General features: G+C 46.2%; 1 protein-coding gene across 1 annotated transcript; it reads right to left on the bottom strand.

Moving 5' to 3' along the window:
* Positions 1–35,845: 35,845 nt before the first annotated feature.
* On the bottom strand, positions 35,846–71,678 carry LOC149435874 (up-regulator of cell proliferation-like). Its single transcript, XM_089662339.1, has 2 exons — positions 71,372–71,678; positions 35,846–43,400 (listed from the first exon to the last, which is right to left on the bottom strand). The coding sequence occupies exons 1-2, from the start codon at positions 71,661–71,663 to the stop codon at positions 38,743–38,745; spliced, it is 4,950 nt and encodes a 1,649-aa protein (XP_089518465.1). The 5' UTR covers positions 71,664–71,678; the 3' UTR covers positions 35,846–38,742.
* Positions 71,679–72,089: the final 411 nt, after the last annotated feature.

The following is a 72,089-nucleotide window of genomic DNA, read 5'->3' as shown; positions in this document are numbered from 1 at the left end:
TTATATGTGGATAATTAATTTCATATTCACTAATTTATTCACATTAAGTTATGTATTGATATTTGCTATATGCACGGTATAATAAGTTTTTTTACAGAGTATGTTCAATCACTAAAGTTTAAATATATTTGGTTGCACTATTACTAGAGGGAGGTATTAGTGTTTATTATATAGATTTGTCACATAGGAGTATCAGATTTATATTAATTTGTTCATATTAATTTTTTTTTTTTTTAATGCAAAGCATCTGATGCCATGGTGTAAAGCACGCCGCCACTGGATTCTAGAGCAGTGGAGACGTGTTCTCTGGCGTGACCAACCATGCTTTGGTCTGGAAATCTGATGGATGTGTCTAGGTTTGGCTATTGCCAGGAGAACGGTACTTGCCTGACTGCATTGTACCAAGTGTAAAGTTTGGTGGAGGGGGGATTATGGTGTTGGGTCATTTTCAGGGGTTGGGCTTGGCCCCCTAGTTCCAGTGAAGAGAACTCTTAAGGCGTCAGCATACCAAGACATTTTGGACAATTTCATGCTCCCAACTTTGTGGGAAGAGTTTGGGGATGGCCCCTTCCTGTTCCAACTTGACTGCGCACCAGTGCACAAAGCAAGGTCCATAAAGACATGGAGGAGCCAGTTTGGGGTGGAGGAACTTGACTGGCCTGCACAGAGTCCTGACCTCAACCCCATAGAACTCCTTTGGGATAAATTAGAGCGGAGACTGTAAACCAGGCCTCCTCCCCCGACATCAGTGTCTGACCTGACAAATGTGCTTCTGGAAGAATGGTCCAACCTTCCCATAGACATCCTCCTAAACCTTGTGGACGGCCTTCCCAGAAGAGTTGAAGCTGTTATAGCTGCAAAGGGCGGGGCCAACTCAATATTGAACCCTATGGTCTAAGACTGGGATGCCATCAAAGTTCATGTGCGTGGAAAGGCCAGCCGACCAATACTTTTGGCAATATCATGTATATATGTATTTTTTTACACAAATTGTAAACATTAAAAGTACTTTACAATCATGTATACACACTAGCCAGTCACAGATCATATGGCCTTGAGATCAATTCATAAGGGTCAATGCAATTCGCAGGACACATCCCTTCATCAGGACCTCTACATATAAATGCTGTAACAATATATAGTGTGACAGTATTATAGGTGAGGTGCTTGATGGACGGTATGTGTCACTTCGCATGCATTCATATCTGGGAGCTTAAGGTGGAGTCCAGTCCGGATTTTCCAGGCCACTATGGCAGAGGCAGTAGTGGACCGGATTTTGTGGTCCACTGATGACCACCTGCAGGTGGTATGAAGCAGGTAGGACTGCAGCAAGAAGTTGCTCTTGGCCTGGGACTCAGAGACTCATATCTGAGTGAGCTGTGGATGAAAGATGTGTTATACAAGCAAGGAAAAGGTTTGCATACTGTTTTCATTTATGTCGATGACAGGGAGAAGGAATCTTCTGTGTTTAGTTAATGCCTGGATGATGAGGATTTTATTTTCAGTTTTGTTTATTTTGATGTTTGCAACCTTGTAATTAAAACTGACAAGTCAGATTTTAAGAAAGCCTTGCTGTTTGGTTTACGTTTTTCCCAGGGAAGGTGATCCCCCACCTGAGTTACCCCCACATATGGTAGAGGATGCTGGCAACTTCCTGAGCAAGTGGGAAGATGGAGGACGTGATAAGAGCTTTGCTTCAGGCCACTACAACCCAGCAGGAAACCAGTCGCCAGTTCGCAAAGGCCAATGCAGCACAACAGGAGGCGAATCGCCAGTTTGCGAAGGCCCAGCAAGCAGACCGAGAGCTCCTTCACCCCTTCCCACCTAAGTGTAAAACAAATTAAATGCCTAAGCACAATTCTGCACCGTTGACATGTGTTAGTAAAACCGTCCATATCACCACAACTACTTTGTACATCCGGGTGGATTATACCTTGATTTTTTCAGGACAAATTGGGATTTCATTTGGTGGTGAATAGTAATGGATATCTCCTGATTTTTTTTTTTATTATCAAAGGAAAACTGGCCCAAAATAGTAAAAAAAAAATCTTTTTTTTTTATTTAGCTGTGTGATACTTGTTACGACCATAACCTACCACCAAAGAACAACCCAAAATAAATTCTGCAGCTCTTGATGATCACAGCAATACCATATATGTGTATGGTATGTGTTGTTTGTACCCGTAGTACAGCCCAGAAACAATAGTGCGCATTTTGTTTTTGTCTTTTTTTTTTAACCTAAAACACACTGACACTGACATTAACACTAACTGACACTGATACCATTTTTTTTTAATCCTGACCTTTGACCCTGACCTTTGCCCTTGACCTTTTGACCCTGACCTTGACCTAAGGTTTTGTGGTCCACTGATGACCACCTGCAGGTGGTATGAAGCAGGTAGGACTGGAGCAAGAAGTTGCTCTTGGCCTGGGACTCAGAGACTCATATCTGTGTCAGGAATGGACTCAGCACTGGTGGTGGGACTCACCTGCCATGTGGGTTGCAGTACCAGGGCTGACCAGCGGGTGCTCTCAGCAGCCAGAAGCTCACTCCTGTAGTCAGCCAACACCTGGGGCTGATTGCAGGAGGTGTATTTAAGGAATGACCAGGCCTGTGATCTGGGCCTTGGTGTATTGTTTCCCATGAGCCCCTGTACCTGGTATCCTGTGTTCCTGTTCTGCTACTATCTGACTTGTTGCCGACCCTGCCTGATCCTGACCTCTGCTGACTTCTCTTGCTTGATCCCTGGCTTGCCTGACCATCCTTCTGCCTGATCCTCTGTACCGCGCTGCCCGTGAGTTACTGAACCCGGCTTGTGACCCTGACTATTCTCTGCCTGCTCCTCCGGTACCTCGCTGCCCGCACGTTGCTGACCTGGCCTGCCTGACTACGCCTGACGCTACTCAGACGATCCATCCATCCATCCCGCACGAATCGGTCCGTTACCAGGTCTGCCAGCCTCTTCACGTCAGGCTTTCCCACAGTATATACCCTCGGCGGACCCCTCTACCACAGTTGGGTGCACTCAGGGGCCGCGACCTGATCTCAGTCCTGCGCCAAGTCCATCCCCACCATCAGGGGCTCTGGTGAAAAGGCAGACTGGGGCTTAGACTCCGCGCCCTGGGGAATCCCGCTCTGTGGGTACTAGAGATCCCGCCGGGCGGTGCCTGACAGTACCTAACGGCCTGCCTGACCATTCCACCTCTCCAGCCCTGACTACGCCTGTGTTCCTGAAGCCCGCTACTTCCCTGTGTCAGTCCACACATTTCTGGTCACACCCGGATCCCTAACAATCTGAGTGAGCTGTGGATGAAAGATGTGTTATAGAAGCAAGGAAAAGGTTTGCATACTGTTTTCATTTTTGTTGGTGACAGGGAGAAGGAATCTTCTGTGTTTAGTTAATGCCTGGATGGTGCGGATTTTATTTTTGGTTTTGTTTGTTTTGATGCTTGCAACCTGGTAAATAAAACTGACAAGTCAGATTTCAACCCCTTGACGCCGACGTAACACAAATATGCGACCTCACGGAACTGGGTTTTTTTCTGTGGGGCTGCATATTTGTGTACCTGTGAAAAGACCATGATGTCACTGAGAGCCCAGGGTCTCGTTCTAACGATCAGGATCCGGGACTCCCAATTCCGGGTCACATGATCGCTATGATAGCCAATCAGGGGCTATCACAGTGATCAGTCACTGTACAGCTCGCCCCTTTGTTTTTTTCTCTCTCTATGAATGGAGAAGACAGATACATTGTATCTCTCTAACTCCTGGCATAGAGAGAAAAAAAAAAATGTTTGTTAAAAAAAAAGATAAATAAGGTCAGGGTCAAAGGTCAAGGTCAAAAGGTCAAGGTCAAATGTCAGGATTTAAAAAAAAAATTGTATCAGTGTCAGTTACTGTCAGTGTCAGTGTGTTTTGAGTAAAAAAAAAAAGACAAAAACAAAATGCGCAAAATTGTTTCAGGGCTGTACTCCGGGTACAGACAACAAATAACATACACATATATGGTATCACTGCGATCGTCAAGAGCTGGAGAATTTATTTTGGGTTGTTCTTTGGTGGTAGGTTATGGTAGTAACAAGAAACACACAGCTAAATAAAAACAATGATTTTGTTTTCACTATTTGTGGCCAGTTTTCCTTGGATATCTCCTGATTTTTTTTTATCAGTTACCATTTACCACCAATTGAAAGCTCAATTTGTCCCAAAAAAACAAGGTATATTCCATCTGGATGTACAAAGTAGTTGTGGTGATAGATACGCTTTTACTAACACATGTCCACGTTGCAGAATTGTGCTTAGGCATTTACATTTGTTTTACCCTTAGGCATGAATGGGTTAAGAAAGCCCTGCTGTCTGGACTACCTCTTTCCCAGGGAAAGTGATCCTCCACCTAAGCTACCCCCACAATAGATACATTACACAGGTCTGCAAAAAATTTTTTTCAAGAGCTGTTTTGGTTATTCCACGTAATCTATATGTTTTTTTGGTGCGCTGAATCCGAAAATGACCTCCATTTTGTCATAGGACATCATGTTTCCTGACAATTTAGGTAACTATGTTAAATAAGTCAATACCTCAAAATAAATGGAAATAGACTTATAAAATCAAAGTTTTATTACAAATTTTTTCATGAAAATCCTTTTTTGAACTGAAATGAGCTCACCTACACACACTAAACTCGATTCTTCTTCCCTGTGAGGCTCCTCTTGGTGCATTTACGCTTGTGAGTAGCATCTGGAATGTCTCTCTGAAGCCTCCAACAGTCGTCTGCCATCATTGTAATGCTCCATTTTCCCTGGTATCTCCTTTCCATCTCTTTAATGTCTTGGTGGAATCGTTCACCTTGTTCCTCACTCACAGCTCCCAAATTTTCAGGAAAGTAGTCAAGGTGGGACTGGAGGAAATGCACTTTCAAACTCATCAGGCAACGTAAAGCTTGAAATGCTTTCAGCATTCGTCCGACGATCTTTTTGTAGTGAGGATCTTTGTTATTGCCTAAAAATTTCTGTACGACTTCTTCAAATGCAATCCACCCTTCTTTGTGAGGATCCCTTATGGTATTGACAAACTCTTGATCAACTAGAAGCCTTCTAATGTCTGGACCGATGAACACACCTTCCTTCAATTTTGCCTCCGACAGACCTGGAAACTTGGTGACCAAGTATTTGAAGCATTCTCCATCTCTTGGAAATGATTTTACGAATTGCTTCATCAATCCCAATTTTATGTGGAGAGGTGGTAGAAGAACTTTATGGGAAGGTACCAAAGTTTCTCGGAGGACATTTTTTTTCACCGACTGTTAGAATCCTTAGCTGCCAACTCTTCTTGGTCCAGTGATTTTGTCAGTCTCGACTGTCCCATAGACACAGAAAACAAGGGTATTTGTATACCCAGCTTGTTGCCCGAGCAGCATGTACAAGACCTTCAAGTCCCCACACACTTGCCAACCATGGTCTTCATATATTCACTCAGAGCAGCACTTGTATTCACCCCCTTTGCACGGGGGGGAGGGGCAGAGATTGTTTACCTGCAAATAACAACAAAGGGCCAGAAGAGAACTAGGGAAATGAGGAAATTGATTTTTTTTCCCTAAAACTTGCTGAGCTTATGTATATTTTGCTGACCATCTAATTTACAGTGCTATATTTTTTTACATAAATCGTACAACCCCTTTAAGGTTTTTTTTGGCATTTTATATCTTAAATGCACATATGTGAATTAATTAATAGTAATTTGGACTTTAAATTTAGTTAAAAACCCACAATATAAAAAAAACCCAGGGGGCGTGGCTAGCCGCCGACGAGCATGGCTGCTTAAATTCGGAGCTCCCGCCGGCCGGACCGATCCACCACACTGCACAGAGGAGTCGGGTGAGACAGTGCCCCTTCGTTATGGGGAAACCCGACAGGATGCCCTCCGGCGCACAGTCCCGGTCCCCAAGGGGCCCTAGCTCCACTGGGAGGAACATAAGGGAGCTGTTCAGCTCCCACCAGCAGAAAGCAGGGCCGCAGCCTTCTCCCTCTCTCTTTCCGTCCCCCTCTCCCCCTCCCTCTGCAGCCGAGGACACAGGCTGCTCTCCCTGCACTGAGACACACGCTGGCCAGGACACAGTGCCACAACATGATGTCTCCTCTGCCACACAGTCCCTTTCATTAAGGGACTTACAAGCTGTGGCTGCAGACATTAAGGTCACACTAACCACTACACTGACCACTGCCCTTAACGACCTGCGCGAGGATATCCGCGCTATGGGGTCCAGAATGGAACAAGTAGAGCTGGGCGCTAGGCAAACTAAGACCGCCATAGTATATTTACAGCGACAGTCAGAGTCGCACACCTCGACTATCCGGGATTTTTACAAGCATATTGAGGATTTAGACAACCGTGGCCGTAGACACAATATCAGAATCCGTGGCATGCCGGAATCCGTGGAAGCCACTGACATTCCGAAGGCCGTAACTACCATCTTTAATGACCTCCTAGGCCGCCCGTCAGCAACTCCAATTGACATCGAGCGCGTACATAGGGCCCTCCGGCCTAGGGGGGGTGACACGGCCTCACCCAGGGATGTTGTATGCTGCATTGTCAGCTTCCCGATCAAGGAGGATATCCTCAGATGTGCAAGGGACAGAAGACATATAATTTACAAAGGGGCGGAAATACAACTGTACCAGGACTTATCCAGCATGACCTTACGCCAAAGGCGAGCTCTGCGTCCATTACTAGACATGCTTCGCTCCCGCAATCTGTCCTATAGGTGGAGATTTCCCTTTTGCCTTTCAGTACAGGCTGGTGCTCACACCTTTAATTTGAGAAACCCTGAAGATCTACCGTCTTTCTGTTCCTCTTTGAACATCCCATCGATAGACCTGCCAGATTGGTACGGTCTCTTGGGACTGCAGCCGGCCCTGGACACGGGATCTGCGGAAGACTCAATGGATTGGCAAGGCCATTCCCATCGTAGACGTCGGACAGTCCCGTGGACTCCTCCAAGACACCCCACAGGGGGTACTGCGGCTGCTCCTAGCCCTACGGCCTCGCCTGCGCATAGAAAGTCTCGGCACGAGACCTAATCCTACCTCATCCTCATCATTTTTATCAGGTGCCTGCAGTTTTACTGTTCTCCTGTTTCTATACCATTTTTCCACATGAGTCCCGGCGATTCCTCGCTCTCCCACGCAATGATCAGTGGACCTCCATTATTTTCATTTCACTATCTGACCTCCCAAAAGGGAATCAATGCCCCTGAGGTCTGCTCCGCAACTAACGGATGGTGGATTTCTGTGAGCCCCCTATTGATCGTCTCTACGCCGTGGTCAGAGGAGATCTATACATCATACGAATGGCTCCTCCTCCTGGACAGATGACCTAATCTTCAGCTCTCTCTTCTCTGTCGACATTCAGCATCCCGGTTTACCCAACAGACCTCAAACCGACTTGCCCTATGAGCTAGACCCCCACGCACTCCAATCTGATGTGGGCCTCTGAGTCGTCTGTCTTCCATTGTCCCTGTCCTTTTTGTTCCCCCAGAGCCTCCTCCTGCTTTATTGGAAGAAGACCTGTTTCTCCGTGGAAGTATCCAGATGACTTCTGCTTCTCTGCTGCCCGTCCCGACACGCTCTGCTTAATCGGTGTCCTCGAAGGAGACCCTGACAGACTTAGTACAGTATATGATGCATTTGGGGGGGTGCTGGGGGCCTGGAAGGGAAGGGGGGTTGGGTGCGGGGAGGAAGCTGGGACTTATAGGGGGATGCCACAGATGGGGTTTTTTTTTTTTTCTTGTGTTTTTTGACACTTAGCCTTTCTACTCTATGTGATATACTGATTGGTGCTGATCCTGGGGTAACCCAGATATTTTTGCAGGATGCTTGGGACTCAACGCTGTTTTTTCTGTTTTTGCATTGATTTAACTGTTATTGCACATGTTGTCCTGTTGATACTATGTTTCATGTGAGGGGATGCTTATACTACTCATACGGCCTCCTACATTTCCGCATATTGCCTTCTCCCCCTTACTTGCCTGCCAAATGTCTCAAAATTACCTGGTGGCTCATAAGTAGCTGTGGCCTCTAAACCCTGACGCTCTAGGTGCATTTATGATTAAGGTAGCCTCAGTTTGGCTTTAACCCACTCATACTGTACCCCCTGCTTTCCCTCTTATGTGCCCTGCTACTCTACAGCGAGGGCTGGGGCCCTGCGCTACATATCGTACCCCGAGCTTATTCTGCAATATGGGTCTCTGTAGACTCCTCCCTCTTCAAATTCCGCTCTTATAAACAAATTTTTACACATCTCACGGTGGTTTCCGGCCGGCGGTGGTTCTATTCTCGTTTCGTCGTCTACCTCGTTCCCAACACAGTAGGCTCTGCGAGCTCTTACTGAATATTTTTACGGCTATCTTCACTATCTCGACTCTCCCTTTTCTCTTTACTTGCCTCATACTGTTCGTCTCCTTCTCTTCTACGTGCTCCTCCCCTCTTCTTTTCTCTTTCTGTCCTTTTCTTTTCTGGTTTCTCTTCCTCTCTCACGTGGAATAGTAGGCCTCTTCCTCTAGCCGTTTACTCTTACTATCTTCTCGGTTCTTCCCCTTTTTTTTTTTTCTCTCCCTTCCCCCCCCCCCCCCCCCCCCCCGGGGCGCTGCATCTGCATCTTTGGACACTCGCAATACTGATTGGTAAACATGCCATCCCCCACCTCAGTCTTGAGACCAAGGTCCCTGAAAATCCTCTCACTCAACACCAAGGGTCTGAACACACCTGAAAAGCGCTCCATGTTGCTCTCATATCTGCATAAACAAAAGGCAGATGTAGTCTTCCTTCAAGAGACGCACTTTTGTCAGGACTCTATTCCCAAGCTTTTTAATTTCCACTTTCCCATAGTCCACCATGCCACTAACCCTCTGGCCAAGTCGAAAGGGGTAGCTATTTTACTCGCTAGACATTTTCCTTTTACTATGTCAGACTCCCTTGCTGATCCTGAAGGCAGGTACTTATTCATAAAGGGTTCATTCGCCAATAGACCCGTCACATTTGCTAATGTGTACGCCCCTAATACCAAGCAGGTCTCTTTCACGCGCTCAATAACTGACACCCTAGCTGCTTTCCATTCGGGTGTTCTGATCTTAGGGGGCGATTTGAATGTCCCACTAAATCCTCTGCTAGACTCCTCCTCCGGAAGTTCCTTTTTACCGTTTAAGGCCCTCAAACAAATAAACATACAATTACAACACTTACAACTGCACGACTCCTGGAGAACTCTCTACCCCACGGTGAAAGACTACACATTTTATTCCGCACCACATAATAAGTACTCCAGGATAGACTATCTTTTTCTGTCGCAATCAGATCTCCCGCTACTCCATGCCGCTTCTATTGAAACAATGGTTCTTTCCGACCACCATCCCATTACCATGACTTTACGGTTCCCAGATACCTACACACGCTCGAAATATTGGCGCCTAGACGCCTCCCTTCTTGCAGACTCTGCAATCGAACAAGAGATCCGCACCAATCTGGTTGAATACTTTTCCTTCAATTGCTCCCCTGATACCTCCCCACTCACGCAGTGGGAGGCTCATAAGTGTGTCATTCGGGGCGTCCTCATAGCAGCTGCGTCGAAGCGTAAAAGAGATAGACAAGAGCGTTTGAGACGCCTCACAGATAAGATCCATTCATTAGAGAGGGCACATAAGCGTTCTCTGGCTGCGTCGACCCTATCCGAACTTACGTGTACACGTTCACAGCTTCTTACAGAATTGGGGAAGGTGGTTAAGAAACGGTTCATTCTCTCTCAAAAACTATACTATGAATTTGCTAACAAGAGCGGAAAGTTCCTTGCCAGAGCTCTCCGCGAGAAACGATCCAGTATGACGGTACATAAAATTAGAGGTCCCGATGGCACCATGGCCACATCTAATCCTAATATTGCTGCCCATTTTGAATACTTTTATAGATCCTTATACAACCTTCCTCCTGAACGCCCACCTCCGCACACTGACGAATCCAGGGCCTCTTTGATTTCTGAATTTCTCCAGCTCCACGGTCCGTCAGCTCTCTCGGAAGACTTGGCCAACTCTCTGGAAGCGGATCTGACCCTGAATGAGCTGCAGTGTGCTTTGAAGCAGACAAAACCTGGTAAGAGTCCGGGTCCCGACGGCTTCTCCGCAGCCTATTATAAATCCTTCTTGGATATCTTAGGTACCCCCTTTCTTTTGGCGTTTAATACTTTCTCCAAATCCCCCCTACCTCAACATCGTCTTTTGGAGGCCCACATAACGGTTATCCCCAAGGGTGATAAAGATAACACGCAGGTATCCAACTACAGACCCATCTCCCTGCTGAACGTGGACGTTAAGTTATTTGCGAAGATCCTGGCTAATAGACTTCTCCCCCTGCTTCCCTCCTTGATCAATTTGGATCAGGTTGGATTCATACCGGGAAGGGAAGCAAGGGACAATACCATTAAGGCCCTTAACCTTCACCATTGGATGTGCAAATCTAACACTTCCGGTTTTTTCCTTTCCCTGGATGCAGAGAAGGCCTTTGATAGAATTGCATGGGACTATTTGCAAGCGTCTCTGGTGTCACTGGGTTTGGGTGAGAAGATGCTCAACTTCATCATGACCCTGTACACAGGCCCCACCGCTCGAGTCAGAGTCAATGGACATCTGTCAAACTCTTTTTCCTTAGGAAACGGAACACGTCAGGGTTGCCCCCTTTCCCCACTCTTGTTTGTCCTATCACTTGAGCCCCTATTACGCAAAATCCGCTCGAACTCCGACATCAAAGGGGTCAGGGTATTGGACAGGGAATACAAGCTCGCTGCTTACGCGGACGACATCCTTCTCTTCCTTGCTGATCCGCACACCACTTTGCCTAATTTGCTAAAAGATTTTGCCCTCTTTCGATTCTTGTCTAACTTTAAAATCAACTTCTCCAAATCTTTCGCCCTTAACATATCCCTGCCCCCAGAATTCGTCTCTTTCTGTGAATCTCGTTTCCCGTTTCGTTGGGAAAAGGATTCCCTTTCATATCTCAGTGTACAACTTACCCGCAACCTCGATGACCTCTATGCAAAAAACTTCCTTCCCGCTCTCCGTTCTCTCCAAGAGGACCTCCATAAATGGCATCGTCCTTGTTTCTCTTGGTTTGGAAGGGCAGCAATAATCAAAATGAACATACTCCCACGCCTCCTCTATCTTTTTCAAACGCTGCCAATCCACGTACCTGTTGCTTTTTTTACATCTTGTAAAACAATCTGCTCACAATTCCTATGGAACCATAAGCGTCCGCGTATTGCTTTTTCCCAACTGACTCTCCCTAAACTTAGAGGTGGGATTGGGCTCCCTGATCTTCACCGGTACTACTGGGCATGCCACCTTACACGCATAGTGGACTGGCATGTTCATTCTACCTCTAAAGATTGGGTCCGCCTAGAAAATGCCTTTTCACCCTCACCCCTGGCATCGATTCCATGGTTCCTGCCAAAGCATACACCTCAAGAGCTCCTCACCCACCCTTTAGTGGGGCCCAGTTTAAATATTCTCCGCCTGAACTGTAAAACGGCATCTATCTCTGAGTCACCGAACTCCTTAACCTCCATTCGTCTCAATCCTGACTTCCCCCCAGGCATGCACAAGTCATTCCTATCTGAGCATTGGCCTCATGACCAGATTTTGGTTAAACACTTTATCCGCGATGGCAAAGTAAAATCATTCCGCGAACTGCTTGATAGCCTAGATAGCCGAGATTTTCCTTTCTGGGCCTATCTGCAGATAAGACACTTCTTGCTCTCACACAAACTGTTCCATAACTGGACTCGTCCCCTCACTCCTTTTGAATCCATATGCTCTAGTGCTGAACCGCGCAAACATTTGATCTCGGAGATTTACCCTCTCCTTGTTGAGAGTAGGAATTATGATTCTTTACCCGCCTGCCGTGCTTGGAACAGAGACCTGGGAAACAGCTTGGCGGACGCCGATTGGGACCTAATATTCATGCATACTCATAAATGCTCCCTCAATGTTTCGACTCAGGAAAACGGTTATAAACTGGCTTCAAGATGGTACCGAACCCCGTCGAGAATCTCTCGTTTCAACCCTTCCGTCCCCAACAGCTGTTGGAGATGTGGAACTTCGGATGGGTCCTTTCTCCACATTTGGTGGTCTTGTCCCAGTATCCAACCATTTTGGCAGGAGGTCCACAGGCTTGTAGTGTCTGTGACCACCTTGTCCCTAGCTTTCTCTCCAGAGCAGTTTCTTCTCCATCACTCCTCCCTGCCCAGGGGACAATATCTCAAATCTTTAGCCATGCATATGGTCAACGCAGCCAGACTCTGTCTTCCCACTCTTTGGGGCTCCACCCGCCCTCCCTCCATACGCGATTGGCTGCTCCGTGTGGGTAAAATTGCGGAAATGGAAGAACTGATTGCGACTGCACTCGATTCCCCCACTAAATTCTCCCATACTTGGGCCTGCTGGACTCACTTTAAAACCACTCCTACGTACCAGTCCTTTATGGACCATCCAACCAACACGCCTGATTGAATACTGACCTCCATTGTATGTTACTCCACACTTTAGCTCATTCGGTAGGCGACTTCCTCACCTTCAGGGCTTTATCCCCACCTACCTGCTCTGGTTAATAGACTTATGCTCGAATCCACCCATAGAAGACCCTTGGTGTTGACGACAATACGAACCCAGTTCGCCCCCCCCCCCCCCCCCTTCCCCCCCCCCTTTTTTTTTTTTTTTTTTTTTCTCTTCTATCTCTCTCTTTTCTTGTTCTCCTTTTCTTTCGTCTTATCTTCCTGTTACACGCCCAGTCAACCACTGGGTTCCTCTTTAGAGAACATTAGGCATGCCATTGTCATACTTATCCTATTTACCTTAGCGACCCTCACGACGATCTAAGCTTACTTACAGGCACCTTCACTCTAGTAAAACAACTAGCTTCGTCCTCAATGGTTGTGCTGCATCTACACTGCCTCCTTCTGCGGCGCTCCAATGAGAATTACATACTAAGGAGGTCCGACGCGATAACATTCCCATGCACACTACTATACTGCCTGTGTATTACAGACTTACCCCGTCGTGGACTGGCACAACCATGTTCCATATGTGGTTCTTTGTAAGAATATTCCTACTTTTTCCCGGTATGCATTGCCAAATGTTGTATATGACTATCATTCGCATTTCTTTTGTATTATTATGCACTTTCTCAAACGTTTTTTTTGGTAAAAAAAAATAAAAAAATTTGATAAATTTGAAGACAGTTTTGCATTTTGTGGCAAATCATGACGTCTAGGAGTTTTTTCAATATTTTATTTGTTTTCAGCACACCAAAATACATGGAAATTAGATGAAAATAATCAAACAGCTTTTTAGTCGCAGACCTGTGTATCATATCAATTCTACAAACAATTCTATTATATCATATTATGATCAAATGGTAAGCAGTACATATATTATCATACCCAGTCTGGATAAATAAGGGGATGAAACATAGGGAACAGTCCAAAAAGGATAAAACATGTATAATCCCTTAGAGTAAAATAAGGTGCAGCGCTAAATAATTTGTTATGTATCAAATGTTCTTACTGAAACATCTAAAATCACCATAAACAATAAATATGTGACATAAGTGCAAAATCAGATGTCACTCAATAGTGACTAATAGCGCGAAAGAGTGTTGTACACTACAAAGTCCACAATAAAAGTGCACATAAGATCCCAAATGATCTTCAAAATCCAGTGGCTGGATCTGTGGGTGAGGTGATAGGTGTGTAAAGATTGCGCACTCACCAGATACGCAATCTATATGCGCTTATAACAGGTAACCACAGGACATCAAGGATCCTAGTATGTCTGGTCAGATCAGGTCAGATATCCCCTCACTGTATAGAAATGCTGCCACACATGGAAAGGCTGCTCTGCGGATGTAAATGGCCCCCAAAGGAGCTCAAAAAACAGAGGAGGCCAAACAGTGTAGTATCCTTAGGATAGGAGTGTTTATTCCAAGCAAAAAAAGCAGTAAAAACAAGAGAAGTACTGACCCATGTAGATAAACAAGATGGCCCCCGGGGCCCTCGTGGCGCCGGTCGGCGTGACGTCACTCCGCTGTAACCTCTCTAATTTACGGAATGCATCTTTATTTAACCCCCCTCCACAAGCTCATAGTTATGTAAATGTTTTTAAAGAAACAGTTTTAAAAGATTTGGCTGCTATTAAAGTTAAAAATTATAAAGATAATCATGGGGTTTCCACAGCCATAAACTCCCTCCTTGACCAGAAAGATCTGGTTATACGTCCAGCGGATAAGGGAGGAGGCATAGTGATCATGAATAAGGACTATTACACTAAAGAAGTGCACAACATTCTTAGTGATACAGATACATATCGTCCTTTATCAAAAGATCCTCTGAATCTATATAGGAAATTGCTCAAAAGTATCATCACTAGAGGCTATCTAGATAAAGTAATCAATAAGAAAGAAAAGGAATTTTTGTGTCCTTCTGCCCCGAGGTTACCAGTTATGTATATCCTCCCAAAGATACACAAGAACCCGACAAATCCCCTTGGTAGACCTATCATCAGCAGGATTGGTTCTCTGAGTTCTAGAGCCGGGGAGTATATTGATTACTTTTTACAGCCATTGGTACGGACAACCCCTTCTTATCTTCGAGATACAAAGCAAGTTTTACAGGACATTAGAGGTTTATCTATCGACAATGATACATTTTTAGTAACAGCTGAAGTTGCATCTTTGTACACCAGCATTGACCATTCCCATGGTAGGGAAGCAGTGGAATTCTATCTTAATCAATCGGTTATGTCTGTTTTACAAAAGACTTTTATTCTCACTCTTTTAGACTTCGCTATGACCAGAAATTACTTCTGGTTCGATGGTATTTTTTATTTACAAACTAGAGGCGTGGCCATGGGAGCGAAATTCGCTCCCAGCCTGGCCAATCTGTTTATGGCCATGTGGGAGGAGGATGTTATTTACGCCTGAGAGTGGCCAGAGCTGTTTTTTTTTAAGCGATGCATAGATGATATCCTGCTTATTTTGAAAGGAGATGAGCAGGCGCTAATAAACATTTTTGGCACTCTCAATAACAATACTTTAAATATCAAATTTACTTATGAATATAGCAAAACTAGCGTGAATTTTTTTAGATTTAACATTGATTAATTTGAATGGCATGATTGCGACCTCTTCCTTCTTCAAGGAAACAGATTGCAATAGTTACATTCCCACTAATAGTTGCCAGCACCCAGCATGGCTCTCTAACATACCAAAAGGCCAATTTCTTAGAATTAGAAGAAATTGTACCTTTTTGGATACCTACAATACACAAGCCTCTGTTTTGAAGAGCAGATTTATTGAAAAAGGATACGAGGAGTCCCAACTTGTCCATACTATCCATGAAGTAGCTAATATGGACAGGGACTCATTGTTGACTGATAACATGTCATGTAGACCATCAAAACTCTGCCCTTTTGTTACTACTTTTTCTGCTCAATTTAAAACCATCACTAAAATTATTAACCAGAATTGGGAAATATTAAAAGCTGCCAGACAAACCGGAAATTACGTTCAGGAGAGCCCAACCTTTGAGAAATTTGATAGCCCCTAATATCATTAACCTGCCAACAGAGTTTCCCTTTTCGACAAAATTGTTGTTTGTTTTCCATGTAATAACTGCATTGTATGCACTTACAATGGACACAGAAAAAAGAAAGTTGAAAGTTTCACTTCCACTAGTACTGGGCAAACCTTTAAAATTAATAACTTTATTTCATGCAATAGTAGACATGTTGTCTATCTTTTACAATGTCCTTGTAAGAAACAGTATGTTGGACGCACCACCAGGAAACATCAGGATTGATTACGAGAACATGTCAACAATGTGAAAAAGGGCTATGAGGAACATTCACTTTCCAGGCATTATAGGATACATCATAATAGGGATCCATCTACTGTAGTTTTTGCGGGTATAGATATAGTGCTAACCCACTGGAGAGCAACGAACAGAAAGAGGATGGTTTCCCAGATGGAAACCAAATGGATTTATCAGGTGGACTGTATGCGCCCTAAGGGGCTTAATATTGAAATGGATATAACCTGTTTTATCAATAATAGTTAGAATCTCTCCTATTATATGAAGCATTTTATTATTTTATAATTTGGTGGTTTTAGGCCATAGCGAAGTCTGTATTTATTTTATTCATTTTATTTTTATTTATATTGTTATATTCTATCTATATTATTATTATTATTACATCGAGTTTGTATAGCGCCAAAGGGTTTGCTCAGCGCTGTACAATAGGGGGGGACAATACATGGCACAGTACAACAATAACAAACAACGTACGAGGGGTATATTACATTTTTATATATATTATATATTTTTTTTTGTTTCATCCCTATTTTATTTATTTAGCTCTACATTTATTTTTAGGGATTGAACTAATTTTATCATACTCAATGTTTATGATTGCTATTAATTTAATTCTTATTGTATATGTATATTTTCCCATATATAGTATAATCACAGAAATTATGTATAATGTTATCATGATTTACCAGAGTTACCAGGTATTATTTGTGTATCTTCTAACTTTTTACATTATTTATTGGCCAAGGTAAAATTTAATCCCATCTTTGTGCTTAATATAATAATTACACTCATATACTTTATTTGCCTGCGCTATATGTAAACACCTGCAGCAATGTATTTCTCCCTGGTAATCCTCGGTAGACTGTTTTTTGCCTAATGACTCCGATTAGATGGCGCCCGCGCATGCGCCGGCTAATGGGCTACACTAAGATGGCACCCATTCAGGAGACATTTGACAATTGGAAAATGGCGCGTGGTAACGGCGCATGCGCCATTTTCCCTATATAAACACTGCAGAGACGTCCGCGGCTGTACGCTAACCCCCTATGACTATGTGCAATCGCACAAAACGCGTCAGGGAGAGGTTACAGCAGTGTGACATCACGCCGACCGGCGCCACGAGGGCCATCTTGTTTATCTACATGGGTCAGTACTTCTCTTGTTTTTACTGTTTTTTGCTTGGAATAAACACTCCTATCCTAAAGATACTACACTATTTGGCCTCCTCTGTTTTTTGAGCTCCTTTGGGAGCCATTTACATCCGCAGAGCAGCCTTTCCATGTGTGGCAGCATTTCTATACAGTGAGGGGATATCTGACCTGATCTGACCAGATGTATTAGGATCCTTGATGTCCTGTGGTTACCTGTTGTTATATGCGCATATAGATTGCGTATCTGGTGAGTGCGCAATCTTTACATACCTATCACCTCACCCACAGATCCAGCCACTGGATTTTGAAGATCAATTGGGATCTTATGTGCACTTTTATTGTGGACTTTGTAGTGTACAACACTCTTTCACGCTATTAGTCACTATTGAGTGACATCTGATTTTGCACTTATGTCACATATTTATTGTTTATGGTGATTTTAGATGTTATAGTAAGAACATTTTTGATACATAACAAATTATTTAGCGCTGCACCTTATTTTACTCTATTACTTTGAAGGTTTATCTGGTACCTTGCGGTGCATAGCTGCTGATTTTATCTTTTAGCGCTCACTTATCTTACTGTTTTATTATGTATAATCCCTTAACAGTATATTCATGTGAGACTCCTTAAAAATCCAGGTATTTGGTGTATATTCCATTTTATGGAACTGTCAAACACACATACACTGAATATAGATGTCATTACTGAAAGTGAAGTAGTTGTAAGAATTTAATTCAATGAGCTGTGTAACATCCCCAGCGCTGTATTTCTGGTTTGGTGAGAATGATAAGAATCTGTGACATGCAGCCAATCCATTCTTGTCAGGGATGTTACTGTACAGAGATTCTACATCCATAGTGACTAGAAGTGTTTGGTGGTAATTGCTGTGTATTGTTGATCTTGTTCAGAAAATCGGTCGTATCTTGCAGGAAACTAGCAGAGACTAACAGTTTTAACATAATATCTACAAGGTCTGAGATTTGTTCGGTAAGTGTGGTCATACTTACTATGATGGGTCTGTCTGGCTTTCCTGGTTTGTGGATCTTGGGCAGCAAAAATAAACACACATCTGGAAAAAAAAAAGTAAAGTGCCCCTGTCCCCTCCGTGCTCACGTGCAAAGGTGAAAGCACGCGTTGGCACACAAACAGCAATCATCCCACACATGTGAGGTATCACCGCAAACATCAAATCGAGGGCAATAATTCTACCACCACACCTCACCCAAACCAGTTCTCTGCCGGTAGGTTTACTCTGGGCAGCCGGCTGTTATTCCTTCCCTCTGTGCATGCGCAAGCCACGCTGCACTTTTTGAGTGGTATTGCAGCTTTCTGGAACTTGTGACATGTCCCAGAAGGTGGAGGGTGTGGGGGGGGGGGGGGGTAAGAACTTCTGGTGGATCCGCCACAGCAATCTAATTGGAAGTGGGGGTGGGTACCTATCAAACCAGCTCCCACACCCCAAAATAATGCTAAAAATAGAAGGTAGGGAGGAGGGCTTCACCTTTTAGGGTGAAGGTCTTCTTTAAGCCCATCTAGCCTCTTAGTATTTATTTGGTCCTTTCTCAAGCAAGCCTTTTATCCGGTGAAATGTAGAAGTCCTTATTACCTTGCTTTTGCTTTCAGCTGTTACTCAGGTTCCTTGGAGCAGTGCTGCAATGGTGCAAATACACTACTGCAAAACTTATTAACTGTTAGATGTTTACCAAATTCAACTGCCCTAGAGAAGTTTAATTTATTGACTTTTTTTTAAGTGGGTAGACTCTTTCCAGGGATGCTCTGTGTAGTAAGAACATGTCACATTTTCCTTGCGTCGACTGGAGCTTTCCAGCTTTCGTCTTACCTTGGAACAGATTATCTACATGGGAGACACATCTTGCCGCTACATCAGCTCCCCCCCCCCCATGTCACTGTCCTCCCCACATGTGTCTGTACTCCCTATGTCACTCCCCACCCCCCATGTAACTGTCCTCTCTCCGATCCATTATGCTCCCAAATAATCAGTGGTGCAGCCTAAAAGGGGTTAACTGTGGCAGCTCTGTACTACAGTTGGTGATCAGCTTCTTATGTCTGAAACGGAGACATGTGCAGTTGCTTCAGGGGGGACATATCTGCATGGGAGATACATCTTGCCGCACCAGTGTCACCCCGTATAGGTTGCATGCTGACGATCCCCACAGGATCATCGGGATGCAACCTATACGGGGTGACACCGGACCCACTCCAAGAAAAGGTAAGTTGTAAAGAAAGCCGACGATCCCCGCAGGATGGATCGGAACCATCCTGCGGGGATCGTCGGCTTGCTTTACAATTTACCTTTTTGTGGAGCGGGTCCTGGGTTACCCGGTGCATACCGCACCCCCCACACCTGCCTCGGGACACCACTGCTTGGGCGCATACACTCCCTCCGCACACAACAAATTATCCTTATGCGCCAACGATCTTCTAGTTTACGTTCAACAGCCACTTGTTTACCTCCCCAGTCTTTTCCACGAATTTCATAGATTTGATTCCTTCAGTAACTTTAAACTTAATATCTCTAAAATGGAGGCCGTCATTATTTCTTTACCTGCCCATGTACTGGCGAACCTTTGGCCTTACTTCTTCTTTCAATGGCGACCAAAGGCTATGGCATACTTGGGGGTCCTCATTTCGGCCAATCTTAATGCTTTATATTCTCTTAATTATTTACCCTTACTTTTACGTATTCTAAAAGATTTGGCTTAATGGGGCGCTTCAGCCCTGCCCTGGTTTGGCTGCATTAATACCCTCAAGATGGACACCTTACCTAAGCTACTATACGTTTTTCAGACTGTACCTATCACTGTCCCTAGGAGTTTTTTCCTTTCTTTACGCTCCCTTTCGATTAGATTTATTTGGCACCGTGGGATTTCCAGGTTAAAACACAAGTTACTTACACAAAACTTGAGGGTGGAGTGGGTTTGCCGGACTTTGAACTTTTATTACAGAGCTGCGTTACTAGCCTGGATGCTTGATTGGTTTCCTAGACCCTTCCGTAAAGCCTCTTGTATTATCAGGGGCGGACTGACAACTCATGGGGCCCCCGGGCAATAGGGGATCATGGGGCCCCTGTGTCCTTGCCCAAACTAAAAAAAGCCTATGAAAAAGGTACCAGGGGCATCTCATGGGGCCCCCTACTGACCCCAGGCCCTCGGGCAATGGCCGAGTTTCCAAATGGTCAGTCCGCCCCTGTGTATGATTGAACAAGATCTTTTTCAGGTTGATCTTCGAGCATTACCATGGGGGTATGAACGGGACTATCTGCGTTTTTCCGGCTTGTCCTCTTTGACTTTAGCTGTAATGCGGCTGTGGTATAAACGAGGCACAGTTGCTCTCTTATCTTCCAATCCCTCTCCTTTGTCATCCCTATTTGATAACCCCACTCCCCAGGGGTTGGGCTCTTCTATTATTGGACCTTTTACACGCATCTCCTGGCCCATAACTCGGAACTTTATCTGCCCCCAGTTGGGTCTTCTGCTCCTTCAAGGTAGGTTTAGGGATTGGTTGACCACTCTACACCTATCCTCATTTTGCAAGCACTTACACTCTTCCTCCATCTTCCCTCGTCCACTTTCTGAGATTGAACGGCTGTGCTCCCTCCCTGAACCACCAACACACTTCGTTGCTTCTCTCTATAGAGTGCTCCACAATGCTCTTCACTCTGAACTCCCTCCCTACACTAAGGCATGGGCTGGAGACCTAGGTAAGGACGTGTCAGCAGAGGAGTGGTCCACGTCGTTCCACTTTACTCATAAATCATCTATTTCTTGCTACTCACAAGAAAAGAATTTTAAGCTTCTTTCACGATGGTACAGGAATCCCCTCTCCCTACACAAAAAACGTTTCCTTCTACACCTGATCTTTGTTGGCGCTGTGATAAAGCTGGTATGCAGCTCCACATTTGGTGGGATTGTGATCAAATACAACCCTTCTGGCGACAGGTCTTTGCTGTATATAACAAGATCTACGGTGAGTCCTTGGCCCCTTCGCCAGAAATTGCTCTTCTCTCTATATTACTGGGCTCACGGGCAACACAGAAGAAAAGTCTGTTGCTTTTCTTTCTGTCTGCAGCCCGCCAATTGATACCACTCTTTTGTAAAATGGCCACCCCCCTCCTTTCCCGATGTGTCTCTGTGCTTAATGATACCAAGCGTATGGAGGAAATGCTGGCATTTACCAATAATACCTATGATAAACATAAGTTGTTGTGGTCGGTCTGGCTCCATTTCTCCTCCTCATTTCTTCTCCTCCTCTGCGACTCTCTGTAATGTGTGCCCCTGTTGTGCTCTAGTGAAGTTGTGCCTTGCTCCCCCGACTCAATTTAATTTTGACATATCCACCGATTAGACCCTGTGGTCCATTTCGAGATGTGAGCTGCGGGGTTCCTCAGGTGAGATGCAAATTTTTTTTTTTTTCCTCAGTTAAGATTTACCATCTTGGTTGTGCGGAGTTCTCTTATATTGTTCCATACATCTCGCCAGGGGATACCCTCCTGACAATGTTATGTTCTACCTCCATAATATGGGTTATTGAACCTTTCCTCTTGCTGTTGTACTGCATCATTTTCATACACCCACATGGATCATAACTACATCTGTGATGTTTTTCTGTTTATGTACTTGTACATGTTTTTTATACTTCTCAAGCTCTGTCTGTTAAATTTATGCAAAATAATAAAGACAAATTTGCCTTTAAAACTTTTGGGGGGGGAGCAAATGTCCCCTTAACTGAGTAGGTATACTACTACATTCCCATAGTAACAGAGTACTCATCTCCCCACTGTGTGTATGCGTGTGTGTGTATATGTACAGTATATATATATTGTGTGTGTTCTATATATCAGGCCTTTTTAAAGTATGTTCCCCTAATGACCTTCACCTTCATACAATCTCGGGAGGCCAGTATCACATGTATGTTATTCTGTAACAAGAGGTTATAAGACAGATAAATAAGCCCCAATGACATGTACACACCCCAGTTTTTATTAGCTGAACGAATAAAAGGAGAAGGTGGAGGAGGAGAAACAAGGGGAACCTAACCTCACAAGGTGATAGTAAAGAGCACAAAAGGCTCAATTGACCCCCTGCTGTTGTCCACATAACTGTTCCTTCCAAAATGGGGTATATATATCACATAACTGGGCTCTCCTATGTAGTAGGCTGCTAGCCCCCAGCTGTCTAGTTGTCTATAAAAGAATCAATACCTCTTGGGTAAACACTGGTAGGTAACATGAATCAGTATCCTATTATGTGTTTAGGATATCTACTGTACCTGCTTATTGAAGGTTTACTGGGTATATGAGCCTCTGGGCCCCCTTTGGGCTGTGGATGCCATGCTGACATGGTCCGCGTTCCACCCCTCCCTATGAAGGGATCCCAACCCAGGATGTCAGCGCCGTCAGAGATGGCGTGTGATGCCACTGGGCCTGGCTGAGTATGATCGTACCCATAGCACCACCAAATTCATAGCAGAGAGCTCGCTAGCTGGCGACACATGGTGGCCATATTGGGCATACCACAGCAAGGCTTGTGGCATCCAGGGAACACCGCAGCTGAGCCCCCATGCAACGCCACAAGGAACAATGGCCGTGGCGCCACCAGCTGCTCATTGGTCAAAGGACCTGCATGCAGGGACCAAACGCCACCCATCCACAACCATGTGCAATGTACTAATACAGACAAAAAATCAAAATAGACAAAAATAGGCCGAAATAGATATACATGTTCTAGAATCTTCAAGGTTATATCAATAAGATTCAATGGTGACTACAGGCATACTACAGGAGATGGTCAGAGACTGCAGCCGTACTATAGGAGAAGGTCAGAGACTGCAGGCATAATATAAGAGGAGGTCAGAGACTGCAAACATGATACAGAAGATGGTCAGAGACTGCAGACATACTACAAAGGAGGGTCAGAGACTGCAGACGTACTACAGGAGAGGGTCAGAGACTGCAGACGTACTACAGGAGAGGGTCAGAGACTGCAGACATATTACAGCAGAGGGTCAGAGACTGCAGACATACTGCAAGAGAGGGTCAGAGACTGCAGACTTAGTACAGGAGATGGTCAAAGATTGCAAGCATACCACAAGAGAATGTAGATGTCAGAGACTGCACCTCCCTGTATACTGCTCACTGCACCGCCCCATGTACTGTCTGACCTCCTATCCCTGTACTTTGCTCAACACTCTTCATGGTCCTTCCTGATCAGCACAACAGGTGCTCTGTGTCCCCACACCATACATGTCATTTACTTCCTTCTCTGTGTGGTACCAACAATGACGACAGGTCCCAGACTCTCAGCATAGACTGTACAGAGGAGGGCAGGGCGAAACGGTGGAATGGTGTTCCCCCCCACCCCACAGGTCTGGTTGTTAGGGGTGGAGTGATTGGCTGTTGTGAAGGTCATGTGACAGTGGGTCAGGCAATGGTTGGTAGAGACTGAGAAGAGGTGATGGAGCACCGATCCGGGAAATTCAAGATGAGAGAAAGCCAGGCACACATCCTCCTGGACCCGCCCTGCTCCCGCACAGCCCGATCCGTCCTCAGTGAGCATTCAGTTGACTTAGGGAAATGCGCATGAGCAGTTCCAAAGCCAACCACAGACAACTTTTTACAGGCAGCACGGGCTCACGGGGCAGCTGCTTTGGGCCCCACAGCAATGACAGGGCCCTGAGCAGCTGCCCCTTTTGCCCCTCGTTAAAGATGGCCCTGTGTGTGTGTAAAAAGTAGTGCCTTTCCTCACAGTGCGGTGTTCTCTCTTCTCTCCCCGAACCTACAGGGGGGGCAGTGGAGGGGCGCAGGCGCGTTCACACCCTGAAATAGAAATCGACTTAAGGGTACGTCTCTTTGCCCAGAGCCGTCGCTTACCCGCACATTGCAGGCAGGTGGTTGGCAAGTAGTTTAAAAAAAAAAAACTTAAAAAAAAAATTCTCAATACAGTATTTTTTATTTTACTTTTTTTTGGTAACATTTTGTTATTTATTTTTTTAAATACTTTTATCAGAGTAGTACAATGTTCCCATAGTAATATTGTACTACTCTGCGGTGGTGATCAGGGATTTTTTTTTTTACACTTTGCTTTGCAGGAGCAATAAAGATGATTTTGATTATTATAAAGCTTGCTTTGAACTGTCAAGTTCAAAATAATTGTGATCTGCGATTGGCTAGAGCTGGTGACATGGTACAGGGTGCTATGATTGGCCCCATGTATCATGTGAGGGCTGTGGACCAATCACAGCTCAGCAGGAAGAGAAGGAGAGCTGTTATGAATCAGATTGCTTCATATCAGCTTTGCTAACAATGTGGCACAGCGGTGACAGGTGGGGAGGGCTGTACACCTACTTGGGCGTGCGGTGCCCCCCTGTGTTATTACAGCCAGAGCAATGTACCTGTACATCACTTTGCCTGTAGCTGCCGCCTGTCTGCAGTACATTGCGGGCGGCAAGCAGTTATAATACATGTGATATATTTGGTGTATGGTATTTATGTTTGGGTTTGTTCACACTTGACTACATTTCTAACTCTTACCAAACACTCCTATAGCTTTAGTATAAGTGTAGACAGACGTTAATGAGCTTTAGTATGGGCGTCAGACTGACTTTTAACCGGTTCCCACCCGGCCTATGGCACAAAGGTGGCCGGCAAAACCGCTCGTCCCTCCGAAAGGACACCATATGGCATCCTCCTGGACACACCCCCAGAGCGCGCCCCCGGCGGCTTGCAGCGCACCGATCTCTCATCGGCTGTGTCCCATGGACACAGAGTATCCCTGATGAGGGTAAACAGCCAATGAAATTGGCTGTTTACCCTGCGATCGGCTGTGTCCTATCACAAGTATAAACAAATAGCGGTATCGTGCTGTTATCGCTTCTCCTCCTTACACACGAATCCTGTATGAGCAGAAGGGGAACAGTGAGTTACAGCTATCAATATTGTGTACCACACTGCCGATTGCCTTCACATTGCCCTGATTGCCTGTCACAGCTGCCCATCAGTGTACTTGTCATAGCTGCCCATCAACCTACCTGTCGCCAGCCCATCAGCATTCCTGGTACTTGTCGCCAGTCCATCAGCGTACCTGTCCAGCAGGGCCCATCAGCGTACCTGTCAGCACATCCATAAGGGAAGCCTATCCATGCACCTATCATCAGCCTAATCAGAGTACCCATAACAGAGCCACCATCACTGCAACCCATCAGCAGTGTACCCATCACAGTTGCCTGACATACCTACCCCCTTCCTCAAATTTATAGAAGGTGTCATCACTGCCCTAATCTATCAGTAAGGATCTCCACCACAAACCGTTCGCTCCGATTGTGTCAGCAGACTTCATGAACGCCATTTCTCAGAGTATTTCACCATCAAAAACAGGAAGAAGATGCCCAAAAAAATTTAAGGTATGCAACAGAGGGGGAGTTAGGAGAGACGCTAGTTTTCATTGTCCCCAATGTCCCTCCCAACCAGGCCTATGCATCGGAGACTGCTGCAGACGTTATCACACTTTAGTAAGATATTAGTTCCCCATATTTTTAACAGCCTGCAATTTCCCCATTTTTATTATCTGTGCTGATCTTTTGCCTACTGTCTTGATTGACCATGCCTCTGCCTTCCACCTTTACTGACCTGTTTACCGATAATGCCTCTGCTTGCCGTCTGAATTGCTTCTAAACCACATTTCTGCCTTCCACCGGAACTGACCATGGCTTGTTTATCGACTATGCTTCTGCCTGCAGCCTGGATTATCAATCATGTTTATGCCTTCTTCCTGGACTGACCTCGGCCTGTTAAATCGACAATGTTTTTTGCCTGCTGCTTGGATTGATCTTTTGCCCTGCTACGGATTCAAGATAACAAAGGGGTTTCACATATGTGAGGGGCTTCAGAATAGAGAAAAACCAGTTTGTGATTTTCTCTGCGTTTTGTAATTCCTGGAACAGGGTCTGTTTGTCCAGAGGCTTTGAAGAGATTGGGTGGGACAAAGCCTCTACCCCTGTGCCCGGTCCTACCTGATCAAGGCCCTAAGCCTGATGTTCCTGCCTTCTACCTGGACCAATACTTTGTGATTATCATATCTCTGCCTGCATTGACCCAGAACTTTTTATGGACCATGTTCCTGCCTGCTACCTGGACCAATACTTTGGCTGTGCTAATCATATCTCTGCTTGCCGCCTGTACTGACCTAGGACATTTTTTGGACCATGTTCCTGCCTGTTGCCTGGACCAATACTTTGGCTGTGCTGTCCATATCTCTGTCTGTTGCTTGTACTGACCCAGGACTTTTTATGGACCATGTTTCTTCCTTCTGCCTGGATCTCAGCCTGCTGCCTGTTCTGACCCTGGATTGTTTATCCACCGTATTCCTGCCTGCTGCCTGGGCGAATCCTGTGGCTGTTGCCTGCTTCTTAGTCCAATGCTCTCCTAAAACCACAGGTAGTCTTTTGCTTATCCTTTCTTTACTTAGGCTGTGAAAGTCTCACATATGGTATTGTCGAGTATAGAAGAAATATCCTATAAATTGACAACTTTGTGTAAAAAAAAAATAAATAAATAAATAAAATAAAAACAAACTTTTTCATTTTCTTTCCATAGTTTCTAAAAACTTGTGGAGAAAAAAAATGACATTTAAAAGACTCATGCCTCAAAGAATATATTTTCGAGTGTTTTCTTTCCAAAATGTGGTAATTTTGTTTGTTTTTCCATTGTCCTGGTGCCTGGGGCCTTTAAAAATGTGATCGGTTGTCAGGAAATTAGATGTTTAATTTATGCCCCTTTTTATGCTCCTAGAATGCATGAAGGTGCTACTTGGATGTTGGGTCTCTGTACATGGCCAAGCTGCAGAAAGGTCGCACACATGTGGTATCGCCATACTCAGAAGGAGTAGCAGAATGTATTTTGGGGCATAATTCTTGGTATGTACACGCTGTGTTAGAAATATCTTATAAATTGACAACTTTGTGTGAAAAGTTTTTCTTTTTCTTTCCACATTTTATAAAAACTTTTGGAAAAAAATATGTTCAAAAGACTCATTATGCCTGATAAAATATACCTTGGGATGTTTGCTTTCCAAAATGCGGCCATTTTGTGGGTGCTTCTATTGTCCTGATGCTCCAGGGCCTTCAAAACTGTGATAGGTAGTCAGGAAATTGGATGTGTAATTTATGCCCCTTCTATGCTCCTACAACGTGTGAAGGTACTATTTGATGTTGGGTCTCTGTATGTGGCCAGGTTGTGGAAATGTCTCACATGTGGTATCACAATACTCAGGAGGTGTGGCAGAATGTGTTTTGGGGTGCAATTGCAAGTATGTCTATGCCAGGTGTGAGAAATAATTTGTTATTTACAATTATGTGTGAAAAAAATATTTTCTTCATTTTCCAAAGAATTGTGGGAAAAAATTACAACTTCAAAAAACTCACCATGTTGTGACGGAGGGTAGGCAGGACAGAACACACAGAGTAGATGGCAAACGCACAAAGCTTTATTGAGACAAATAGATGAGTCACTTAATGGGGGAACTCACAAGGAGGGTGAATACGCCAGTAAAGGGCAGTAAGGAGGGACCAACACACTTAAAATCCAACACCGAGAGCCAAGGAAGAGTCTCTGTAGCAATGGTAATCCAACGGGGGGGGGGGGGGCTGGGGGTTCAGCACAGGAACAGTTTAAGTAAAACACGGAGAGAGCATGTACTCACGGAGAGAGCATATACTCACCTTCACCAGACCTGGATGAGTATATGCTTTTGTCATCACAGCCAATTATAACTTTATTTCCATATGCTGATGATACCACTAAGCTACCAGGGACTGATCTATTAGACCTGGAGTTATATATTTTTGCATGTTGATTGTACTACTAGCCACCAGGGAACCTATCCATTGGGCCTGGATGTATGCTTTATTGATGTGAGTTGTTGCTGTTTTAGCTCACTGTTTTTGCTCTTAATAAACGTACTTCACTATTAGCACTTCTTTGCCTCCCGGCTCGTTTGTTAATGAGCTTTGTAAGGTGGCGGTTTGGAGTTGAGAGCCAGAGGGGGCCTGGACAACGTTGGACCTGTGACCCAGATGTCCTCATGTGACCAGATGCTGCCAAGGCTGCTGACCAGACCGTGACGCCCAGTTATTTGCATACAATGCTTACATTGTGTGTACTTGTGGTAAGTGCACAACCTCACTAAATTCTTTCCTAATTCTACTGGATGGGTTTTGTAACACCATTGGATCATATCCAGCTTCCTTTTTGCTACACTATACAAACTATTGCATTTTTACTATATTTGGTGATATTCTCCTTGCTTGATATTCATACTTTAGCGCTACATACCCCACTTACATACTCACGGATCCGACAGGGTGCCTGGTCTCCCAGGGATATAATGTCTGGGTCGTCGGGCGACTGGCAGGCAGGCTTGCAATCTCTCCCCTAGGCTGGGGGGTCTCTGGATCCCTGGCAGCTAGCAGGCAGTCCTCCGATCTCTCCCCAAGCTGGGGGTCCCTGGATCTCTGGCAGCTGGCAGGCAGTGGCTGGGGGTCTCTAGATCCCTGGTGGCTTGCAGGCAGTCTTCCCCTGCTCTGGGGGGGGTCTTAGGCAGGCTTGGGTCTCTGCAGAGTCTGGCCACAAAGGTCCTGCCGCAGCTGGGGCTCCTTCAGTGGCTGCACAGCGGTGAATACCCCGGGAGCACCTGGCATCAGCTTCGCAAGCTGATGTCGGATGCCTCCTGGTCGCCTAGGCAACCGGGGCGGACCTGTGCTGGTGTGCCTCGTTGTCCGGCAACAAGGCACGCCCCCTGGATAGGGGCCCCACATCTCGTGAGCGCAGCCTTTGTCCAAGGACATCCGCAAGGGCGGGAACTTCCCGTGCCCGTGCTGCGGATGTCAGGGCTCACGCGGCCTTTCATCTCTGCAGAAGGTGAGAGGGGCCGTACCTCTCGTACTGAGGCTTGATTTCAAAGAGCTGCACCAGGACAGCAGGGGGGCCTGAGGGGAGGGACGGCAGGGACAGCAGGGGGACCTGAGGGGAAGGACAAGGGACAGCAGGGGGGCCTGACGGGGGAAGCAGCTGTGACACATGTATTTTACTAAATACTTTGAACTGTCTATTTTCCAAAAAGGGGTCTTTTGGGAGTTATTTGTACTTTCCTAGCATGTTAGGGCCTCAAGAAATGAAATAGGCCATCAGTGCTTCAGGTGTGATCAATTTGCAGTGATTGGTGTCATAGCTTGTAGACTAATGCAGGCCATAGATGGGTCAAAAATCGGCCGATTTTTCGGCCGAAAATAAAATCGGCCGATTTTTGGATCGTTAGTGGGCTATTTGTTTGGCCTTTTTTCGGGATTTTGGCCGTTTTTTTTTTTGGTAAAGTTGGGAAAAAATCGGCCGATTTTGAAGAAGAAGAAGAAGAAATTTTCTAATAGAAAATTAGAATTTTTTCTTTTCTACATTTCCGGTCTTTTTTCGTTTATAGTGCAAAAAATAAAAAACCCAGGGGTGATTACCGTATATACTCGAGTATAAGCCGAGTTTTTCAGCACATTTTTTGTGCTGAAAAACGGCCCCCTCGGCTTATACTCGAGTCAACGTCGAGTCAACGTTGCAGATGACATGCCGTCCCTGTCATCTGGACACACCCCCGGGATCAATCCTGTCAGTGTGGGAGGAATAGTGCCCCATCATTGGTGTTAGTGGGGGGGGGATTACTGCCCCATCGTTTGTGTCAGTGGGGGGAGGAATAGTGCCCCATCGTTGGTGTCAGTGGGGGGAGGAATAGTGCCCCATCGTTGGTGTCAGTGGGGGGGAGGACGAGTGCCCCATCGTTGGTGTCAGTGGGGGGAGGAATAGTGCCCCATCGTTGGTGACCCCTGCTCCAGCCTGGGCTCGTTCGCTCCCTCCCTCTCCCATGGTACACACTTACCTGTCAGATGTCTTCCTTCTCCGGCCGCTCTCCTCCTCCTCACTCGCTCAATCTTTGCGGTGCCGCTCGGCTCCTCCTCTCGCCGGTGATTGGGCGCCTGTGTGCCTCTCCTGAGCTACAGTTCCGGCGGCCAATCACCGGCGAGGAGGTGGAGCTTGGAGAGGAGGAGCCGAGCGGCACCGCGGAGATCGATCGAGGAGAGCGGCCGGAGAAGGAAGACATCTGACCGGTAAGTGTGTACCATGGGAGAGGGAGGGAGCAAACGAGCCCAGGCTGGAGCAGGGGTCACCAACGATGGGGCACTATTCCTCCCCCCACTGACACCAACGATGGGGCACTCGTCCTCTCCCCACTGACACCAACGATGGGGCACTATTCCTCCCCCCACTGACACCAATGATGGGGCACTATTCCTCCCCCCACTGACACCAATGATGGGGCACTATTCCTCCCACACTGACACCAATGATGGGGCACTATTCCTCCCACTGACACCAATGATGGGGCACTATTCTCCCCACTGACACCAATGATGGGGCACTATTCCTCCCCCCACTGACACCAATGATGGGGCACTATTCCTCCCACACTGACACCAATGATGGGGCACTATTCCTCCCCCCACTGACACCAACGATGGGGCACTATTCCTACCCCCTCGGCTTATACTCGAGTCAATAGTTTTTCCCAGTTTTTTGTGGTAAAATTAGGTACCTCGGCTTATATTCGGGTCGGCTTATACTCGAGTATATACGGTACCACCAAAGGAAAGCTCTGTTTGTGGGAAAAAAAATTATAAAAATTTCCTATGGGTACAATGATGCTTGACAGTGCAATTGTCATTCAAAGCGTGACAGCACTAAAGTTGAAAATTGGCCTGGGCAGGAAGGGGGTAAAAGTGTCCTATATGGAAGTGGTTAACAAGCGTTAGAAATGCTCCCCAAATGTACAGTTTTGAAGTGTTTTAAAAGCATTAAAACCACACCACAAACGCCTATAATAAACTGTTATTGCGCCGCAAATACCCAGCAAACGCCTGCCAACACGTCTGTGGAGCATCACCATAGCTTGAATGGAAGGAATTGAAAGGCTTCCTGATTCGACGCGAGGCTTCAATTTTGAAGTGACTTGACTCTAACGTGTCATGTTTTGATCATGTGAACAGCACTGTGTGCTGCCCATAGTATCATTTGCATAGGCATTTGAGGAGTGTTTAAAACGCCCCTCAAACGCCTACTTTCAATGCCAGTGTGCACTAGGTCTTAATGTTTTTATCGCTTTGAAATTTTCTCTGCATGATATTCCCTGAAGAAGATTCTTAATGAATTGAGATGTGTTGGGGCTTTACATTTGAGGGGAATATGTATCTCTCTCTATTAGAATGATACAGTATCTAATGTTGATTGCTTCGTGAAGCTATTGATCATGTACTCTAATATGTATGGTGTTTTATCCATTTTGTAACAATTGAAAATAAAATTGACATTTTTTACATTTGTTTGGTCTTTCTGACATTGGTGCCTATAAAGTCCCAATTTCTTTGCTCCAATTTTTATATTTAGACATTAGGGATGTAGCATCCTTTTCCATCTAGTGGATCTCATTAATAGGGGAATAAAACCCTTTTTTGAGAAGTAAATTTTGCTTATATTTCTCAAACTTCATCCAGATATATTAGCAAGGTTTTTCTCACACAGCATTGGCAAAATTACAATTACACCACAAAGCACATTCTTTTACTCCTCCTGAGTATGGGATACCACATGCGTGGGACTTTTTTGCAGCCTAGTTGCATAGAGGAGCCCAAAATCCAAAGAGCATCTTCATGCTTTCAAGAGGCATAAATAATGCATCTGATTTTCTGACTACCTATCACATTTCGTAAGGCGCTGCAATGCCAAGACAGGAGAAACACCTACAAAATGACCCCATTTTGCAAAGTAGACCCTCCAATGTATTTAATTATAGACATAGTGATTCTTTTGTAGATCTTATTTAGTTTTTGTAAAATGAAGGTAAATTAAATTGTATTTTTTTTTTACACACAGTTGTCAATTTAGGTATTTTATACACACAGCTTGAGCATACAGTACTTAGAATTACACCCCAAAATACATTCTGTTATTCCTCCTAAGGATGGTCATAACTGCAAGGAGCACCTTCAAGCTTTCAAGGGGCATAATTTAGGCATCTATTTTCCTGACTACCTATCATATTTTTGGAGGCCTTGGAGCACCAGAACAATAGAAATACCCACAAAATGAAAACATTTTGCAAAACCAACCTTCCAATGTATTTTTAAGAGACATGATAAGTCTTTTAAAGTCAGCAAAGGGGTTGAATGCCCAAAGAGATAACAATCAGAAATCAGTTTACTAACTGTCCCTAATCTCTCCCTATGCTGTTTGTCAGCTTTCCTTACAACAGCTTCCAATATACTGACATCATTTCTGTCTTGTGCCCCTTTTTTTATATTTAGGGGGTTTGCATAATAAAAAGCACCCAGGTCCTTCTAAGCCTGCTAGACATAGTTCAAAGGCCATGCAGTGCATTGTGGTTTAAAAGGTTACCTTGGGCAAATCTGCACATAAATTGCTAGGAATAGTTGCAAAATCGTGAATCACAAAGGCACGATATTGGTAAATCTAAACTTCATCCTTAATTTTCACGTGGAAATCCTCCCAGTAGCATATTTCCTGTCCTACTGTCAAGACCCAGATCTGAACCCAAGATTTCTGGTGCGCCTGGCAGTAGCTCTTCTTATTGTGCCAGCTGAACTGGACAGTTCACTTGATGATCCCTTGGACAACCCTGCTTTCTGTTTAGTTTCTGATGAACCTTGAACTCCTTGCTCCTCTCCATGAACTTTCTATTAAAGCTATGGCTTTTCACTTATCTTGCTCCTTAAGCTCCTGCTGTTGTCTCTATCTTCATTACCACTTGGTACTGACCTTGGCTTATTCCTTGACTATGCTTCTGCTTGATCCCAACCTGCAACCACTTGTTAGCAACCTTTGGCTTGTTTACTGACTACACATCTTCTTAATCCCTACTTGTTGCATCTACTATTGGACCCTGGCTTGTTCACTTCCTGGTGAGGTGATACTGAGGACTGTATCCTGGTACTAGTGTGCAGCAAAACCCATATCCACCATCAGGTGCCTTGGTGATGACCAGCTAGTGCTTAGACCACACACTTCAGGTGAGCCTGTGTGCCAGGAGGACCTGTTTGTGCTGCTATTGTCTGTGTGAACCATTCCACTACTATAGCTACTGGCGTCTGAGCCTGATCCCAGACTGTGACACCGAGGGTGGCAACTTGCTAATAAATTTGCAGTTTAGTGCAACCAGTCTTGTGGATCAGGTACACTTGCCAGACAGCGTAGCCTGATCATCAACCTCCACTGCAACAGTAGAACAGTGTAATCTAGGACACTGGTCAGAGACACCCTCAGCCTGCTGACTGGGCAGTGAAGGAGCAGCAGTGCATAAATAAGCTCATCCCTCTACTCATTCTTCATTCTTTTTCTGTAAGCGTATTAACCATCAATACAAGTATGAGTGGCTTTACCTGATTGGTTTGCAGTGCTGCCCTTCCTCTCATGGTCTGACTGGTGCTCTAGAAGGGGTTACAGGAGGCTATCAAGACAAAGTCAGGTACTTAAACTAGTTGCATGTAAAATACATCTAACTCCTTTGTTGACCATTTAGGTAATTCCCCTGTATTGCGTAGTCACTTCTTATTGCCAGGAACTCCACGGCCTGGATTCTAGGTGTACCAGTGTGCATTTTGTCAGATTACCTTCATAAGAAACCCTGATAACCCATTAATTCTCTCAGATCTCTTAGGTCACTGTTCCCATTTTGCTAACCTGGCTTGCAATTTTTTTGATTGGATCTCCAGCAATTGGTGGCGATTCAGGAATATGTCATATTGTGAGCTGGATTTGGACAATACTGCTCTCGGTTTTGACTCCAAAATTTATGGATAGAAATAACTGTCACGTTTTTGAAGATATATATCCCTATCCTGATATGTCAGCTTTGTGAATTAAACACAAATAAATGCTTTCTTTTATTGACCACATACAGTAATTACATTACATGGTGTTCTTTATAAACGAACAGTGTTTACTAACCCCTCGCTCTCCAGAGGATCCCCCCCTTCCTGACCAGGCCATTGTTTGCATTACAGCACTGCTTAACTTTAACTGACAATTACGCAGTCATGCAGCGCTGCATCCAAATGAAATCCTATGTTCTTTTTTTTCCCACAAATTGAGCTTTCGGTGGTATTTGATCGCCTGTGAGTTTTTTTTTGGTTTTTTTTTGTTTTGTTTTGTTTTTTTGCGCTATAAAAAAACCCGACAATTTTGAGAAACAATATTTTTGACTTTTTGCTATTAAACTTGTCCAATAAAAAAATCTAATTTTGTCATAAATTTACACCAAAATGTATTCTGTGACATGTCTTTGCTAAAAAAAATCCCAATACGTGTAAATTGGTGTATGTGAAAGTTATAGCGTTTACAAATGGATATATATATATACCATATTTTCCGGCGTATAAGACGACTTTTTACCCCTTGAAAATCTTCTCAAAAGTCGGGGGTCGTCTTATACGCCGGTAACGGCATGCTGACACTTTTTAGGGGGGCGGTGCGATGCCGCCGCCGCCGCCCCCCCCCCTTCCAACAGAAGGGAAACTAAGTACAGGGCTGGGCAAGGGCTGCTGTCTCTTACCTGGCTCCGGTCCCACGACGATCCGGTCCAGGAAGCGCGGCTGCTCCTTCATTCGGTTCGTCCACTGGATGTTCGCGCGCCTGCTCGGCTCCGCCTCCTCACTGGTGATTGGCCGCCAGAACTGTAGCTCAGGAAAGTCACACAGGCGGCCAATCACCGGCGAGGAGGCGGAGCTGAGCGGCCCCGCGAATATCAAGTGAAGAAGATGCAGGTAAGTGTGCCGTGCTTAGGTGCTGCTGCAACCACATATGCTGGCTGCAGCAGCACCATACTGGAACAGGGGTCAGCAAGTGTCAGTGGCAGGAATAGTGCCCCATCATTGGTGTCACTGACATTATTAGTGATGTCTGACTGCTATTATTTTGAACACAACTGTATGTGTGTATGTATGTGTGTGTGTATGTATATGTGTGTTTATATATATATATATATATATATATATATATATATATATATATATATATATATATATACACACTGGGATTTTTTTTTTTCATTGTTACTAGTAATGATGGTGATTAGCGACTGTGGGACTGGGACGGATATTCTGACACTGGGGGGAACTGACTTAGTGTCACTGACATCCCCAGTGACACCAACAGTGATCCGAGCTAAAAAAAAAAGCACTGACACTGTACTAATGGCACTGGGCAGGAAGGGGTTAACATGTGGGGCAATCAAAGGGTTAACTGTGTGCAGGGAGTGTTTTACTAGGGGGTGGTGTGTTGGTGCTTCACTGTAGTCACACTGCTGTGGATGGCTGTGCAGTGTGCCAGAGCTGACAGGGAGGACTGTTAGTAAACAAAATAGTCCTCCTCCCCTTCGGAGATCCTCAGAAATCACCGGGCGCTGGTGAGTAATTACCGGCTGGGGCCCGGTGATTGACTGCTGCAGCCACAAATGGCAGAGCCCCCTACACGGAAATGCGAAATCACGTGTATATATATATATATATATATATATATATATATATATATGTGTGTGTGTGTGTGTGTGTGTGATTTTGCGTAACCTTGTCTTTCTGAAGTGGCTAATTACCCCAATTTGGGGGGGGGCACATTTCAGCACACAGATAAGGAGTTCAAATTGCAAACAAGACCCAACATTAATTAGAAGGCTCCATATCAATTTATTGTGAACACATTGCATGATGTATTGCTCGGGGTAACAAGTGCAGTATTAAGGAATTATTCAGGGATACGCATAATACAAATAATAATGCAAAAACATATTCACTTTGAAGTAATAATAAATTGTTCAACAGTTACAAAGACTGGAAAATTACATAGGAAATTAGGCTTACACAAATTTTACACGGAAGGCACTTTGCTAGAGACAGAAAGACAAATCAGATGAAAAGAATAAAACATTGAAAAATGTCAGTGCTTGGCAGGTCACTGGAGACACAGGATATCATTTCATTTCAGGACAATGCTGGTACTGGTACTATAAAGGGTGATGATGGTCAATGCTCTGATGTGACCTCACAGTGATAAAGTTCAGAAACAACTACACAGAATAATTGTGACTGATGTTCTCAGAACGTTTTACATCCATGAGTTGTGGAAGAGTTAAGCTCGGTCATTTCTAAGACTTTCCATTTGTTAAACATTTGTAAATGACTGATATGGTATCAATAGACTGACGTAGAGCCATCATGTTAGCAATTTTTAAAAGGTGCTTTAAGTATAGAGCTATAGATTTTACTCCCAATGTTGGAGAGATATGTGAGGAGATGGTAATGGTCATAAACAGTACAATATGTGGTAGAAAATCATTTCATATATGGAGGCTAGCTAGAACTGAATATCACAAATGAGGAGTCCACATCAGAGTGCCCCCTTACATATGATCAGTTATCCCCATCACAGTGTTGTCTTACATCAGATGTCTCCATCAGTGTCCCCTTATATATGGCCAGTTACCCCCATCAGAGTGCCCCCTACATCAACTGTCTGCATCAGACTGGCTCATGCACTCTCAGGGACCTGGGGTACAGTTAAAATTTGAGGGGGCAGAGCCCACCTCCGCACCCCCCTAGATCCGCCCTGCTCACAAGGCTCTTAGAAGTCAGGTCCCGTCCACACTGGTGCCCTGCGGTAATACGACAGTTACGGCATACATTATCACAATGCACAGAAAGGTATATTATGCATCTCTTAGATTGTCAGCTCTAACGAGCTGGCCCCTGAATCCTCCTATATTATTTGTATTGTGTTTGTCCTGTCTGCCCTCATGTTGTAAAGCACTGCGTAAACTGTTGGCACTATATAAATCCTGTATAATAATAATAATAATAATAATAGGTGCAATTCAGAGCGATTAATGCATCAAGTGTTACTAAACCCACAACAGTACAATCAGTCTGTAGATGAAGTAAAGCATGCCTGTTATACTCACTGTGGAACCTAAGGGGCTAATCCTCTGCATTGTGTGAAATGACTGTTTGATCCTGACTTCTCTGATCCTCCCCTTTTTCCAGTGTCCCGTTGATAACACATATTGTGTGGAGACACTCTGCACATGCTCAGTGTAGTGTGTATTGCTAGAGAGGTTTTTTTTTTTTTTTCAGCACAGGGTCAATCAGCACTGTCCAGACAGAGGTCAGGGGTCCTGCATCCTCCTAGAGCAGAAAGAAAACTCATCCTACAAGCTTTAACCAGTGCTCTGCTGAACACTGATAGAAGTCACAAGACTGCTATCTACTGCTGATGAGAAAAGATATTTAGCAGTTTTTATTTACTAAAATAATTGCATTTCCATGTTCAGTGTACTGTGGGAGACAAGATATAGTGAATGCGGGGTCCGGGGAGAGCAGATCTAGTGAATGCAGGGTCCGGGTAGAGCAGATATAGTGAATGCGGGGTCCGGGGGGAGCGGATATAGTGAATGCGGGGTCCGGGGAGAGCGGATATAGTGAATGCAGGGTCCAGGGAGACCAGATACAGTGAATGCGGGGTCCGGGGAGAGCGGATATAGTGAATGCAGGGTCCTGGGAGAGCGGATATAGTGAATGCGGGGTCCGGAGGGAGCAGATATAGTGAATGTGGGGTCCGGGGAGAGCGGATATAGTGAATGCGGGGTCCTGGGAGAGCGGATATAGTGAATGCGGGGTCCGGAGGGAGCAGATATAGTGAATGCGGGGTCCGGGGAGAGCGGATATAGTGAATGCGGGGTCCGGGGAGAGCGGATATAGTGAATGCGGGGTCCGGGGAGAGCGGATATAGTGAATGCGGTGTCCGGGGAGAGCGGATATAGTGAATGCGGGGTCCGGGAAGAGCGGATATAGTGAATGCGGGGTACGGGGAGAGCGGATATAGTGAATGCGGGGTCCGGGGAGAGCGGATATAGTGAATGCGGGGTCCGGGGAGAGCGGATATAGTGAATGCGGGGTCCGGGGAGAGCGGATATAGTGAATGCGGGGTCCGGGGAGAGCGGATATAGTGAATGCGGGGTCCGGGGAGAGCGGATATAGTGAATGCGGGGTCCGGGGAGAGCGGATATAGTGAATGCGGGGTCCTAGGTTTAGTGAAACCAATACACAGTAATGCACTACCATGTGTTGTGGTGTGCTGCATTACATGAAAAACTCATGTACATTTTTGGTGCTTTAGGCAACTCATTCAGCTGATTGGACTGCCTCAGCATAGTGTCCGTTACCACATGGCATTAGGCACACCAACACACATGAGTTGATGCATCACAAAAATCTAAATCCAGCCTCAATGCACACTTTAGGACCTATTTTAAAAGAATATATTACATCCAGCCGTATTCCCACGTCTGATTGTGAATTTGTTTACTGGCATCAACACTTTCTAAGTTCCGGAGACCTTTGGTGCAGCAAGACAAACGTGAGAGTATAAATATGAGAATTTTAGAATAATGAAAATCGTTACACTAAAAAATTATATTTAGAAAAATATATCTTTACCATTTAGACCCAACACATGTATTGTATATGTGAGTGATGACACAAATACAGCCATGTGATTTTTATATGATTTTAAGATTCCTGTAAACTTGCAAGAGCCTGATCTTCTGTGATTGTCTTCCAATCCTGTGGAAGTTCTGCTGGATTTCCAGAATAATCATCTGCAAAGTCATCATTAAAAAGTACAAAAATATACTTCCAGTAATCTGAAGATTTGAGGCTGGGGTCAGACTGAATGGGCCAATCTGGATAGTATGGGTGATCTATTTCTTCATAATTTCTAAATGTATTGTCAGATACCACAACAGTGGAACAGATGTCAGTGACTAAAGTCTCATCTTTGTTCCATTTGCATCCTCCCAGTCCCCGGGGTCTATGGAGAGATGCAGCGTGCTCCTGGTGATCACCACCAGCATTCTCACAGGGGACTTTACAGAATGGACACTGCTTACCGCAACCAATCACTTTCTTCATCAATTCCTCCTGAGGCTTCAGTGTGACTCTGGAGAGAAGGCGTTCAATGTCTGACAATTCTGTGTCTGATAAAATTTGCTCCATTATGTTGGGAAGATAGAAAAGAATGTCCTCAGAGAACTGGCTGACATTTGCTGTATTGTGGAAAGTAATCATTGTCATTTCATTCTGTGAGATCACTATTTCTTTGTCTAGTGACTTGCAGAAACTTTCCAGAAATATCTCAATGGTTTCTGTTTTCACACATTCCTCACTCTTCAGGACTTTTTCAATGATTGGAGATAAAAGCTTTTCTGCTAAGGAGTTTAGAGTTGATGGACTCTGATATTTTCCAATAATGTACTGACGGATCCAGCCTTTCACAAAGGCCTTATAATGATTAATGTACAACAAATAGCGTTCAAATTCTTTTTTCTTCAGCAAGTCCTCCAGCACAGTTAACTGAAAAGCGCTTCTGCTAAATATGTGACTTTCGGAACTTTGTACAATGTCATCAATGATTTCCTTGCCGAGATGTCGCAGAATATAATCAGTTAGCGCGGGCTTCAGGCAGAGCTCACAGAATTTTTTAGCCCTGCTCTGACACTCATCTTTCTCATGGAATATGCTCTCAAATGTGGCCAAGTATTGAGGTTTTAATTTTTCAAGACACATTTTGGGATAATTTTCTTGAATGAACCTGTCATGTAACTCCTGAAATGCTCTAGATGATTTTCCAAAAATAAAAAGTTTTACATCTAGCTCAAACTTGGGAGAAAAGTAACATTTATGAGTAGTTTTGTCTTTGAGTTTATCATTGATCATTCGTAGCAAATCCTGAAAGTAAGTATCATCATAATCCCCCGTGGTGCCTGCCTTCTCTTTGATGTATGTGTCACACATGTCTATCAAAGTCACTGCAAGGCCTTCTATCATATCCAGGTGTGCCTGACTAGTATAAAATACATTGCGATGTGAGGAAAGAAGTTTCCTTTGAACGTGCCTTTTGTCAGGAACAAATGGTCTGTTCCCATAGTCATCCAAGCTCATCACACTGGTTAGGTATTCATTAATACCGCCTCCCTTTACACCCATTTCCTTCTTAAGCTGATGCAGAATTATTTGTCCAATGTTACGTATTGTCAGTCCTTCTATATGTAAATCAGAGAGGGTTTTCTTCCACATCTCTTCAAATTCTTGCTTTGCCTCCATGTCACCAAGTTCACAATTTCTTTCTCTGCAGTTTTTTAGGAGATTTGTTATTTCTTTCTCAATCAGTTCCTGAGATTTCTTCTGAATATCCAGAATCTTGAATTTGCCTTTCTGGATTGAAACTGCCTCATTGAGTTTATTAAGCAAATTCCTTTCCAGTTCTTTCTTCAGGGATCTCACACTTCTGAAGAAATCCTCTTTGTATCGTTCAATGAGATGAACATTCACACATTTACTGTTAAAGTATTTTTCCAGTAGCTTCAGCATTGCATCTTCCTCTTTTATTAGTAAACTCTGAAGATCATCTTTAAACTGCATGAACATCTCATCACTGAGACTGGCTGCGGATTGATTTCTGATGTAAGTTTCTTTGGTGATCATCCAGCTGTGGATCTTGTTTGTGAAGTCCCATTCCCACAGAGAGTATTGCATAGACAGCTTGGTATACGCTTCCACTAGACTGTTTCTGAAACTGAAGATGAATTTCTCATGTTTCACTGAGCTCCACAAACGTTTTATCCATGTGACTAAGTCAGGGATTCTGCATTGATTTTTATCAGAATTTGGAGATTTTAAAAATTCCAGCAAATATTTCTTTAATTCATAAACATTTTCACTGTAGCCAAAGTTTACCGAAGCCATTGGTGGATCTCCTTGCCACAGTCCAGGAATGTACCAGTTGTGTTTCTTGGGATCATAATCCATCACATCACTGAAACAGGTAATTCCATGTTTCTTCTCCATATTTGCAGCTAATTTTGTCGTTTCATCAAGTTGTTCTAGAAATTTCTTCCTGTCTCTCATGTTCTTTTCATGAGCAGATACATCACTGACATTCTGATGTACTAAGTGACAGTTGGGTATCCTCTCAATTTCTTTCATCCGAAGAAAAGCATGGACCACAATCTGTAAAATATCCTTCATTTCTGATGTGTTCTCCATGGCCATGTTGATGATGGTGATATCACTCAGCCCCACCACCAGTGTGGCAAGTTCATTGTCATGTTCATTGCTGTCCTCCAAAGAGGCCAACTCTGGAGATTTCAGCCCCTCAATGTCAATCACCAAGATGAAGTCACAGCCCAGCTCCTCTCGGAAGTTCTCTTTTATTTTCAGAAGAGTCATGAAGGCTCCTCGTGTACATTGTCCACTGGCCACTGGGAACTGCAGACCAAACATGGTGTTCAGAAGGGTGGACTTCCCCGTACTCTGCACTCCCAGCACTGTGATTACTCTCATTTTGCATTGTCTTCCTGTCTTATTGTCTAGCTCAGTCAGAACATCAGTTATCCACTGTAAAGGAATATTAGAGGCGTCACCATCAATCAACTCTAATGGGAACCCATCTAGTAGGAGATCAGCAGCAATTCCTGGAAGTTTGGTGAATTGTCTTGTGGTTTTATTATTCTGTTTGTTAACAACTGTGGAATACTCAGCCTCATAAAACTGTCCCAGCTCACGTAGGAAATGTTCTATTCCTAAAGAACTGTCTGAGATCTTTTTATCCAGCTGCTTAAGTTCTGAAGTATCTGATTTACTGTTACATTTTGCCTTGTATTCAGACTGCAACAATGAAATGTTTTTTCTTGCAACTGAATCCAGTTCAAATTTCATCCATTTCAAGAAATAATGTTTTCCAGCCTTGGAGAGGTCAGTAATTGCTTCAATAAAATGCACTATGCCTTCAGGAATGTCATGTTTGTATTGTTTCTCTTGAAGTGATCTGATCTGTTGTTTGAGCTCAGATTGATATTCTTGTGCATCTTTTTCTCCTTGTTTTTTCATTCTGCAAATTTCTTTTTCTACTTTAGACAATTCCTTCCACAGATTTCCCTGTAATTTCAATGTTTCCTTTTTATACCCTTCCACATTTTTTATTACTGAAGTAATTTTATTTGCAATTGCTTTTGCTTTCTGACATTCAGCAGAATTCTCATCAACAAAGATATGAAGTCCTTCAGTTATATTTGTAGCACTACACAGGTTTCGTCTTTCTTTCTGACTGTTTTTTAAAGCACTCTCAATGCGAGTCTGAATTTTTTTCACCAGTGCCTCATAATGTTCTGTGCTGGTTTTACAAATATTTGTTGTACTCATCTTTAAAATTGTCATTAGATTTGTTATGTGCTTTGAGGTCTCTTCACTTATTTTTTTCCCCTTTTCTGGAGTAACAATAAAATAAAACTGGGTGTCAGCGTTACTGAAGGATGATAACAGTCTGAATTGTATCTCAGAAATACTTTCAATGAATATAAATACAGCTGATGAGACTCGAGTCAGAAATGTGAATTGGTTCATGTTGGTCTCCAGGTCTCCTCGTAGGTTGGTCACTGCAATGGGTTCTGGGAAAACATCAGACTTACCACAGGGAAAATACCAGGACATTTCCACAAGGCCATCAGATATTTTCCTCTCCATATGTCGTCCATCCATCTCATCATGGATGAAGAAGTTTGGGTGTTGTTGGGCTGGATTAAGAACTTGATTCAGGATTTTAGATTTGGATAGTTTGTTGTTACCCAGTCTGATGAAGGAGAAAATAGGCATAGAAATATTCACCACATTTTCCTCTCTGAACCCTTTACTGTTTGCTAGTGACTGAGTTCTCCACTTCTTCACAATGTCCCTCATTGCCCAAAGCATGAGGGTGCAGTGTGACCCGTCACCAGCAGGGAGAAGGAGTGGGACGGCAAACTGGCACATGGACAATCTAGATACAATCTCTTGTTGTAGAAAACTGTCTGAACAATGGAGGAGAGCACAGAGGACATCCAGGGGGTGAATTAATTCAATTGAACTACTTTCCCCTTCAATCATTGACTCCAACATGTTTTCAATTGAATTGATTATTTGTGTTTCTTGTCCATACTGAGTATTAAATGCAGTTCTGTTCAAGGCCATCAGCTTTCTCAAAAAATGCCACGGGACATCTTGAATGGTCTGGGGATGGACATCACTCAGAGTCTCTGCTCCGATTTCTAGGATGTTACTCAATGTCAGTTTGGAATCATTTAAATGCTTCATATTTAATCTGACAAGAAGTTCCTGGAAAATCTTCAATTTATCTGTAAAAAGAACAAAATGTTTTTAATATATATCCTTATGTTAATCATTACTGGTATAAATAGTTTAAAACAATAAGTGTGCATTTGAACGGTTTTCTACCTTAAGTCTAGGTTCACATCTAAGCGTTTTACATTTTTCAGAAACTCACTGCAGTCCATTTAACATGATTTCCTATGGGACACATTTACATATTCGAGTTTTCATCCCTTCCGTTTTTTGGAAAAGGCCAGGGACTTTTTTTAAATGCAAAGCACTGAATTTTGGTACAATAGACACTGCAGAAATGCATGTAGTGTGTTTTTGATGCTTTTTGCATTTTCATCTGCCCAGCAACAAGTTGGAAAAAAACCCTAAAAAAAACCCTGCAAAATGTATCAAAAATGCATGGACAAAATGCACCGCAAAAAGGTTTGCTTAAACAGATCAAACATAAACTGTATAGGTGTGAACCTAGCCTAAAGCTGAATTCCAACTTTCTTTTCACTAGAAATGAATGGAATGATCAATCCCAGCACAGATCATACCCCTGTACCATGTTGCTCTGTTGTCTGCAGATCACCTGATATTCTGGGATTGGTTGTTGCTTTGTATCATGTGACCCTCTGTATATCCTGCTGATAGACTCTGCCCCTTCCACAACCACTTCCTCCAGCAGATTATTGCTACCTCTAATGTAGTTCAAAAGGGGACAAAGTTCCTCAAATTAAAGTATACATTTTCACTTTGATCCTTTACATTCTGCTCCTTTACATACAAATCCCACTTATGTGATATCCTTATGATCAGACAATTTTTTTTTTACATTTTGGGGTAAATACATTTGAATTTGAAATGGAAGTGTTATCTGTCCTGATTAAAAAAAAAAGTTTAAAATGCAGGACTGAGACACCTCCCCCATATTTTTCCTTAAAAACCACACTAACTACACATCAGGAGCACATTTGTATTCTGAATCCCCATTTCTAAATTGCATCTATAACTAAAACTTTTTTTTTATAGAATCAGGAATTGATATAAACCCTGTCAGGTATTTTTTGCTGCCAGTGTAAAATTGGGTAATATCTCCCAAAGTTTGAGGAATTCCCGGCTTAGCCAGCTTTTCCCAGAACAGGTGTCCTAATTGGAAGAGTTCTTCCTATTTCTTGTTCTGAGGACAACTCCAAAATGTTGGCTTCACCCTAAATGTTTGCATGGCTGTCAATGGTCACCAGGAAATAGAGGAGTGAATATCAACAGTGGAGACAGCAATAAAAACATGACAGACATTCTATCCCCTCCCATCCAAAATTTTAAAAAAGTATTTTCCTTGAGATGCACTTAGGGTTCTCTTGTACAGTCTCTCAGGGTAACGGTGTGTTCTGTGTCTCACCCCCATTCTGTCCTTATCACAGTAGGGATGCCAGGACAGAGTTAGGCTATAAGCAATCATAATGTATAAAAAAATACTGATCACCTCCCCAGAGTAGTACAGTGTTACTATGGTAACGTTATAGTGCTCTGGTCACAATTTTCAAATTCAGTGAGGAACAGAAGTATTTGAACACCCTTCAATTTTGCAAGTTCTCCCATTTAGAAATCATGGAGGGGTCTGAAATTCACACTGTAGGTGTATTCCCACACACAATTTTAAAAAAATATTCAGGAAATCACATTGTATGATTTTTAAAGAATGTATTTGTCTTGCACTGCTGAACGTAAGTATTTGAACACCTAAGAAACAGCAAGAATTCTGGCTCTCAAAGACCTGTTACTGCGCCTTTAAAAGGCCCACCTCTACTCCACTCATTAATCTAACTTAGTAGCACCTGTCTGAGCTCTTTAAAGACACCTGTCCACCCCACAGTCAGTCAGACGCCAACTACTACCATGGGCAAGACCAAAGAGCTGTCAAAAGACACCAGAGACAAACTTGTGGACCTCCACAAGGCTGGAAAGGGCTACGGGGCAATTGCCAAGCAGCTTGGTGAAAATAGATCAACTGTTGGAGCAATTGTTAGAAAATGGAAGAGGCGAAAGATGACTGTCAGTCTCCCTCGGACTGGGGCTCCATGCAAGATGTCACCTCGTGGGGTATCACTGATGATAAGAAAGGTGAGGAATCAGCCCAGAACTACAAGGGAGGAGCTAGTCAATGACATGAAGAGAGCTGGGACCACAGTTTCAAAGGTCACTGTCGGTAGAATACTACGCTGTCATGGTTTCAAATCATGCATTGCATGGAAGGTTCCCCTGCTCCAGTCATCACATGTCCAGGCCCGTCTGAAGTTTGCCAATGACCATCTGGATGATCCAGAGGAGGCATGGGAGAAAGTCATGTGGTCAGATGAGACCAAAGTAGAACTTTTTGGTCTAAACTTCACTCGTCGTGTTTGGAGGAAAAAGGATGAGTTGCATCCCAAGAACACCATCCCTACTGTGAAGCATGGGGGTGGTAACATCATGCTTTGGGGGTGCTTTTCTGCGAAGGGGACAGGACAACTGCACTGTATTAAGGAGAGGATTAATGGGGCCATTTATTGTGAGATTTTGAGCAACAACCTCCTTCCCTCAGTCAGAGCATTGAAGATGGGTCGTGGCTGGGTCTCCCAACATGACAACGACCCGAAGCACACAGCCATGAGAACCAAGGAGTGGCTCCGTAAGAAGCATATCAAGGTTCTGGAGTGGCCTAGCCAGTCTCCAGAACTAAATCCAATAGAACATCTTTGGAGGGAGCTGAAACTCCGTGTTGCTCAGCGACAGCCCCGAAACCTGACCGATCTAGAGGAGATCGGTGTGGAGGAGGGGGCCAAAATCCCTGTTGCAGTGCAAACCTGGTCAAGGACTACAGGAAACGTTTGACCTCCGTAATTGCAAACAAAGGCTTCTGTACCAAATAATAACACTGATTTTCTCAGGGGTTCAAATACTTCTGTTCAGCAGTGCAAGACAAATAAATTCTTTACAAATCATACAATGTGATTTTCCTGAATTTTTTTTTTTAATTCTGTCTGAGTGGGAATGCACCTACAATGTGAATGTCAGACCCCTCCATGATTTCTAAGTGGGAGAACTTGCAAAATCGCAGGGTGTTCAAATACTTCTGTTCCTCGCTGTATGTAATCAAAAAGAGAAACAATGAAAAAAATTATTACTTTTCTTTGTACTGTCACCAGTCAGTGTTCCTAATCACCGCCACACCCGTTATATGATGACGCTGTACTGCACTGGTGACAGGATGTAAAAAAAAAAGAGAAAATGTTTTAATTTACTTAATTTTCCAAAAAATTGTAAAAAAAATCATAACTTGAAAAAACTCTCCATGCCTGTTACTAAATACCTTGGACTGTCTATTTTCCAAAAAGATGTCATTTGAGGGGTATTTGTACTGTCCTGGCATTTTCGGACCTCATGAAATCGACCATCTGTGCATCAGGATTGATTGATTTTCAGATATATATACAATAGTTTATGGACTTTATAACTTTCCTACAGACTAAATAATATACACTAATTTGGGTTATTTTCACCAAAAAAAGTAGGAGAATACATTTTGGCCTAAATTTTTGAAGAAAGACTATTTATTTGCAAACTGTTATAAAAACTTATTTTTTTTTAATTGCTGGTCTTTTTTAGCTTATTAGCAAAAACTGAAAACCCCCAGTGGTGATTAAATACCACCAATAGTAAGCCCTAGTTGTGTGAACAAAATTATAAAAATTCCATATGTGTACAATGTTGCATGACGGCACAATTGTCATTCAAAGTGTGAGAGCGCTGAAAGCTGAAAATTGCCCTGGGCAGGAAGGGGGTGAAAGTGCCCAGTAATGAAGTGGTTAATTGAACACGCTGAAGTTAGAAGCTCACAAGTGTAATAAAAGCGCCAATAAAAAAACTTTAAAGCAGCAATTCCACCTCAAAGAAACCAAATAAATTTCTTAGTGCTATAACTTAAATAAAGGAATGCGCTAAAACCACAAACTATTCCTAATTTAGTGTAGAAACATTAGTGCAAAAGATATATATATATATCTATTCTCAATTAATATAAAAAAATATCAAAATGATGTGCAAAACTATTTTTTAGTGCATAAGTAATTTAAATAATTAAATTTGTGAATATAAAAATTGTCCAATTCTGAATTTCTTCAAATGTCCAAACAAATCCTTTTCAAATTCAGGTGCTCTCAAAGAAATTGTGCCAAAATCCACCACCAAAGTAAAGTTGGGTAACTCACCAGAGCTCCATGCTGATCAATCTCTAGATCAGCAAAAACGCTTTTTGCTCTGGGAGCAGATGCAATGAATCAACTTCTCAGGTGTGATGATCAATAGCTACACAATCATCCATAAGGTAGGTATCCACCACTCAATATAATGGTTCCAGGAGCATTATATCACTCTCTCTTTTTATATCTCTCCACCGAGGTCACGTTTGGGAATGAAAGAAAAAATCATGGTGCAGCCAGTTTTTTTTATAAAAGTATCCAACAATTTAATAAAGATTTACACTCACAAAAGGGCGGTCCCTTGAAGACGTCATTCATGACGAAACTAGTAGGGCTTGCTGGATGCTGACGTCTGGGGAGAAGATTGAGTCACGAGCGCTGTAGTGAGTGTGCGGGGAACAGGAGACTGTTATACCATTTGCTGTTTTATGCTGTTATACTGGTGTCGGTGAAGACACCCTTTTTGTGAGTGTAAATCTTTATTAAATTGTTGGATACTTTTATAAAAAAACTGGCTGCACCATGATTTTTTTCTTTCATTCCCAAACGTGACCTCGGTGGAGAGATATAAAAAGAGAGAGTGATATAATGCTCCTGGAGCCATTATACTGAGTGGTGGATACCTACCTTATGGATGATTGTGTAGCTATTGATCATCACACCTGAGAAGTTGATTTATTGCATCTGCTCCCAGAGCAAAAAGCGTTTTTGCTGATCTAGAGATTGATCAGCATGGAGCTCTGGTGAGTTACCCAACTTTACTTTGGTGGTGGATTTTGGCACAATTTCTTTGAGAGCACCTGAATTTGAAAAGGATTTGTTTGGACATTTGAAGAAATTCAGAATTGGACAATTTTTATATTCACAAATTTAATTATTTAAATTACTTATGCACTAAAAAATAGTTTTGCACATCATTTTGATATTTTTTTATATTAATTGAGAATAGATATATATAGAGATGAGCGAATCGAAGTAGCCGAAGTGGAATTCGAGTCGAATATCGGAAAAATTTTGATTCGTGCCGAATCCGAAAAATAGCCTAATTCGGACGCGCAAATCAAAATTTTTCTGAAAATGGCGGCTGACATGTGCGGCGACGGAGCGGGGATGTCTGGGAAGGCGCGCAGACAAGGCGCGCTGACCCATAATGCATTCCTCAACGACATGTGATCGCATCAGCCAATCAGCAGCCAGCCAGCCAGCACTGTGTAATGGTCGAGCTATAAATAGCGGCCATTTTGGAATTCTTCAATTGCCTGCAGTCATTGAACAGAGGCAGACCGCTCTGTACTAGGGGCAGGGACAGAGTTAGGGCCACAGAAACGATACTTGGGGACAGAGAAAAGTTACTTAGGGACAGAGAAACGCTAGTTAGGGCCACAGAATTCATACTCAGGGACAGACAGAATTGTTACTGAGTGCCAGAGAATTGTTACTTAGGGCCACAGAAACGTTACTTAGGGACAAAGAAACGCTAGTTAGGGCCACAGAATTCATACTCAGGGACAGACAGAATTGTTACTGAGTGCCAGAGAATTGTTACTCAGGGACAGACAGAATTGTTACTCAGGGCCACAGAACTGTTACTGAGGGCCACAGAACTGTTTCTTAGGGCCACAGAATTGTTACTCGCACAGACACAGAATTGTTACTCGCACAGACACAGAATTGTTACTCAGGGCCACAGAACTGTTACTTAGGGCCACAGAATTGTTACTCGCACAGACACAGAATTGTTACTCAGGGCCACAGAACTGTTACTGAGGGCCACAGAACTGTTACTTAGGGCCACAGAATTGTTACTCGCACAGACACAGAATTGTTACTCGCACAGACACAGAATTGTTACTGAGGGCCACAGAACTGTTACTAAGGGCCACAGAATTGTTACTCGCACAGACACAGAATTGTTACTGAGGGCCACAGAACTGTTACTAAGGGCCACAGAATTGTTACTCGCACAGACACAGCATTGTTACTCAGGGCCACAGAACTGTTACTGAGGGCCACAGAACTGTTACTTAGGGCCACAGAATTGTTACTCGCACAGACACAGAATTGTTACTGAGGGCCACAGAACTGTTACTAAGGGCCACAGAATTGTTACTCGCACAGACACAGAATTGTTACTGAGGGCCACAGAACTGTTACTTAGGGCCACAGAATTGTTACTCGCACAGACACAGAATTGTTACTCAGGGCCACAGAACTGTTACTGAGGGCCACAGAACTGTTACTTAGGGCCACAGAATTGTTACTCGCACAGACACAGAATTGTTACTGAGGGCCACAGAACTGTTACTAAGGGCCACAGAATTGTTACTCGCACAGACACAGAATTGTTACTGAGGGCCACAGAACTGTTACTAAGGGCCACATAATTGTTACTCGCACAGACACAGAATTGTTACTCAGGGCCACAGCACTGTTACTGAGGGCCACAGAACTGTTACTGAGGGCCACAGAACTGTTACTTAGGGCCACAGAATTGTTACTCGCACAGACACAGAATTGTTACTGAGGGCCACAGAACTGTTACTTAGGGCCACAGAATTGTTACTCGCACAGACACAGAATTGTTACTCAGGGCCACAGAACTGTTACTGAGGGCCACAGAACTGTTACTTAGGGCCACAGAATTGTTACTCGCACAGACACAGAATTGTTACTCGCACAGACACAGAATTGTTACTCAGGGCCACAGAACTGTTACTGAGGGCCACAGAACTGTTACTTAGGGCCACAGAATTGTTACTCGCACAGACACAGAATTGTTACTGAGGGCCACAGAACTGTTACTTAGGGCCACAGAATTGTTACTCGCACAGACACAGAATTGTTACTCAGGGACACAGAATTGTTACTGAGGGCCACAGAACCGTTACTTAGGGCCACATAAACGTTAATCAGGGACACAGAATTGTTACTGAGGGCCACAGAACCGTTACTTGGGGCCACATAAACGTTAATCAGGGACACAGAATTGTTACTGAGGGCCACAGAACCGTTACTTGGGGCCACAGAAACGTTAATCAGGGACACAGAATTGTTACTGAGGGCCACAGAACCGTTACTTGGGGCCACAGAAACGTTAATCAGGGACACAGAATTGTTACTGAGGGCCACAGAACCGTTACTTAGGGCCACAGAATTGTTACTCGCACAGACACAGAATTGTTACTGAGGGCCACAGAACTGTTACTGAGGGCCACAGAACTGTTACTTAGGGCCACAGAATTGTTACTCGCACAGACACAGAATTGTTACTCAGGGACACAGAATTGTTACTGAGGGCCACAGAACCGTTACTTAGGGCCACATAAACGTTAATCAGGGACACAGAATTGTTACTGAGGGCCACAGAACCGTTACTTGGGGCCACATAAACGTTAATCAGGGACACAGAATTGTTACTGAGGGCCACAGAACCGTTACTTGGGGCCACATAAACGTTAATCAGGGACACAGAATTGTTACTGAGGGCCACAGAACCGTTACTTGGGGCCACAGAAACGTTAATCAGGGACACAGAATTGTTACTGAGGGCCACAGAACCGTTACTTGGGGCCACAGAAACGTTAATAAGGGACACAGAATTGTTACTGAGGGCCACAGAACTGTTACTTAGGGCCACAGAATTGTTACTCGCACAGACACAGAATTGTTACTGAGGGCCACAGAACTGTTACTTAGGGCCACAGAATTGTTACTCGCACAGACACAGAATTGTTACTCAGGGCCACAGAACTGTTACTGAGGGTCACAGAACTGTTACTGAGGGCCACAGAACTGTTACTTAGGGCCACAGAATTGTTACTCGCACAGACACAGAATTGTTACTCGCACAGACACAGAATTGTTACTGAGGGCCACAGAACTGTTACTAAGGGCCACAGAATTGTTAATCGCACAGACACAGAATTGTTACTCAGGGCCACAGAACTGTTACTGAGGGCCACAGAACTGTTACTTAGGGCCACAGAATTGTTACTCGCACAGACACAGAATTGTTACTCGCACAGACACAGAACTGTTACTGAGGGCCACAGAACTGTTACTTAGGGCCACAGAATTGTTACTCGCACAGACACAGAATTGTTACTCAGGGCCACAGAACTGTTACTGAGGGCCACAGAACTGTTACTTAGGGCCACAGAATTGTTACTCGCACAGACACAGAATTGTTACTGAGGGCCACAGAACTGTTACTAAGGGCCACAGAATTGTTATTCGCACAGACACAGAACTGTTACTGAGGGCCACAGAACTGTTACTGAGGGCCACAGAACTGTTACTTAGGGCCACAGAATTGTTACTCGCACAGACACAGAATTGTTACTCAGGGACACAGAATTGTTACTCAGGGACACATAATCGTTGAATTAAAGAGTATGTCAGACAACATGCAGAGGAGTGGCAGATGAGGCAATGTTTTAGGAGCGAGCAGACGTGGCAGCAGAGGAAGGGGTCGAGGCAGCACTATTCGCAGCCAGATGCCAGTGCTCCCGGTGTCATCCAGCGGTCGTGTCTCCACCGACAACCCTGCCGTCATCGATTGGTTGGCTCGGTCGTCTTCCTCTTCCCAGGTCACCTCTGACACCTACAGCCAACGGTCGGTGGGTACGTCAGACACAACCGTTAGTTGGCATGGCCCGGGAGCAAGCCCACTGAAATCACATGTCCTCTACCTGCCCCTGTCCTTTGCTGTTCCCTCACCAAGCGAAATATCGCATGCTGTGGGCTCAGCCCCACTGTACAGTGAGGAAGAGCTAACAGAGGGCGGTCAGGAACGGGGGGAGACATCGGCCTTTTCAGCAGCCAGGCGAACAAGTACTGGCGAGGAGAGTGGCTCGGTAGCCGGTCTAGAGACAGGTCTGTCTCCTGACCCACACGCAGCCGAGGGGGCTAGTAGTGAGGCGGAGACCGTACTTGATGATGAGGAGGTTGATCGCACTTGGCTGCCTCGTCGTCATCAGGCAATTTCTTCCGCATCATCAGGAGAAGAGGGTGCCAGCTTGGCAGCGAGCGAAACAGTCGGTGGGTTGCCCAGGAGACAGCAGGGTCGCATCAGTGTCAGTGGAGCCAAACGGCCACGGAGTAGAGCACCAGCTCCACTGCAGCCTACCACCACAGCCAGTAGTGGTGCCGGTGCGCACGGAGGAAGTAGCAGTCAGCCAGTGAGGAGTAGCGGGGGCAAAGTTTCCTACTCGGTGGTGTGGCAATTTTTCGTCAAGCCGCCCGAGGAAGTAAACGTAGCCGTATGTCGACTATGTGGCCAGAAATGCAAGCGTGGCCAGGGGGCCCATGTTGGGACTACAGCGTTGCGTCAGCATATGCAGCGTCACCATTCGGTGGCCTGGGAAAACCGTGATAAAGATACGGCGGTTCTGCCTGCCCCAGCCCCCGCTCCATCACCCGCTCCGTTACTTGCTCCGTCACCCGACGTCGTCAATCGCCCTCTATCAGCCAGTCAAGGCTCCAACACCTCTGCTGAGGGGAGTTGTCGCTCGTTGGCATCTTCCGCTCGTTCAAATGCTCCTTCTCCTGCTACTCCTCTTCTCGGATTCCGTCAACAGTCTTTCTTGGAATCCGTTTCCAAGAGACAACAGTTTGCGAGCACGCACCCGACGGTGCAAAAGCTGAACGTCCTCCTGTCCAAGTTGCTGGTGCTGCAGTCCCTCCCTTTCCAACTGGTGGACTCAGCACCTTTCCGAGAAATGATGGCTTGTGCCGCGCCGCGGTGGAGAGTGCCAAGCCATCATTTCTTCGCCATAAAGGCAGTGCCAGCCCTGCATTCACATGTAGAAGAGATGGTGGGCCAGTCTTTGAGCATGTCGGTCTCTGCCAAAGTGCACGGCAGCGCCGACGTGTGGAGCTGTAACTACGGTCAGGGACAGTATATGTAATTTACGGCCCACTGGGTGAACGTGGTGCCGGCACAGCCGCACCAGCAACTTGGACAGGTCACGACGCTTTTGCCTCCACGTTTGCACGTCCTTGGTCCAGCAAACATGTCCGCCTCTACCACCTCTTTTTCCGCCGTGTCCTCAGCCGCCACCCCCGTGCCAAGTCCCATTACCCGACCGGCATATCACATGTGCAGAGCGCAACGGTGTCACGCTGTGCTGCACCTGGTATGCCTTGGCGAACGTAGTCACACAGGGGAGGAACTTCTGAGTGTAATGAACAGAGAAATCGACAGATGGCTGTCTCCGCGCAAACTGAAAATCGGAACCATGTTGACCGACAACGGAAAGAACATGGTGTCTGCTCTGCGTCAAGGAAGGTTGTGCCATGCGCCATGCATGGCTCACGTGCTCAATCTGGTTGTCAAGCGGTTCCTAAAATCCACCATCCCACTGCAAGACATCCTTAAAATGTCACGTAAACTGTGCATGCATTTCAGCCATTCCTACACCGCAAAGAACACCCTCATTGAGCTGCAGCGGCAGAACGGAATTCCACAGCATCGCCTGATCTGCGACGTTGCAACAAGGTGGAATTCAACCCTACACATGTTAGACCGCCTTTACGAGCAGCGAAAGGCCATCACCGATTTCCTGATGTTACAAGCGGATAAAGGTACTCCCCTGTGTAACTTCGATGTCAGCCATTGGCAGCTGATGCGTGACACCTGCCGCTTGCTCAGGCCCTTTGAGGAGGCCACGCTATTCGTGAGTCGGCAGGACTATGGGATGAACGACGTCATTCCTCTGTTGCACGTCCTGGAACAAATGCTGTTAACAATGGCTGGTCAGGGTGCGGTAGACGTGGCGCACAGATCTCAACGCCACATGACCCCTGTGGGGCCAGGACAGGAAGAAGAGGAGGAGGTAGAGGAGGACATTTGTGCTCAGGAATTATTGAGTGAAATGGGTGGTTTTTCCACTCAGCGGACAGGAGTGGAGGAGCAGGAGCATCTGGTAGAGGAGGAGGAGACAGAGGACCCAGACGCACCGTGGCAGTATGCTGTGGAGATGGAGGCAGGGAGTCCCTCGCATTCCTTGGCGCAAATGGCCCATAGCATGCTCGGTTGCTTGCGTAGCGACAGCCGAATAATAACCATCAGACAGAGGGATGACTTTTGGCTGTCCACCTTGTTGGACCCTCGCTATCGTTCCAAAATGGTGGCCTTTTTCACACCTGCTGTGAGGGAGGCCAAAATTACGTACTATAAAAACCACCTATGTAGTCAGTTGGTCTCTGCCTTTGTGCGCCAACGTCCATCCTCAGACACTGTGGGCCCTGTGCGCTCGCGTTCCGCTGCCATGGCAGCAGGGGAGGGGTGGGGTGGTAGGAGCAGTGGCAGCTCCACCAGCAGCGGCTGCCTCCGTCTGCAGTCGATGATGAGTAGCTTTCTTCACCAGCGCAGTGAGGAAACTACTAACCAGCCGCAGCAGCAGCAGCAGCAGCATCAGGTGGACCTGGAGCAGGAGCTCAAACAACAGGCTTGGGCCTACTTGGACAGCACCCTGCCAACCGAGGTAGACAATCCCCTTGACTACTGGGCAACGAAACTTGACCTTTGGCCCCAACTAGCTGAATTTGCCCTTGAAAGGCTGTCATGCCCGGCTAGTAGCGTGGCATCGGAGCGCGTGTTTAGTGCGGCAGGAGGTATTGTAACTCCGCGGAGGACACGACTGTCCACCCAAAGTGTGGAGAGACTCACGTTTGTGAAAATGAATCAGGCGTGGATTAGTCTGGATTTCAAACCACCAGTTCCTGACACAACTGACTAAATCCACCATGAATCATGCCCCTGCCATGTGCCACTTTCAGGTCTCTTCACACTGCTGGTGTGTTCCATTTCTTGTCATAGGGTGCTGGCAGATTACGGGCCTCCCATTGCTGCTGTCTCCATCGCCACACTCTGCCATGTGCCACTTTCAGGTTTCTTCACACTGCTGGTGTGTTGAATTTTTTGACATAGGGTGCTGGCAGATTACGGGCCTCCCATAGCTGCTGCCAGGCCCCTAATCTGCCATGGGCCCCTATATACCGCCTCCTCATGCTGCTGCCAAGTCCAGAGTCTCTCATGGGTCCCTGTACGGCCTCCCATTGCTGCTGTCTCCATCGCCACACTCTGCCATGTGCCACTTTCAGGTCTCTTCACACTGCTGGTGTGTTGAATTTTTTGACATAGGGTGCTGGCAGATTACGGGCCTCCCATAGCTGCTGCCAGGCCCCTAATCTGCCATGGGCCCCTATATACCGCCTCCTCATGCTGCTGCCAAGTCCAGAGTCTCTCATGGGTCCCTGTACGGCCTCCCATTGCTGCTGTTTCCATCGCCACACTCTGCCATGTGCCACTTTCAGGTCTCTTCACACTGCTGGTGTGTTGAATTTTTTGACATAGGGTGCAGGCAGATTACGGGCCTCACATAGCTGCTGCCAGGCCCCTAATCTGCCATGGGCCCCTATATACCGCCTCCTCATGCTGCTGCCAAGTCCAGAGTGTCTCATGGGTCCCTGTACGGCCTCCCATTGCTGCTGTTTCCATCGCCACACTCTGCCATGTGCCACATTCAGGTCTCTTCACACTGCTGGTGTGTTTAATTTTTTGACATAGGGTGCTGGCAGATTACGGGCCTCCCATAGCTGCTGCCAGGCCCCTAATCTGCCATGGGCCCCTATATACCGCCTCCTCATGCTGCTGCCAAGTCCAGAGTCTCTCATGGGTCCCTGTACGGCCTCCCATTGCTGCTGCCAGGAGGCAGCAGGGTCGCAGCAGTGTCAGTGGAGGCAAACGGCCACGGAGTAGAGCACCAGCTCCACTGCAGCCTACCACCACGGCCAGTAGTGGTGCCGGTGTGCACGGAGGAAGTAGCAGTCAGCCAGTGAGGAGTAGCGGAGGCAAAGTTTCCTACTCTGCGGTGTGGCAATTTTTCGTCAAGCCGCCCGAGGAAGTAAACGTAGCCTAATGTCGACTATGTGGCCAGAAAGTCAAGCGTGGCCAGGGGGCCCATGTTGGGACTACAGCGTTGCGTCAGCATATGCAGCGTCGCCATTCGGTGGCCTGGGAAAAACGTGATAAAGATACGGCGGTTCTGCCTGCCCCAACCCAGGGTTCCATTTTGTCATAGGTTGCTGGCAGATTACGGGCCTCCCATAGGTGCCGCCAGGCCCCATATCGGCCATGGGCCCCCGTACCGCCTGGTCACGCTGCTGCTGAGCCCACAGTGTGACCTGGGTCCCTGTACGGCCTCCCATTGCTTCCACTCTGCCATGTGCCACTTTGAAATCTCCTCACACTCCTGCGGTTTTCCATGTTGTCATAGGTTGCTGGCAGATTAGCGGCCTTCGATAGGTGCCGCCAGGCCCCATATCGGCCATGGGCCCCCGTACCGCCTGGTCACGCTGCTGCTGGTCCCACAGTGTGACCTGGGTCACTGTACGGCCTCCCATTGCTTCCACTCTGCCATGTGCCACTTTGAGGTCTCCTCACACTCCTGTGCTTTTCCATTTTGACATAGGTTGCTGGCAGATTCCAGGCCTTCCATAGGTTCCGCCAGGCCCCATATCGGCCATGGGCCCCCGTACCTCCTGGTCACGCTGCTGCTGGTCCCACAGTGTGACCTGGGTCCCTGTACGGCCTCCCATTGCTTACACTCTGCCATGTGCCACTTTGAAATCTCCTCACACTCCTGCGGTTGTCCATTTTGACATAGGTTGCTGGCAGATTCCAGGCCTTCCATAGGTTCCGCCAGGCCCCATATCGGCCATGGGCCCCCGTACCTCCTGGTCACGCTGCTGCTGAGCCCACAGTGTGACCTGGGTCCCTGTACGGCCTCCCATTGCTTACACTCTGCCATGTGCCACTTTGAGGTCTCCTTACACTACTGTGCTTTTCCATTTTGACATAGGTTGCTGGCAGATTCCAGGCCTTCCATAGGTTCCGCCATGCCCCATATCGGCCATGGGCCCCCGTACCTCCTGGTCACGCTGCTGCTGGTCCCACAGTGTGACCTGGGTCCCTGTACGGCCTCCCATTGCTTACACTCTGCCATGTGCCACTTTGAAATCTCCTCACACTCCTGCGGTTGTCCATTTTGACATAGGTTGCTGGCAGATTCCAGGCCTTCCATAGGTTCCGCCAGGCCCCATATCGGCCATGGGCCCCCGTACCTCCTGGTCACACTGCTGCGGAGCCAACAGTGTGACCTGGGTCCCTGTACGGCCTCCCATTGCTTACACTCTGCCATGTGCCACTTTGAGGTCTCCTTACACTACTGTGCTTTTCCATTTTGACATAGGTTGCTGGCAGATTCCAGGCCTTCCATAGGTTCCACCATGCCCCATATCGGCCATGGGCCCCCGTACCTCCTGGTCACGCTGCTGCTGGTCCCACAGTGTGACCTGGGTCCCTGTACGGCCTCCCATTGCTTACACTCTGCCATGTGCCACTTTGAGGTCTCCTTACACTCCTGCGGTTGTCCATTTTGACATAGGTTGCTGGCAGATTCCAGGCCTTCCATAGGTTCCGCCAGGCCCTAAATCGGCCATGGGCCCCCGTACCTCCTGGTCACGCTGCTGCTGGTCCCACAGTGTGACCTGGGTCCCTGTACGGCCTCCCATTGCTTACACTCTGCCATGTGCCACTTTGAAATCTCCTCACACTCCTGCGGTTGTCCATTTTGACATAGGTTGCTGGCAGATTCCAGGCCTTCCATAGGTTCAGCCAGGCCCCATATCGGCCATGGGCCCCCGTACCGCCTGGTCACGCTGCTGCTGAGCCCACAGTGTGACCTGGGTCCCTGTACGGCCTCCCATTGATTACACTCTGCCATGTGCCACTTTGAGGTCTCCTCACACTACTGTGCTTTTCCATTTTGACATAGGTTGCTGGCAGATTAGCGGACTTCCATAGGTTCCGCCAGGCCCCATATCGGCCATGGGCCCCCGTACCTCCTGGTCACGCTGCTGCTGAGCCCACAGTGTGACCTGGGTCCCTGTACTGCCTCCCATTGCTTACACTCTGCCATGTACCACTTTGAGGTCTCCTTACACTACTTGCTTTTCCATTTTGACATAGGTTGCTGGCAGATTCCAGGCCTTCCATAGGTTCCGCTAGGCCCCATATCGGCCATGGGCCCCCGTACCTCCTGGTCACGCTGCTGCTGAGCCCACAGTGTGACCTGGGTCCCTGTACGGCCTCCCATTGCTTACACTCTGCCATGTGCCACTTTGAGGTCTCCTCACACTACTGTGCTTTTCCATTTTGACATAGGTTGCTGGCAGATTCCAGGCCTTCCATAGGTTCCGCCAGGCCCCATATCGGCCATGGGCCCCCGTACCTCCTGGTCACGCTGCTGCTGAGCCCACAGTGTGACCTGGGTCCCTGTACGGCCTCCCATTGCTTACACTCTGCCATGTGCCACTTTGAGGTCTCCTTACACTTTTGCGGTTGTCCATTTTGACATAGGTTGCTGGCAGATTCCAGGCCTTCCATAGGTTCCGCCAGGCCCTATATCGGCCATGGGCCCCCGTACCTCCTGGTCACGCTGCTGCTGAGCCCACAGTGTGACCTGGGTCCCTGTACGGCCTCCCATTGCTTACACTCTGCCATGTGCCACTTTGAGGTCTCCTTACACTACTGTGCTTTTCCATTTTGACATAGGTTGCTGGCAGATTCCAGGCCTTCCATAGGTTCCGCCAGGCCCCATATCGGCCATGGGCCCCCGTACCTCCTGGTCACGCTGCTGCTGAGCCCACAGTGTGACCTGGGTCCCTGTACGGCCTCCCATTGCTTACACTCTGCCATGTGCCACTTTGAGGTCTCCTCACACTACTGTGCTTTTCCATTTTGACATAGGTTGCTGGCAGATTCCAGGCCTTCCATAGGTTCCGCCAGGCCCTATATCGGCCATGGGCCCCCGTACCTCCTGGTCACGCTGCTGCTGGTCCCACAGTGTGACCTGGGTCCCTGTACGGCCTCCCATTGCTTACACTCTGCCATGTGCCACTTTGAGGTCTCCTTACACTACTGTGCTTTTCCATTTTGACATAGGTTGCTGGCAGATTCCAGGCCTTCCATAGGTTCCGCCAGGCCCCATATCGGCCATGGGCCCCCGTACCTCCTGGTCACGCTGCTGCTGAGCCCACAGTGTGACCTGGGTCCCTGTACGGCCTCCCATTGCTTACACTCTGCCATGTGCCACTTTGAGGTTTCCTCACACTACTGTGCTTTTCCATTTTGACATAGGTTGCTGGCAGATTCCAGGCCTTCCATAGGTTCCGCCAGGCCCCATATCGGCCATGGGCCCCCGTACCTCCTGGTCACGCTGCTGCTGAGCCCACAGTGTGACCTGGGTCCCTGTACGGCCTCCCATTGCTTACACTCTGCCATGTGCAACTTTGAGGTCTCCTTACACTCCTGCGGTTGTCCATTTTGACATAGGTTGCTGGCGGATTCCAGGCCTTCCATAGGTTCCGCCAGGCCCTATATCGGCCATGGGCCCCGTACCTCCTGGTCACGCTGCTGCTGGTCCCAGAGTGTGACCTGGGTCCCTGTACGGCCTCCCATTGCTTACACTCTGCCATGTGCCACTTTGAGGTCTCCTTACACTACTGTGCTTTTCCATTTTGACATAGGTTGCTGGCAGATTCCAGGCCTTCCATAGGTTCCGCCAGGCCCCATATCGGCCATGGGCCCCCGTACCTCCTGGTCACGCTGCTGCTGAGCCCACAGTGTGACCTGGGTCCCTGTACGGCCTCCCATTGCTTACACTCTGCCATGTGCCACTTTGAGGTCTCCTCACACTACTGTGCTTTTCCATTTTGACATAGGTTGCTGGCAGATTAGCGGACTTCCATAGGTTCCGCCAGGCCCCATATCGGCCATGGGCCCCCGTACCTCCTGGTCACGCTGCTGCTGAGCCCACAGTGTGACCTGGGTCCCTGTACGGCCTCCCATTGCTTACACTCTGCCATGTGCCACTTTGAGGTCTCCTCACACTACTGTGCTTTTCCATTTTGACATAGGTTGCTGGCAGATTCCAGGCCTTCCATAGGTTCCGCCAGGCCCCATATCGGCCATGGGCCCCCGTACCTCCTGGTCACGCTGCTGCTGAGCCCACAGTGTGACCTGGGTCCCTGTACGGCCTCCCATTGCTTCCACTCTGCCATGTGCCACTTTGAGGTCTCCTTACACTACTGTGCTTTTCCATTTTGACATAGGTTGCTGGCAGATTCCAGGCCTTCCATAGGTTCCGCCAGGCCCCATATCGGCCATGGGCCCCCGTACCTCCTGGTCACGCTGCTGCTGGTCCCACAGTGTGACCTGGGTCCCTGTACGGCCTCCCATTGCTGCTGCCAGGAGGCAGCAGGGTCGCAGCTGTGTCAGTGGAGGCAAACGGCCATGGAGTAGAGCAGCAGCTCCACTGCAGCCTACCACCACAGCCAGTAGTGGTGCCGGTGTGCACGGAGGAAGTAGCAGTCAGCCAGTGAGGAGTAGCGGGTGCAAAGTTTCCTACTCGGCGGTGTGGCAAGTTTTCGTCTAGCCGCCCGTGGAAGTAAACGTAGCCTAATGTCGACTATGTGGCCAGAAAGTCAAGCGTGGCCAGGGGGCCCATGTTGGGACTACAGCGTTGCGTCAGCATATGCAGCGTCGCCATTCGGTGGCCTGGGAAAAACGTGATAAAGATACGGCGGTTCTGCCTGCCCCAGCCCAGGGTTCCATTTTGTCATAGGGTGCTGGCAGATTACGGGCCTCCCATAGGTGCCGCCAGGCCCCAAATCGGCCATGGGCCCCCGTACCGCCTGGTCACGCTGCTGCTGGGCCCACAGTGTGACCTGGGTCCCTGTACGGCCTCCCATTGCTTACACTCTGCCATGTGCCTCTTTCAGCTCTCCTCACACTCCTGTGCTTTTCCATTTTGACATAGGTTGCTGGCAGATTCCAGGCCTTCCATAGGTTCCGCCAGGCCCCATATCGGCCATGGGCCCCCGTACCTCCTGGTCACGCTGCTGCTGGGCCCACAGTGTGACCTGGGTCCCTGTACTGCCTCCCATTGCTTCCACTCTGCCATGTGCCACTTTGAAATCTCATCACACTCCTGCGGTTGTCCATTTTGTCATAGGTTGCTGGCAGATTACAGGCCTTCCATTGGTGCCGCCAAGGCCCCATATCGGCCATGGGCCCCCGTACCGCCTGGTCACGCTGCTGCTGAGCCCACAGTGTGACCTGGGTCCCTGTACGGCCTCCCATTGCTTCCACTCTGCCATGTGCCACTTTGAAATCTCCTCACACTCCTGCGGTTGTCCATTTTGTCATAGGTTGCTGGCAGATTCCAGGCCTTCCATAGGTGCCGCCAGGCCCCATATCGGCCATGGGCCCCCGTACCTCCTGGTCACGCTGCTGCTGAGCCCACAGTGTGACCTGGGTCCCTGTACGGCCTCCCATTGCTTACACTCTGCCATGTGCCACTTTGAAATCTCCTCACACTCCTGCGGTTGTCCATTTTGACATAGGTTGCTGGCAGATTCCAGGCCTTCCATAGGTGCCGCCAGGCCCCATATCGGCCATGGGCCCCCGTACCTCCTGGTCACGCTGCTGCTGAGCCCACAGTGTGACCTGGGTCCCTGTACGGCCTCCCATTGCTTACACTCTGCCATGTGCCACTTTGAAATCTCCTCACACTCCTGCGGTTGTCCATTTTGACATAGGTTGCTGGCAGATTCCAGGCCTTCCATAGGTGCCGCCAGGCCCCATATCGGCCATGGGCCCCCGTACCTCCTGGTCACGCTGCTGCTGAGCCCACAGTGTGACCTGGGTCCCTGTACGGCCTCCCATTGCTTCCACTCTGCCATGTGCCACTTTGAAATCTCCTCACACTCCTGCGGTTGTCCATTTTGACATCGGTTGCTGGCAGATTCCAGGCCTTCCATAGGTGCCGCCAGGTCCCATATCGACCATGGGCCCCCGTACCTCCTGGTCACGCTGCTGCTGGGCCCACAGTGTGACCTGGGTCCCTGTACGGCCTCCCATTGCTGCTGCCAGGAGGCAGCAGGGTCGCAGCTGTGTCAGTGGAGGCAAACGGCCACGGAGTAGAGCAGCAGCTCCACTGCAGCCTACCACCACAGCCAGTAGTGGTGCCGGTGTGCACGGAGGAAGTAGCAGTCAGCCAGTGAGGAGTAGCGGGTGCAAAGTTTCCTACTCGGCGGTGTGGCAAGTTTTCGTCAAGCCGCCCGAGGAAGTAAACGTAGCCTAATGTCGACTATGTGGCCAGAAAGTCAAGCGTGGCCAGGGGGCCCATGTTGGGACTACAGCGTTGCGTCAGCATATGCAGCGTCGCCATTCGGTGGCCTGGGAAAAACGTGATAAAGATACGGCGGTTCTGCCTGCCCCAGCCCAGGGTTCCATTTTGTCATAGGGTGCTGGCAGATTACGGGCCTCCCATAGGTGCCGCCAGGCCCCAAATCGGCCATGGGCCCCCGTACCGCCTGGTCACGCTGCTGCTGGGCCCACAGTGTGACCTGGGTCCCTGTACGGCCTCCCATTGCTTACACTCTGCCATGTGCCACTTTCAGCTCTCCTCACACTCCTGTGCTTTTCCATTTTGACATAGGTTGCTGGCAGATTCCAGGCCTTCCATAGGTTCCGCCAGGCCCCATATCGGCCATGGGCCCCCGTACCTCCTGGTCACGCTGCTGCTGGGCCCACAGTGTGACGTGGGTCCCTGTACGGCCTCCCATTGCTTCCACTCTGCCATGTGCCACTTTGAAATCTCATCACACTCCTGCGGTTGTCCATTTTGTCATAGGTTGCTGGCAGATTACAGGCCTTCCATTGGTGCCGCCAGGCCCCATATCGGCCATGGGCCCCCGTACCGCCTGGTCACGCTGCTGCTGAGCCCACAGTGTGACCTGGGTCCCTGTACGGCCTCCCATTGCTTCCACTCTGCCATGTGCCACTTTGAAATCTCCTCACACTCCTGCGGTTGTCCATTTTGTCATAGGTTGCTGGCAGATTCCAGGCCTTCCATAGGTGCCGCCAGGCCCCATATCGGCCATGGGCCCCCGTACCTCCTGGTCACGCTGCTGCTGAGCCCACAGTGTGACCTGGGTCCCTGTACGGCCTCCCATTGCTTACACTCTGCCATGTGCCACTTTGAAATCTCCTCACACTCCTGCGGTTGTCCATTTTGACATAGGTTGCTGGCAGATTCCAGGCCTTCCATAGGTGCCGCCAGGCCCCATATCGGCCATGGGCCCCCGTACCTCCTGGTCACGCTGCTGCTGAGCCCACAGTGTGACCTGGGTCCCTGTACGGCCTCCCATTGCTTACACTCTGCCATGTGCCACTTTGAAATCTCCTCACACTCCTGCGGTTGTCCATTTTGACATAGGTTGCTGGCAGATTCCAGGCCTTCCATAGGTGCCGCCAGGCCCCATATCGGCCATGGGCCCCCGTACCTCCTGGTCACGCTGCTGCTGAGCCCACAGTGTGACCTGGGTCCCTGTATGGCCTCCCATTGCTTACACTCTGCCATGTGCCACTTTGAAATCTCCTCACACTCCTGCGGTTGTCCATTTTGACATAGGTTGCTGGCAGATTCCAGGCCTTCCATAGGTGCCGCCAGGCCCCATATCGGCCATGGGCCCCCGTACCTCCTGGTCACGCTGCTGCTGGGCCCACAGTGTGACCTGGGTCCCTGTACGGCCTCCCATTGCTTCCACTCTGCCATGTGCCACTTTGAGGTCTCCTCACACTGCTGGTGTGTTGAATTTTTTGACATAGGGTGCTGGCAGATTACGGGCCTCCCATTGCTGCTGCCAGGCACGTAATCTGCCATGGGCCCCCGTACCGACTCCTCATGCTGTGACGTTGCAACAAGGTGTAATTCAACCCTACATATGTTAGACCGCCTTTACGAACAGCTAAAGGCCATCACAGATTTCCTGATGTTAAAAGCGGATAAAGGTACTCCCTGTGTAACTTAGATGTCAGCCATTGGCAGCTCATGCGTGACACCTGCGCTTGCTCAGGCCCTTTGAGGAGGCCACGCTATTCGTGAGTCGGCAGGACTATGGGATGAACGAGGTCAAATCGGCCATGGGCCCCCGTACCGCCTGTTCACGCTGATGCTGGTCCCACAGTGTGACCTGGGTCCCTGTACCGCCTCCCATTGCTCCCACTCTGCCATGTGCCACTTTCAGGTCTCCTCACACTCCTGCTGGTTTCCATTTTGTCATAGGTTGCTGTATGGCCTCCCATTGCTGCTGGCTCCACCGCCACACTGTGGCTCCAAACACTGGTTTTGGCCCCGTGACTGGCCAAATGAGTGAAGTGTGCGGTGATTCTAAGATCTACGGCACTCACCTGCATGTCATACTGACTGACAGTATTATTTCTCTTCCCCAGCAGACTCCAAGGGCATTTAAATTAAAGGTACAGTGTTCTGCACTAATATTAAGTCTCTCTGAAGCCTAGAAACACCCTTTTTTAAGTTAAATTCACAGCGAATTTATTCGACTCGAATCAAATATTGTCCACGAATTCGCCGAATCAGTCGAATCAAATTTTTCATTTCTTCGCTCATCTCTAGATATATATATCGTTTGCACTAATGTTTCTACACTAAATTAGGAATAGTTTGTGGTTTTAGCGCATTCCTTTATTTAAGTGAAGTTAGAAGCTGATTGGCTCCCCAGCTGTACCAGATTTTGCACTCTCCAGTTTTAGTAAATCAACCTCATTGTGTCTCCTACTTGCTGTGGGGCTACAGTATTAATCCAATAAACAACGTGACTCTGTCTTACCGGACCATGCTGCTGGTCTTTTTGAGTCCAGGCTTTGCCTGTCATGGGGGGCATACCCTGAGAGGGGTCTGTACAGAACTCTGACTACATGCATTCCACAAAGTGCCAAGGGGAGCACCCAAGCAGGATCCAGTACCTAAAGAAACATTTCAAGCCGTCCCCATAGTATGGGGTCTAGGTATGGCTTCCAAGGTTTTACTGAGGTGGTACAAATCCAGATGCATTGCTCCTACTGTTGTGGTAGAAGACAGTGAGGAGTTGAATAAAGAATCTGAAGTACAGTAATAAACTAGTTGACTTCAGAATAATTTCTCAGTAAAGAAGAAGAGGTCCATCACCTACAGACTCTAGTGAACAACTGAGGACTCATGGAGTGGGTTAGGGTTATAGGGGGACACCCAGGGGGCATGTCCAGCAAAGCTTTGCCAGTGTCCATTCACCCGAAGGTAGCAGCCTATAGCCAGGTATAAAAAAGAAAATGGTGTTGGGCATCCTTACACAGTGCCTAAATACACTTATATACCATAATTAATGCATAAATATAAATCTCAAATAAATTCTAACAAAAAGGCCTTGTGTCTCATCCCACATTAGAGAATCTCTGGAGCCAGTCTATTATATCAGAGAGTAAAACTGTTGGCTGATTTTATCATCCTGCCTAAAAGAAGTTTGGATATCAGGATTGGTCATACCTATTGTACCACTGTGAGATGGGGAAACAGCTTTCATTGTTTGAACACTGACTGAAGTTAAAGGCGTTCTGGCTGACATTCTGCAGTTTGGCCACAAGATGTCGCTGTTTCTAACAGCTTCAGACTGCATAGAGATTTCTATATTCAGTAAGGGGTGGGGTTTTCTCAAGGAGAAGTGAACAGGAAGAGAAAAGGGAAGTCATACTGGAGAGAGAAGGCCGAGTGATTGGATAATCTCTTGCCATCGAGCTGTGGAGAATGCCCTCCGTAATCAGAAATCCCATTGAGTGAAGCTGATGGTGTTCAAGACGCTAATCCTGTTCAAAGAGGGGAAGATTTGCTGCCAGGAAGCTGATGAGGACAGAGGAGCAGAGCCACATACATTGCTGGTAATATTGCATGCTCAGTGGAGAGACATTTGTTCTGTTCAGAGTCACCAGCGTATGCAAAGCAGACCCAGGTCGGTAAGATCGCGCACGCGCCTCATGTCAGTGTTGACGCCCATAGGACTGAGACAGGCCTATAGTTAGTTAGTTAGGGTCTCTGTGTCAGGCCACAAGTGTTGTTACTGATCATTGGAAGGACTCCACAACTTAAATTGACATTTCACATTGGAGAGCTAATAACATCCTACAAACTCAAGCCAGACTGGTGTTTTGCTCAGAAGGAATTCTCAGGCACGTGCTACAGGACCAGTTATGGGAGGGGGAATACTGTAGATTTGTGTAAGATTGTAAGCTGTTGTGCTGCACCGCAGGCTAGCCCATACCGTACCCCCATACACTGATTCCTGCTCTGTAGGGTAATAACAGGTAAGGTGTGGCAGCTTAGTTGTGCCCCCCAGTAGGTAAATTACTACACTTTCTACCTTCATCCATCAGAAGGCGCCGTGCTGTGCAGCACAAGGGTCTCAGCCTTTGGGCTGGGTGTATGTAAATTCATTGTATGTTCCCAGCATTTGTGGTTGTGTTTATTTGCCACATCTAAGTAAAATTCTGTTGTGACAAAAGCTGGTGTTGGGGTTGCTTTCCTTGTTCGTGACTTCACTGTATCCTGGGGAGCCCACCCGGTACACGGCTTACACCACGACTACTGCTAAACCGGATTTGTTTATGCTTTTTGGCTGTATTGCTGCACCTTATAGTGTGGAGGCTTATTGGCCCTTTGGGGTCGCTGTATGAAGGTGAGGGGGCAATCCAGCCGGCGACGGATCACAATTTTTTTCACCTGTATCACCATGGAATTTTTTTCACTTTGAAGAGTTCACATGGGGACATTTGTTGCTCATTATTTTATTTAGTGGCACAATATTTGTGGCATTACGTGGCTAGTAGGGTTTTTTTTAATGTTTTTTTTTGCTGCACATTGTGATATATTGTTGTGACACTGTTTATGTATTTGTGTTCACATAAATCACATAAAAGTCCCAATTAGGGATTTGATCATACGAATCATACATTGTTTATTTTGGTCACTTATCACAGTAACACATTTATGTGGAAGGACTTTGTGTGGTCTGAAAATTTTGTTTTGAGTCAGGTTTTTATCCTGACAGTCTCACTGTATATTATTCACGTTTATCGGTTGTGAATCTTCTGGTCACGGCACTGTTTCAGGCATATTTTATGTGTTTATTTATGGTTTATGTCACTTTTTTTCCCTATTTAAGGGATGCATGTACATTGTCTCCGGTGTGTGATGTCTATTTCTCATTTTACAAATCTATATATTTTTTTGCATATTCTCACATGATATTGTCCTTTTTTGATGTGTATATTTCTTTTTGTTATAATTTTTTTAGATTTATATTTATGCACTAATTATGGTATATAGGTGTATTTAGGCACTGTGTAAGAAAGCGCAACAACATTTTCTTTTTTATGTTTGCAACTTATTCAGGATTATAGCCACGTGATAGCAGCTTCCTGATCTTTATATTTATCTTTATTCTGAGTAGTGCAGGTGGTTTACATACTACAGCCTATAGCCGGGGTCTATGATATCCATCCTGTGTCTTGTACCTTACCATTAAGATAACAATGTATCAGTGTGGGAATACAATGCTGTTGGCTCAGGAATGTCAGTAATTTGTTTCACAAATCTTAGTTTGTCTTCATTCTACTCACTGTTGTACAATGTTACAAAAACTAAGATTTGGCTTCCTTACACAGTGCCTAAATACACTTATATACTATAATTAGTGCATAAATATAAATCTCAGTTCTAACAAAGAAATATACACATCAAAAAAGGACAATATCATGTAATAATATTCAAATAAATATATAAATGTGTAAACGAGAAATAGATATCACACACTGCAGAAAATGGTGAGACAATGTACATGCATGTGTCACGATCGCCGGATCGCCGCCACCAACATGCGACAATCCAACGACCGCGACCACCAATACGTCACAATCGCGGCGTCAGAACCCGGACCTTCTCACCAAACTCGTGACCGAAGAACCGGCCGATCTAAACCCACGGTGTGACGCGCGTAACAAGGCCACACCCAGCTGCACCCTACACAGCGATTGTGCAGCTAATGGACTACAATCGGTGCCTGCAGCCTGAATGCGCTTGTTACTGGGTCGGGTTATTATGCAACTAACCCTCTACTGCCACCACCGTCTTTTGTCAGAGAAGAAGAAAACTCTATTTATCAAATATACACTATAATGATTGAAATAATGATCTGTACAACACGGTCTGCAGGCCCGTTATACAGAGATTATAATGAACAGTAGCATCTATTCAAAGGCAGGAATTCGTGAATTGCAAGTAAGCGCCTAGAAACAGTTTAACACTTTCAGAAAGAGCTTTATTACTAAAAGAGTCAAACAGGTGCAATAAAATATTTACAAAGAAAATGTAACGAGAGAGGGAGAGGGGGGGGGGAGGGGGGGAGAGAGGGAGAGACTTGCCCTTCTCAGCCTTAAGGTGAGCAGATCCAAGTTGCAGAGCGGGAAGGATCTTTGATCTCCTTTTGTTACCGATATTAAAATTAGGAGATGTGTTTGCTTCGTTTTTAGGCTTACCAGCCTGTCTTTTAAAATCCCCCTGCAAGGGGGGGTGGCTCTGAGTACTGGCCAATACCCTGTTTTGGGAGGGATGTCAGGTGGACTCTGAATTAAAACCAACAGCTTCATAATCCATGATATGAAACATAGGTGACAGCTGACCTGAGGGATGTTCATTTAACTTCTGTCACCTGGCTGGTAGGTTTTATGAGGTTCCAACTTCTTTAAAGTCCGGGGAAAGCTGCCTTATCTTGGTTAGGAGGGGTGAGTTTTCACAGGCCTTGGGACCGAGAGTCTGCTGGCTCATGCGGGGGGCTTTGTAGCGCTGGGCCTCCTGCTGCTCCAGCCTGGCAGCAACTTTTAACACTTACACATCTGTCCCTGTGCCTCTCAGGAAGGGATGGGGTAGGGAATGAAGGATTGAGGAATACTTCTAATAAAAAAGGGGAACTCTGCGTCCATCTCTGATGAGCAAGTTTGCTACAGCATGCATTAAGATAAAGCAACAAAAAATAATACTAAATGAAGTGCTAAATATTGCAAAATAGAAACATATAACTCATTCATTCATAAAATATAACATGTTTTAGTGAACTGACTGCTTGTGAGATAAATACCTCATGAGCTATTCTAAGGCAAAAATGCATGAAGTGCTTAATTCTTAGTGAATTATTCTTATACAGGATTTATATTGTGCCAACAGTCTGTGCAGCACTTTACAACATGAGGGCAGGCAGTACAGTTACCGGGGCTTTTTTTCTCAGAATAGGTGCAGAAACGCCCCCCTTCTGAGCCACTTCTTGTCTCCGCCCTTCCCTCCTAGCACTGTCCCTTGGTTCCACCACCCCCCACCTTCCAGTACCGTTCCTTTTAGAGAATACAGAGCCAAGTATCATTTTGTGGTGCTAAGTCATTTGTATGGAATTTGTTAATAACAAGAAAAGCAATACAATAGTTCCCCCAAAGCCAGCAGCAATAACCCCCCCCCCCTTGGCAACAATAGACTTCCATGCAAAAATAGATCCCCCAGTAGCCAACATCAATAGACCTTCCAGCACACCCCATCACATACATTTAATGCTGGAGGTGCCAGTGTTCCCCTGCGGAAAAAAAGCCCCGACAGTTACAATACCATTTCATGCAGTAGGAATCAGAGGGCCCGGCTCATTAGAGCTGACAATCTAAAAGGGGAGGGTCAAGTGATACAAAAGTTAATAACTGTGGGGGATGAGCTGATGGAGAAAATAAAAGTAGAGTTGCTAGGTGGAGGCAGGATAGGCTCTGAAGAGAAGTTTTCAGCGATCGTCTAAACGTGGTCACAGTAGGAGATAGTTGGACAGATTGGGGTAGGGAATTACATAGGATGGGAGAGGCTCAGAAGAAGTCCTGGAGGCAAACATGGGAGAAGGTGACAAGGGAGCTAGAGAGCAGGAGGTGTTGGGAGGAACGAAGAGAATGAATTGGTTGGTATTGTGAGGCTAGGTTGGTGATGTAGCTTGGGGCAGACTTGTGGATGGCTTTGTAAGCTGTTAGTATTTTGAAATTAATTTTTTTGCGTGAGCGGAAGCCAATGGAGGGTTTGGCAGAGAGGGATGGCAGACACTGAACGGTTGGTTCTGGCAGCAGCATTCATGATGGGCTGAAGGGTGGCTAGCCTATATAAAGGTAATTAAATGAGGAGGAAGTTGCAGTAGTCAAGGCAAGAGATGTCCAGGGAGTGGATTAGGAGCTTTGTGGTGTCATTGGTTAGGAAGGGGTGTATTTTGGAAATGTTGAGAGGGTTAAGACGACAAGCTGGAAAGTGATTGGATGGGGGGACTGAAAGGAGAGTTCAGAATCCAGGATTACATCTTGTCCCCTGGCTTGCAGGGATGGATTAATAGCTGGGTCATTGATCTTGACTAAAAAAATCGGGGAAGAGGTAAGCAGGGGAGGAAATATTATGAGCTTGGTTTTGGATAGATTGAGTTTGAGGAAGTGGTGTGACATCCAGTCTTATATGTTGGTCAGTAATTTAGTGATGCGTGAGGAGACTGATGTTGTGAGCTGAGGGGTAGAGAGATAGATTTGGGTTTCATCAGTGTAGAAATGTTATTGAAAGCCTTGGGAGGCTGACCCAGGGAGAAGGAGTAGATTGAGAATAGGAGAGAGCCAAGAACAGAACCTTGGGGGACCCGAATACAGAAAAAAGAAGAGGAAGTAGAATTGTGACACTGATGGGATGATGGGATAGGTAGGATGAGATCACTCAGCCTAAAATACTCATATAGCTCAGATAACTTACTTTCTGGAAAGTGGTGGGACAGGTCACTCAGTGCTGGAAATCTGGGGATCATATTCTCAAGATGACACAGGAATTTCTGACAATGTTCTTCTTTCTGAAATATAATGCTCATAAATTTTTCAACTCTCTCTCTTGGATCTTCATCATGTGGAAATTGAACCATCTCATCCGCGGTTATGAGGCCTTGAGATCCCAGCTCATCACAAAAACCGTCTGCGTCCTCCTCAAACACTTCTAATAAATTCCATCTAAGACGTTTTATCATCTTTGTGGCATCTGTGCCAGAAGTCATGATTTCTTGGTTTCAGAATCTAAAAATAAATAAAAGTTATTCTGTGATTATTAATTTTTAACTGAAAATATAGTGTATTTTTTGACGATCACACAATTTACCCTATTTTAGCATTAAAGTGTATGTAAATGCAAAACAATTTTGGATGGTGTAAGGAAGGGTTGGGCCCTTTGCTGGGTTTTTATTGCTATCGGTGTCCCCGCTGTGGAGATTCACCCTTTAAAGTGAGGGGGAGTCAAAAGATTTTTAAATTATCACAGGAACAAGAGGTGAGAATTAATCTTCCAATGAGGGTCACCTGTTCAGGGGACAACTGTATAAAAGGGGAATTCCTCTCACTTTGTAGGAATTTTCACTCACTTCCTGTTGTGGCCCCGGGGACAGGAATTTAAGGGATATCTACCCGAAAGGGCAGAAATAAAAAAA

Source organism: Staurois parvus, unplaced genomic scaffold (genome assembly GCF_062004578.1).
Source record: "Staurois parvus isolate SC_StPar_1 unplaced genomic scaffold, SC_StPar_1.0 ptg001457l, whole genome shotgun sequence".
NCBI lineage: Eukaryota > Metazoa > Chordata > Amphibia > Anura > Ranidae > Staurois > Staurois parvus.
The sequence above is the reverse complement of the archived record's forward strand: the minus strand, read 5'-3'. Positions and strand labels throughout refer to the sequence as shown.

Excerpts from the sequence above, each read along its gene's own strand:
- LOC149435874 (XM_089662339.1), bottom strand. The coding sequence starts at position 71,663 with ATGACTTCTGGCACAGATGCCACAAAGATGATAAAACGTCTTAGATGG. Across the intron at positions 43,401-71,371 it reads GTCCCACCACTTTCCAGAAA|ATAAATTGAAGATTTTCCAG; the intron begins GTAAGTTATCTG and ends TTCTTTTTACAG.